General features: G+C 46.2%; 5 protein-coding genes, 1 long non-coding RNA gene, 1 other non-coding gene and 1 pseudogene across 9 annotated transcripts; 3 read left to right on the top strand and 5 right to left on the bottom strand.

Annotated features, from left to right (window-relative positions):
• Positions 1 to 1073: 1073 nt before the first annotated feature.
• On the top strand, positions 1074 to 3652 carry LOC120651713. 3 transcript variants are annotated; one of them, XR_005666286.1, is made up of 3 exons: positions 1088 to 1123; positions 1980 to 2085; positions 3525 to 3652. It is a non-coding gene; the product is annotated as an uncharacterized LOC120651713 (long non-coding RNA). The 3 variants fall into 3 exon arrangements; XR_005666287.1 differs by lacking the exon at positions 3525 to 3652 and having other exon boundaries at positions 1074 to 1123; positions 1980 to 2367; XR_005666288.1 differs by lacking the exon at positions 3525 to 3652 and having other exon boundaries at positions 1101 to 1123; positions 1960 to 2367.
• A 1743-nt stretch (positions 3653 to 5395) lies between these two features.
• On the top strand, positions 5396 to 5476 carry TRNAL-AAG. Its single transcript has one exon. It is a non-coding gene; the product is annotated as a tRNA-Leu (tRNA).
• A 7302-nt stretch (positions 5477 to 12778) lies between these two features.
• On the bottom strand, positions 12779 to 14635 carry LOC120651712 (expansin-B3-like). The gene is made up of 4 exons (XM_039929311.1): positions 14180 to 14635; positions 13955 to 14064; positions 13536 to 13726; positions 12779 to 13420 (listed from the first exon to the last, which is right to left on the bottom strand). The coding sequence occupies exons 1-4, from the start codon at positions 14526 to 14528 to the stop codon at positions 13099 to 13101; spliced, it is 972 nt and encodes a 323-aa protein (XP_039785245.1). The 5' UTR covers positions 14529 to 14635; the 3' UTR covers positions 12779 to 13098.
• Positions 14636 to 30624: 15989 nt separating this feature from the next.
• On the bottom strand, positions 30625 to 31957 carry LOC120648735 (expansin-B2-like). Its single transcript, XM_039925413.1, has 3 exons — positions 31714 to 31957; positions 31520 to 31629; positions 30625 to 31401 (listed from the first exon to the last, which is right to left on the bottom strand). Exons 1-3 carry the CDS (start codon positions 31949 to 31951, stop codon positions 30883 to 30885), a joined length of 867 nt encoding a protein of 288 aa, XP_039781347.1. The 5' UTR covers positions 31952 to 31957; the 3' UTR covers positions 30625 to 30882.
• Positions 31958 to 41009: 9052 nt separating this feature from the next.
• Positions 41010 to 45948, top strand: LOC120648042 (annotated as a pseudogene).
• A 4135-nt stretch (positions 45949 to 50083) lies between these two features.
• Positions 50084 to 51528, bottom strand: LOC120651711 (expansin-B6-like). The gene is made up of 4 exons (XM_039929309.1): positions 51228 to 51528; positions 51039 to 51148; positions 50230 to 50938; positions 50084 to 50152 (listed from the first exon to the last, which is right to left on the bottom strand). Exons 1-3 carry the CDS (start codon positions 51406 to 51408, stop codon positions 50405 to 50407), a joined length of 825 nt encoding a protein of 274 aa, XP_039785243.1. The 5' UTR covers positions 51409 to 51528; the 3' UTR covers positions 50084 to 50152; positions 50230 to 50404.
• Positions 51529 to 56181: 4653 nt separating this feature from the next.
• On the bottom strand, positions 56182 to 61268 carry LOC120651710 (ARF guanine-nucleotide exchange factor GNOM-like). The gene is made up of 2 exons (XM_039929308.1): positions 60418 to 61268; positions 56182 to 60025 (listed from the first exon to the last, which is right to left on the bottom strand). The coding sequence occupies exons 1-2, from the start codon at positions 61153 to 61155 to the stop codon at positions 56486 to 56488; spliced, it is 4278 nt and encodes a 1425-aa protein (XP_039785242.1). The 5' UTR covers positions 61156 to 61268; the 3' UTR covers positions 56182 to 56485.
• A 3529-nt stretch (positions 61269 to 64797) lies between these two features.
• Positions 64798 to 66320, bottom strand: LOC120651709 (expansin-B2-like). The gene is made up of 3 exons (XM_039929307.1): positions 66054 to 66320; positions 65812 to 65921; positions 64798 to 65630 (listed from the first exon to the last, which is right to left on the bottom strand). The coding sequence occupies exons 1-3, from the start codon at positions 66235 to 66237 to the stop codon at positions 65115 to 65117; spliced, it is 810 nt and encodes a 269-aa protein (XP_039785241.1). The 5' UTR covers positions 66238 to 66320; the 3' UTR covers positions 64798 to 65114.
• Positions 66321 to 69951: the final 3631 nt, after the last annotated feature.

Genomic DNA, 69951 nt, shown 5'->3' with positions numbered 1-69951 from the left:
CCTCGTCTCCAACTAGATGGCGCAAGCCTCCCTGTTCCTGAGGAACTGAGACTCGACGGCGAGCCAGGCATCTCTGGCGGTCGAGCCCTGAGAGGAGATGGCTTCAGCGAGGTCGTTAGCGAGGGTGCCGAGGATCCAGGACTTCACCACGCAATCCATCTGGGCCCAATCCGGAGAGAGGACTGGTGCATCGAGGTGGATGTGATCTTGGAGGGAGAACTTGCCGAGAGTCAGCAAGAACTAATTGCGCCAGCGACTGAAGTTGCCGGAGTCGACGTCGAGGACGATTGGGATGAGGTTGTGGATGTTGTGGACGGCGACCGCCTGGGCGTGCAGATTCAAGAGGGCAGCAGCCTCCTGAAGGAGCATGGCGGTGTGGAGGTCCATCGCAGCATGGGGACCCGATCCAGAGGAGCCTGGCGGAGCTAGGGCAGCCGCGGCGGCCACCCGTTCCTGGGCAGCAAGCGCCCGGGCGGCGTCGAGGGCTTTGGCGTCGGCCGCGGCGTCGGCATCAGCCTTAGCGGCCCGCGCCATGGCGGCGTCGTGGGCGTCCTGGCGTTCCTTGGCGAGGCGAGTCGCCTCGCCAGCAGCATCCTCTGCTGCCTCCTTGTCCGCAAGGGTTTGGAGGGCGTCGGTGCTAGGGCCGGTGACGACAGTGGGGGAGGATGGCGGAGTGCCAACCATGGCGCTGCATGGCAGAGGAGCCGGTGCGCAGAGAGGGGGGGCGCGACGGGAGTCGGCGCGCGGGCGCAGCACGGCGAGGGGCCGGCGCGCTAGTGCAGCGGAAGAGGAATTCGAGGGGAAACCCGGACTCTTGATACCATGAAAGCGAATATGGCACGGGAAATCTATGGATTGATTAAACATTGGTACAGAGGTGTACAATATATAGGCAAAGAGCGTCTAGGGTTTATAGAAAGCACCCTAATCAACGGAGATCCTTGCCTATTCTAAATCAATCACAAGGAAACCCTAAGGCAGCCCTAGCCGCATGGGCTGGGCGCCAGGGCCCAAAGGCCAGCCCACTAATCACCTTGGTAACACTGACATCATGTCGTATGATGTTGTTTCTCAGATCATTCCTCCAGCCAGCTAGACCATTTAGTTCGTTTCTTCCATGTAGGTTAGTTTGTGCCTCTATTACTGAAGAAATTAGTTTTCCTTCTGCATTGCTTACACTAAAGCAACATATTCTTTTCATCACTTTTCTTATGCTGGTCATTTATTTTTACTCCTTTACTATATATGTTTTTGTCGCATCACTGCGTTGCTACAGCTTTAAGCTATTCAAGTATAGCAGCTTTGTATTCCTTTTTTTATATTATTTTTGATATGCTAAAATCATATTGATCATATTCTTTTGTCCAATCTAAAGATGCTGCCAAAATAATTAGCATGGGCTCTTAGAAATTGAAACTACGCTATTTTGGCAGACGTAGCTGATTTCTTTCCATGGGCTAAAGAGGTTTCAGTGTTATATGACCCAAGCATACAAAAATAGAAAAAAAATTTGTCATTGTTCTTCTCTGTAGCTTGCATTTGGACCGGTAATGCGGTACATGTAGCAGATTCCAAAGACGATCACCAGGTTATAGACTTATTGCAGGCAGCTGACTTTTGTTTAGAGGTATATACACAGTAGCTGATTTTCTTGATCTGCTTAAGTTTCCTTGTCTACTCAGTGATAGTTGATCTTGGGACATTGCAATAAGTCACTTTGTCAGCTAACTTTGTCTTTCATGGGGCTCTAGAGATGAAATAGTGAAGCTGTTAAAATGTTGAAAGCAAATAATAAATCAGGCAATGCAACTATGGAAGAGAAATGATATCATTTATTCTGTTATTTTTTTCTTTCATAATAGCATCAGGTAAAAGCAACAAGTGAGCAAGCACAACAGGGGAGCTAAATTTCCATTCTGCATTTCACTTTTACCATATTGACTTATGCTTTATCATCAGGTGTTATTCTGATTATCGAGTAAAACTACTGGGCAACAAGATATGAATTGTTGCATCAGGTGAGACAGCTTATCCTGGTAGCAACTGTCCTACATTGAGCAGGGGGAAAGGAAGTACTGGTTGCAGGTATTAACCATTGCCAGTTGCTTACTTCTGTAATATTCGGAAATATTTTCGTTGGAGTATTCCTGACTCCTGTAAAAGTAAGGTCATCTCATATATGCTGGTTACATAGCTGAATATTCGTAACTATTTTCATTAGAACATTTGGAGCAAATGAATTTTGTAAACAAACTACAGCTGTTGTCATGTGTGAAATCTTGGGGCACAATGACACAACTTACATGCCCATCTTTTTCCTTGTTCTGTGATGGAGTTTTTTTACAATGCCTCAGTGGCCATCTTACATATATATGTACAGATTTCTGAAATTTTCCATTGGAACACATGATTTGTTGCATCAGGTATTGGTCACAAGTATTAACCACAGTCAAATCCATATTTTAAGAAAAAAAACAGACTGAACTCATGACCGTTCTTTTACTGGCCAATTTTGTTGTTGCTTAACATGCGCTTACATGGCTGTGGTCAGTCTTCATCACGGTCAAATGCGCTTGATGCGATTTAGTGTTCTAAGGAGCCTTTTAAGATTGGTATATACTATATGAGAATTTTTTTACCAGTCACAGTGACCATCTTACATATATATGTACAGTTTTCTGAATTTTTTCATCAGAACACATGATTTGTTGCATCAGGTATTGGTCACAGGTATTAACCACTGCCAAATCCATATTTTAGGAAAAAAAAAACAAACTGAACTCCATGACCGTTCTTTTACTTGCCAATTTTGTTGTTGCTTAACATGCATTTACATGGCTGTGGTCTGTCTTCATTACGGTCAAATGCGCTTGATGCGATTTAGTGTTCTAAGGAGCCTTTTAAGATTGGTATATACTACATGAGAATTTTTTTACCAGTCACAGTGACCATCTTACATATATATGTACAGTTTTCTGAATTTTTTCATCAGAACACATGATTTGTTGCATCAGGTATTGGTCACAGGTATTAACCACTGCCAAATCCATATTTTAGGGAAAAAAAACAAACTGAACTCCATGACCGTTCTTTTACTTGCCAATTTTGTTGTTGCTTAACATGCATTTGCATGGCTGTGGTCTGTCTTCATTTCGGTCAAATGCGCTTGATGCGATTTAGTTGTTCTAAGGAGCCTTTTAAGATTGGTATATACTAAATGAGATAAATTATTTATGGAATTAGTCTTGTGATTATTGTTTTTCTAATTTGGAAAGAACTGATAAGGGCATAGTGCTTATGTATAGCTCATAGCAGTGTAATTTTCCATCGTCACATTGGGGCATTTGCCATACTTAAATCTCATAATTTGAGAATGTATTTGGCGTAGATGGATTTTAGTGGAACTCAACAGTTTCTTCCCTTTTGGTGGCTGAATGCACGTATGCCTAATAGTATGTGATCGTTGTCATTTTTCATGTCCCATGCTAAAAATACTAGAAAACATTCTAATTCTCTTTTGTCAGATCACAACTTGTGCCATCAAAATCATCGCAAGCCAATAGGTTTTCTGGTGGTGATTCAACTTTCAACTAACGGAGGTGATATCAATTCACGAAGAGGTATCCAAATAAAGGTATGGGAACGGGAAGTTGGCTATATTTGCAAATGACACTATTAGAAAAAGAGTCATTCGTCCACCTCTATTTAGTACCGGTTGCTTTAAATCCCGTACTAATATCAATTTAGTACCGGTTCTACAGCACAGTGCCCCCCGGAGCCATTTAGTATCGGTTTTTAACACCACCCGGTACTAAATGTCATCATTTAGTACCGGTTGGTGTTATGACCCGGTACTAAATAGCTCCTGGGCCCCCAACTATTTAGTACAGGGCCATAACACCACCCGATACTAAATGATGACATTCAGTACCGGGTGGTGTTATCGCCCAGTACTAAATGGTCATGGCCCGGTATTAAATGGTCCATCCTAGTTACTTCAAAAGGATAACATCTTCAATGCACTCATATATGTTGTGTGGGTGAGATGGTAGAGGATACTACACGCGAGGCCACAGGTCATGAGTTCGAACCCCGGCGCACGTGCATTTATTTTTTCAAAGAGACCAGCTATTTAGTACCAGACACTGCGACGGTTCATTTAGTACCGGCTAGCCGGTACCGGTGGGGGCAACCGGTACTAAGGGCTCCATGTGCCCGGTACTAATGTAGCTATTTCTTGTAGTGTGAGCTACACATATTGTTGCATTGAATGTAATTATTACTGTGAGAGTATGGATATTGCAATGGTAAATATATTATTGTTTTGTTCCCATAAGATGCCAGGTACGAATTCTAAAGTATGCAAGTATGGTTGGTGCTTATGAGATTCTCCGTGCAGCTCAAAACATGTTAAAATTAACACATATATTTTCCATATGCTTCATGTATTGCGTTAGAAATTCTTTTCAGCCCCGTAGCAATGCACGTGCATAAAACCTAGTAGACATGAAAAACTTTTCAAGGTCCGAACCAAGTGACTCCATCATAGGCCCAAATATGGATGGAAGATCCAAGTCCGGCAAACCAGATGCAGCATGGCAACAAAGGCACACAGTGTGTGATGCACATACGCTGCTAGTATATATTAGGGTTAATGTCCGTGGAAACCAGCCAGCATCTCTGGCTTCTTTAACCCTTGCTCAGGGCATGTGGAAATTAAGTTTTGATATGGAAGAATTTATACAGCTGAGCACCGGCATGGCTCAACTCCTATTTGGAGTTTGGTTTTGGCCCGCTTACACATAGCACCTCACTTATATTTTCGTCCTTACTTCACGTAAAAGGGTCAACCCGAAAGTGTTATAGTTGAAGGACAAATGCTTATAAGTCGGCCATGATTTTTTTTAAACAAACTGGCAAGAGTGCTGCCCGTTATTATATTATTAAGAAGAAGGTGTAAACTTGATGGACAAAAACATGACTGTATACGCTAGAACTGGTGTTAGTGGAGAACCAAACAACCAACGGCCGCTCTGCGCCTCGTAGATTGATCCCTATGACTATGAGGCCGTTGTCCAGTCCGAACTAAAAATGCACCAGGCAGGCATCACACCTTTTCAACGCGTACGAAAACCTTGCAAGCTACAACAGTACAAGATCCGTTCGTCATCTTGTATTCTTGTACATAAGTTAGTGAACAGAACTACGATTGCTTTTGTTCGTAGAACCGATGGATACCAGTCATTTGTCAATTTGCGTGTCATCACGGTACATTCGGTTAATTTCGTTCAGTGGAAGAGAATCGGTTCCTTATATTTGGTGGTTTATTTACATGCTGACCTATTGTACGAAGAGATTAAATCATATAAATTTTGATCTCCACGTTAACCACAGCGACGAGATGGCCGAGTTGGTCTAAGGCGCCAGATTAAGGTTCTGGTCCGAAAGGGCGTGGGTTCAAATCCCACTCTCGTCAAAAGTTTTGCTTTTTTGTCTTTGTTTCTTTCTTTTCCCTTTTCAGATTCCGATTCCGATAGGCAGCTTTATTTCCTCTTTTGTTCTACGAAATTTGTCTTTGTTTCTTTCTTTTCCCTTTTCAGATTCAGATTTCCGATTCCAATAGGCAGCTTTATTTCCTCTTTTGTTCTACGAAATGTTAAACGAAAGTTGGATCTGAACCCAAGATGTGCTTACTCCATCCGTTGCTGTTCTTGCAGAATTCTGCAAAACTGCTGCCACTGAATCAATATTGCAACGTGAATTACACTATCATGAATGCAGAGCGCATCCAGCAGCCGTGTTTCGTTAAAAGTACTGTAGTAAGTTACTGACTGGTGACGATGTGGACACGTTGCACGCAAGCGGGGTCCTCCAGAATGGAGAAACGGCAACAACAGCTACCCACCTGCGACGGGCCCTAGTATTGGAAAACTAAGGATAAAAAAATGGGCAAAAACACAAAATCTACTCTTAACATTTATTTTATTTTATCTCTACTATTTCTAAAATAAAATATGTTTCTTTGGTCCGTCAATCAAAGTTGTAATCGAATATGTTAAGAGTCTGAAACCATTTATTGTTTGGCGAGGTACAATAGAAAAAACTGAAGCCCTAGACCGAGGCATACATTATTATTTAAAATACACATGGTGTATAATATGGGGCTATTCACAATTATTCTTGTCATTCCATTACTGAGGTAGACAATCTCTCTTCTTTTTCTTTTTATATAGCTTCGCGTAGCAACGCATGGACATATTTGCTAGTCTCGATTAAAAACTCGAGAGTACCATTAAAATATATCTTAGACCTATACCCTACTACTAACTGAAGGCCCAATACGCACTGATAAGGGGCCCAGGTCGGTCAAGCCTCGGCCGAATTTTATTCATGGGCTCCATTACTTCACGACAGATGAGATGCTTCTACAAAAGTGCACCAAATTTAGCAGCAAGTACCTTTGATCCACTTCAGGATGTCCTCCTCTGGGACATGCACCTTCTGCAAGGTCCTGCCACTGGCTTTTAATTTATATGCTAGCTAATGCATTATTCGATGATGCCATGTTATTAACCTTCAAGTTTCTGCGATCGCTCGTGGAGATTCACATTGGTTCCACATTTTATGTAAAACAAAATATGAATGCTTTCGAGAGTATTTTGGGTACAACGCAAGTTTTAACATTTGGGCCCGCCATATGCCTGTAGCTGACTAATGGGCTGGCCCGGCATGCTTTTTGGCCCGGTGAGCTTGGACAGTTGGACCAAGACCGCCCTTCCGAAACCCCTTCTGAATTTTATGAGGCATCGAATCATCATCCGTGATTCGTGATTCTGCTTGTTCTTTAAGTCTGCACCTTCATCCTATTGTCAATCACTCTTTTCTTCACGGCATTGATCGCGATTCGTGAGGTAGTAGTGCGTACATTTGCGTTGCTTGAGGTCGTTGACGTACTCCCTCCATCCGCGTCTAACCGTGCTGCAAACATTTGGAATCACTGTCAACGTTAGCCAGGAACGTTACCTCCAGAGTGATGATTACAGCTTTGCAGAAGAAAAGGCAGAGATCTACTAGGCCTGTTTTAAGGAATTGGATATTTTTTACTTTTATCGCTTTTGTAATTTTGTTTAGTAGATGCTATACGCTAACGCGTGCTTCTTCGCGACTGTTATTCAGAACGACTGACCATATGGTTTTACTTTGGAAATAGCCCCAGTTCCCAAGGATCAAAATATAATTCAAACTATGCATCATTTTTGAGAACTTTCAACTTCAGATTCACGACTTCATTTTTTCTTTTGTGAAAGAGATTCGCGAGTTCCTGCTTCTAATGGGATGATGGGCAACGGTAGCGGCACTTTTTGTTGGGCCTGTTTTCGACTTGAGACTCGGGCCGATGCACGTACGCAGGCTAAAGCAGGTGGGTGCTGCTCGGGGTCACGCGGGTGACCTCGAGTGGACCTCTCACACAAGCCCACTTTCTTTAGATTTCGTGTTTTTGTTCTAAAATCGGTTCAATAAATAATTCCACTCGTATTTTATTGTTGGAAAAAAAATTGTTGTTGTTGGAACAATTTCTTTTTATTGCAGAATAATTTTTCAATTGTTCTAGCAACAAAAAATAATTTGTTCTGCAACAAAAAAGATATTCCACTTTGTGTGATAATTTGACTGTCAGTCGTACGTGTGACTCCTAATATTTGCCAATGCAGATCCATCTTCATCTAAGTTATCAATCTTTTGTTTTTTTATTTGATACTATAAGTTGTCAATCTTGGACGCGGAACGTTTGTGCGGCCGTGTCACAGGCTAATTTGTATGGGGAAATATTTTACTTATCGTGTGGGCCTAAATTAACCTTCCACATTCAGAGCAGTAAAGACGATCTTGGCCCAAATCTAAGCCCGTCTGTTTTTATACTCCAAAGAAGTCTGATTGGGCTTAGCCATCAGTGACCTTATGAGGAAGAGGCTCTTTCCTAGCCTTTCTTTTTTTCTAGCAACACGGTTTTGTCAAATGTTTTTTTTTCTCAATCAGAAATACACGGATACTCACAATAACACGTACACTCCTACTAAAAAAAACACGTACACTCATCACTGTGCGCACATAGGACAGGGCATATCCAACCCTATGAATGCTTCCAAGCATGGCGGATGTCACAGCTGCTGTGTGCAGCTGTACCTAGAGCTTATTTGGCACTGGCAGAACTGCTGGCTCGATCAGATTTCGGGTTGGAACGACCAGCCATCTCATACTCGTACTGTACATCCGAGAGCATCTGGATCGAAGATCAGCCGTGCCCATGCGGCGTTCACGGCCGTCCACCTGTATCCGTGTGTGGCGGCGTGATGGGAATGGGGTTTCATGGGCGAGCGCTGTCCTCGGAGAACCAAGCACGGGTGTATGGGGCGCACGTCCACCCTGCCGACGGACGGTAGCTAGCGACACACCACGTACTCGCCCTGTTCATGGTTTGGGTTTACCAGTTTCTGGTTTGTTTCCAACCCAAGCCAAGATAAAAACATTGTTCGGTGCGGGCTGGGTTTGAACTGGTTCTGACGGTTTAATTAATACCTTGGTTTGGTTTAGGCCACTAGTAGAAAACATGCTAAAGGTCCACCCAAAAAGTATCAGAATGAAGATGCAGCCGCTGCAGCAGCAGTCGTCCGCCGCAGCACCGTCCGTCGCCGCTGCAGCCGCCGTTTGCCGCGGCCCTGCAGCAGCAGTCATCATCGTAGCCCCCGGGCCTCGCCGCCGTCCGCAACAGTTGACCTGCAGGAGCCGCCGCCACTGTGGTCCGCCGCAGCTGCTGTTGCCGCCCGCCGCCGCTGCAGCCGCCCGTTGATGCCCGATGTGCAACCCCCGCCGCCGCTACTTTTTTTCTTCCTTTCGATCTATTGCAGTCTCGGTAGGTTTCACAGGTCCAACCCGCAGATCAGCGCACGAGCGCGTCCGTTGTATGGTTCACACCGGTCCGGCTCCAACCCGTGCTAGAGACCGGGAGGACGGGTCCATCTGGGTTGGGTACGGGCCAGCATCCGGTTTTGCTAAACCGGTGAACAGGCGACCACGTACCGGTCGATCGATCGGCTCGCTCACATGGCGCGGGGACAAGTCATCATCATTAAAAGGGCAGGGAGCGTGCGGAGCCAGCGGGCCTGGCTGGAAGCAGGCACCGACATAAAACCAATCAAGGCCGGGGGGCCTCCCCCGACCGTTAGCCGGTCGTTGTAATCCCGGACCAACCGCGGCCGCGCCACGCATCAACAACGGCCGCCCGGTCGGGCCGGTAGTTAGTGGCCCCCACCACCCCGCCCCAGTCGGTTCGGCTCGCCGTGGACAAAAACGGCGACCGCACCAGCCGCACGGACGGCCTCGCCCGCCGTCGGGTCTCGGTCGGCCGGCCCCGTCCCCGCACCACCCGGCCGCCCGCCCACCGAGCTCGGACTGGACGCCCCACCCGCCGCGCGCGGCAACGACGAGCGCGAGGCCGCGAAAGCGACGGCGATGGCCACCGGCTGGCCGGGGCGGTACACCGGACGGATGGGCCACGGGGTGGGGACGTAGACGGGTGGGCGCCGGAGGGCGAGGGCACATGGGGGAGCCCGGAGCCGGGCCGGTCCGTGGCTGGCCGCTTTCACGCACTTGAATGCGCGCGCGCGCGGCCTCCTTGTGCTGCTGACAGTTGAGTGGTGCCGCCAAAAGCCCATTAAATGGCGCCGGGAACGGGTTCAAATCTCAGACAGCGAAAAACGTTGCGCTCGGCTGTCTGATACTCGACTACTCGTACCGGGGTCGAGCAGGGTACCGTATCGTCAGGTAGCAGCTGCTGCAGCGTACTGGCTGGTCCCCCGTGCCGTTTCGTACGTGTGCAGGCGTTCCTGTCAGGGTCGATCGGTCCGTCCGATGGAGCTTCCAGACTCCGCTAATTAGTTGCTGCAATTTGCAAGTTGCAACGACGTTGTTGGTTGAGTAGTTCGGCCGCGGGCATGCACGTCCGGCGGCGTCGTCCCCGGCCTCGATCAGCTACTTGGCGCCTAGACCTGACCAGAAAGCGTTCTGCTTCGGCACGGGGGGTCATTGAACACGCACGAGCTGCATGCCCGTCCCCCCAGCAGCTGCAACTAATTAACCCGACTTCGAGCAGCGGCTTAGGTGAGTGGCAGGCACACAGGGAGTTAATGATGGCGGCATCTCGATCCTTCTTCTTCTTCGGCGATCAGCGTGCAGCTAGCAGCTAGCTAGCAGACCCACGCATGTGAGCCGGGAACAAATTTCCCGACCAGCCACGATCAGCGCTGCGCGCACCACACCACACCCCATCGCATCACATCACCGCACCCTAATAATCGGGGGCCCTCCGTGATTACCGAGCACGCCACGGCGCTCGCCGCAGCCGCAGCCGTCCACTACGGCCCCCAGGGTTGTGTGCTTCTCTCCTGCAGGGGGCTGACCACGAGTCCGGAGGAACCCTGCCACGTGAGCTTGTGTGCCCGCTTGCATTGCTTGCTTGCTTGAGCTTGCAAGCGATGGCCATCGTCTGAACTCGGCTGCTGGGCCTAGCTCCTCCGATCCTCATCTCTCTCTCCCTGCTCCCACGCACAAGTCCAGCTACCAACGCATGTGACGCCGTGATGGGCATGCACGCGACTCGCATCGCATTGGGCGCCCCCCCCCCCCCCCCCCTTTTTTTTTTTCTATTTCTACATACTAGTAGTAGCAGCTCCGTGCGTGGACAGAAGGAATAATGCCGGTCTCCGAGTGAAACCATTCCGTTTATTTGGGCGCACGCTGCTGGTCTCGGTTGTTTTGATCGATCCTGATGATGCAGTAGTGGTGCTGCCGGCCTGCATGGATTTGTTTTATCTCCGGACAGGACGCTGTTCAAACATTCCGTCTGCCATGTAGCGCGGCAGCGAAGGAAGCTAGCTTGAATCGGCGGCACGGACGGACACCTGAAAACAGGCCCCGATTCTGGGTCTCCGAGTGCTATCATTCAGCGTACACCACCACCACTACCATCATCCGGCATCATATCATGGAGTGCCATACAAGTTTCGTCACTGCTACTCGGATATCACATATAGTCAATCACGGTCATGCATGGCCAAAGAACATTGCTCACATTCATGCATGCTTGCCGCTCGAACAGCCCTACGCGCCCAAGAATAATCCTGCGTGCAACGGCGCCGCACCCACTGGATCGGATAAGGCGCGCGTCGAGCCGCGCACGACGACGTACGTATGCACAGGACCGCACCGAGTAACTTGCGGCACACCGTACCCGGCCGGGGAAACAACTTTTGCGGCCGGGACGTGGCAGGAGGCGGGAAGGCGACGCCGGGAGATCAGACAAGAGGGCCGAGAGCTCAGTTCGCGTGCTGCGTGCGCGTCGCGGGTCCCGAAGATCCGCGGCGAGAGCGGCGGCGTCTTTGCGTGCCGCCGGCGGATAGATGGATAGCTGACGGCCTCGCGCGGTGGCCCGCACCTCACATGCGCCGTCGGCGTCCGGCCTTTTCGTCCCTCGCACATGCGACCCCGTGGCTGCGCCGGCCCCATGCCCATGGTCTTGCCCCTCGTCGTCGCGTCGCGTTCCGGGCCTTCCTCCTCCTTTCTACTACCTATCGCTCGCTGCTCCGACAAGAAGAGATAAAATGGCGGCCTCTGGCCAGTAGGGTGGTACGGTGGATATATGGCTGGTACGCGAGATGCGAGTATCTCAAGTTTATCCGCACAGGGAAATTATTGAGGATGAAAATAGGTGAATGAGCGGTGTTCGATTGGTGGATTATTGCAAAGAAAAAAAAATTGGTATGAAAGCGGCCGGCGCGGCGTGTCCCCAAATTTTCCCCTGAATCACAGATCCATCCTCGATCATCGCTACAAACCTGTCCACATTTGCGTCGCGGGGGGCTCGATCGTCGCCATTTTTCTTGATGAGCATGCATCACGTGATCGTGTTTAATTACCACCATTTTACTGACGCATGCTAGCTCGTCGTCGAAGCTTCATCTATGATTAATTGCAAGTCAGCAGCCATGTTAACCTGGGGCTTAGCGCCTGTAATCACGGCGCGAATCCAGTGGGCCCGTACTACGATCTCGTAGTTCTTTTTTAGCGACGAATTCTTGGAGGGGTCCCCCATGATTACTTCCGGGACCGGCGGTTATATATGGGAATCGGTTGCGGGAAAGCTTTGGCGGGAAAGGGGCTCTTGCTGGGAGATCTGCAGAATCATTTGCTTTCCAACACCAACGAACTTGTCACTGCGATATAGGACAAAGGAGTAGTAGTACGGAGTACTACTCCTAGTGTTGTTCCCTTTGTGATCAGGATCCGAGTGACGACTTTAATGAGCTTCTCCCAACCGCCAAATCCGCTGCAACAATATCGGAGAGACGAAAGAAAGAAAAAAAAGGGATTATCGTTAACAGTCCTCTGAATATCTGCTGGTGGGTGGCTGTACTACGAAGAAAAGAAGAGGTGCTCTCCGAGTCAGCTACAGACCATCCTGTACTCGGATACTGACCAGAATCGGAATCACCTAGTAATTGGAAAGTTTATGGGCCGTGGATGCCCTGAATATCGTAATTCGTGAGAACAGCAGAATAGGAGTACTACATTGGGGTTCTCGTACTTGAGGTTTTTACCGTAGATGGAGATGGATACACAGAGCTGGATTTATTTTGTGCTCCCAAACAGACCTTAAGCGAAGTGAAACCAGTAATTACTCCCGAGGAGTGAGCAGAGAGAGTCCAGTTTTGAGACAGCATGCTAGTTAAATAGTATAGCAGCACACGTAGTACTGTATAATTTATAACCATATATAATTTTCTGGTTACACACTGGTAATGGTAGAGTGACAGTGGGCGGGAGAGCACTCGTTGATGCTTGCCTCCTCTAATTTCCCACGCACCTTCATTCAGGACACACCACAATTAAACACACCAACAATGGAATGAACCGATGTGAAAAATCCTCAGCGCAATTGCCAACGGCGGCCGGCCACTATAATGAGCGAGAGAGAGCCCTTGAGCCGGTGCTGGATCGGAGAGCTCACTCACGCGCAGTGCTAGCTGATCGATCGACGGGGTGTCAGTACTGGACGTAGGAGCGGTAGTTGGTGTTGGGGATGTAGTTGTCCGGGATGATGTTCTTGGCCACGAGCTGCTTGCCGGACTCGTTGGTGATGCGCAGCGAGTAGGGGCCCTTGAGAGGGCGGTTGGGGTCGATCCTCCAGATGGATCCCCACGACTCGTGCATCGGCTCCCAGTAGCCGGAGTTGTGCTGCATGATGTCCACCTGCACCACGTCGCCGTCCTTGTCCTCGAACTCGACCAGCACCGCCAGGTACATGGGGTTGGACCCGTGCTGGACGACGAAGTTGATCGTCAGCCCGGGGAAGTTGCACGGCACCCTGCAGCAGCAGAGAGGTACATGGGGTTAATTTTCAGAGAACGATCGAGAGACCGAATAGTGAAATGCGTCAGAAATGGTGGTGGTGCTGCTGCTGCAAGCGGAGGATTGCGTACCTCCTGAACTGCATGTCGATGATCCCGGCGTGGCGGAGCTTGTCGTTGAGGCCGTAGGTGGCCATGGAGCCGAATGCCGTGCCGCTGAGGTCGAAGTGGTACTTGGCCACCGGGTAGTAGTTCATGTCGGTGATGACCACCGTCTGCGGCACGCCGGAGCAGGCAGGGTGGTTGCTCTTAACGCACCGAATCTGTGGAAAACCAAGGCGCGACAGGGTCAACGGGGTGCACGTTCCTCCTAGCTGCCCATCATCAAGATGAGCAATCTGCGGGGCGCTCGATCGCTAGCTACGGACGCCGCATACTGGCATCTTTAATTTGACCAGCCAAATAAAATGACCGGGCACCAGCACTAATAACTGTGCTAATCTGGCGTGGTCGGTGGGCGCCATGGTGGTCGATCAGTAGGCAGTATGTACCTGGTAGCAGGAGCCGCAGCCCTTGCCGTCCTTGAAGATGGGCTCGTTGCCGCACGACGTCATGGAGGAGAAGGGGTACTGGTTGGTGTGCTTGAACCCGCACGCGCCGCCTGGCAAGATTCAGAACCAAGAGGCCAATGGCATGGGGGTGAGCCGCATTGCAAAATTATTTGCACATGGGGGTGAGCCAGGAGCCTAGGACAAACGGGAGAGGCATCATCTTACCGTTGTCGTCGGGGCCTGCGCCGGTGGGCGCGCCGTACCAGGTGGCCTTGGCCGGGATCCAGCCGCCGCTGTAGGACAGCAAGGATCTCTCCTGGGAGTCGGCGGAGGCGTTGCTGGGCTGCAGCTGGCCGCGGGCGCCGCAGGCGGCCATCACGGCGACGAGGAGCGCGGCGAGCGCCGCGGCCCTGAAGGAGAAGAGCGCGGCGGCCATGCTCGCAGAAGCCAGGAAGGGAGGAGGAGCTTCAGCTAGGCTGTATGCAGAACAGCTAGCTAGCTTGCTTGCTAGCTGCTGCTTGGCACCACCTGCTGCTGTCTGGTTCGCGCTGGGATGGTGTGAGGCGGAGGACATTGCCGGGGGGTATTTATAGGCGGGACGGGACAGGAAAGTGGTGGCGATGGAACTACCAATCGGCTGGCCGGCCGGCCTGCCGCGGCGTTGTCGATGGTCGCTCGCTGTACCCGACGTGCGCCTGGCCCGCCACGTCGGAGCTATAGGCAGGCCTGAGGCTGGCTCATCGCGAGGCCCGTCGCGTAGCGTCGCGTCACATGGCCACCGCGCGAATCATGGAGGAAGCGAAGGTGTCGGTTCGCGGGCGCAGGCCATTATACAATTGCAGTCGCATCTTGGCAGTTATGGGCATGTTACCTGCAAATAATTCGAGCAGGTTATCTAGTTCGGGTCGAAATGCGCCATGCGTCGTCCAGCTCTTTTCAAGTTGGATGGGGAGGAGGGGGAGGCTGGAGTGGAGAGATTTGATTGCAAGAAACGATCGGATATGGCGCAACCGGACGGGATCGGAGCCAGTGCAGAGTAACAGAGCTGCAGGTGAGTTGCGTATGATGATGCATGGATAACCTTCGCATCATCGCAGCAGAGCTGTTTTGTGCATCAGAGCGTTATTTTTAAAACTGAATTTGTTGGGTCCGACGCAGTGTTTATGCAGCTGACAGGTGTGTGCATCCACCAGCTAGTTTTTAGACGAAAGGGATGATGTGATGCGGCCGATCAGCCTGCCACCGGCCAGTCTGAACTCGTTCCCATTTCTGAAGGGGAAGAACAGTGGGACTCTGCTACTTCTAGTCCACGCTTGTTTAGATGCAAAATTCAAAAATCCAAAACTAATATGTGCAGCACATATAAATATAGACGAAATAAAAACTAATTACATAGTTTGTTTGTTAATTACAAGACGAATCTAATGAGCCTAATTAGGTCATAATTAGACACTAAATTGCTACAGTAACACATGCTATAATAATAGATTAATTAGACTCATTAGATTCGTCTCATAGTTTACGGACGGAATCTATAATTTATTTTGTTTAGTCCATGTTTAATACTTCAAATGTGTGGCGGTATAGTATATGGTAGTTACATCTTACTGGGCAGTAAGCAGCCTCTAAAGTGAACACAATGAAGTCAACACTGACTTCAATCATAGATATTCTAGGACTTGGGAAACATGAGTGCACTGACTTTGGCCTTCTGACGGATGCCAAAAAAAAAAAGAAAATTGAGCTTCTTTAAGCTATGCCGTAGACCGTGTAGTCAGTTTAGCTATTTGCATACTAATGCAAGTCTCAAGGGGACGGTATCCGGGGCACTACAGCGCAAGCCATATATCTAGTGCACAGCACATCCATGTTGATTTTGTGAAATTAACTGGTGTAAATTTTCAGAGAAAATTAAACATGAGATGCACAAGAATATATTGGGGAGTTATGCGCGCGCATATGTATGATACACACTCGCGCACTTATTGAGTCCATGCTTGAAATTGTAGTTTGATTTGGCATATTGGTGTCAAGTACACGAAAAGAACATGGCTTTGCCTATAGGACACCGATTCTTAGAAACTGGGCAGAGGACATAGCGAAATCATGCTTCTCTATAGCAGGCCATACGAGGAAGGAAAGACCATCATCAATGTCCTTATGTTCATTTTAGAAAATCTCCATACAAATCATGAAAAAAAACTACACGTACGGGGAGTGGGAAGTAGAGCATTCCATCATTTTTCCTAATTTCATAATATGGATCATATTATTGTTGACAACAAAAATTGGCAAACAGTTTAGACCAACCGGTCTGACCGGTCTGACCAAGCGGTCTGACCGGTCTATGTGTTGTAGCTGGTCTGGCACGACCGACCGGTCTGACCGGTCCAAGTGGAATCCGAGTACAACTAGAGATTTTAATAGATTTAGATCTTGTAATAGGATTTCTTGCGGGATAAGTCCACCCACCCTATAAATATAAAGGGACACGGCCAATTAAGGCATCCAATCGATCAAATATACAACACTTTTATCTTTTTACCTTTTCTTTTGCCCTAGCTTTTTCCCATCTACTATTTGCTGTTCCTCCTTCGTCTCTACGTCGATTGAGGGCGTTTGCATCAGTTGTTTTTGCTGACCTTCGATTGTTCTTTCCACCACCAGGGCTGCACTAACGGCTGTTTGTGAAGCAGACGTATATAGCAGAAGAGTTTCCTAGGGATTGGGTGAGGTCATCTTGGTCAAGTTTTCTAAGTAGTCCTTTAGTTCTCTGAATGCTTTCTTATGTTCTTCTCCCCACTCAAACTTACTGGAGCTTCGGAGAGTTTTGAAGAATGAAGAGCTTCGGTCTGCTGATCGAGGGATGAATCTGTTCAGCGCTGCTATTCTGCCTGTCAATTTCTGCACATCTCTTACAGATTGTGGCTCTTCCATATTTTGAAGTGCTCTGACTTTGTCCGGGTTTATCTCTATGTCTTTTGTTGAAACAAGGCATCCGAGGACTTTGCCTTTGTCTATTCCAAAGACGCATTTTCAGGATCCAAACTTAGGTTTGCCTTCCGAAGGTTTGCGAAGGTTTCGGCTAGATCTGCCACATGTTTTTTTTTCTTTCTGCACTAGTGACCACTATGTCATCAAAATAGGTCAACACATTTTTTCTGAGTTGAGGGCCCAGAACTTTTGAGGACATTCGTGAGAATGACTGTCCAGCGTTTTTCAAACCTTCGGGAATCCTGACGAAACAGTATGTTCCGAAAGGGGTTGTGAAACTGGTTTTTTCTTCATCTTCTCTTTTCATCCAGATTTGATGTTATCCGGAGAAGCAGTCTAAGAGTGACATCAGTTGACTGTTTGATGCATCATCGACAACTTTGTCGATCCTTGGTAAGGGGAAGTCGTCTTTTGGACAGGCTTTGTGTTAGATCAGTGAAATCTATGCACATTCTCCATTTACTATTTTTCTTTTTTACTGGCATAGTGTTGGCCAGCCAAGTGGGATACTTTACTTCTCTTATGACCTTCGCATCAAGAAGCCTTTGGACTTCTGCTTTAATTGCTGCGACTTTGTCGTCAGGCATCTTGCGAAGCTTCTGCTTTTTGGGCTTTATCTTTGGGTCAATGTCCAGTTTGTGTTCTATGATGTCTCGGCTGACGCCGCGAAGGTCATTTGCTGACCAAGCGAAGACATCCTTGTTTTTGTTTAGGAACTCCAAGAGTTCGCGCTCTTCTTCGGGCTCCAGGGCCGCGCTGATTGTTACTTGCCGGTCCGACAAGAACTTGTCAAGTGGTACTTTTTTTTTACTTTGCACTCTTGTTGGAATGTTTCTTCTTTGTCCCTTTTTGGCACTTTTAGTGGCGGGGGTTTTTTGTCAGCTTCGACCAAATGGACGTTTCTTTGTCCGGGAGCGACACCCCGCTCGATATCTCTGGCCAATTGTTGGTTGCCTCGGACTGTGATTACTCTTTTGTTTGCAGGCATTTTCATGCACAGATATAGCTGATGGACGATTGCCTCAAATTTGTTGATGAGGCCACGGCCAAAGATTGCATTGTATGGGTAATTCATTTCCACAACATCGAAGGTGATGGATTCGGTCTTTGGGTTTGAGAGATCTCCGAAGGATACTGGAAGGGTTATCTTTCCAAGGGCGTTCACTCGTTTGCCCCCGAAGCCAATGAGCGGGATGTCCGCTGGCTGCAGAAGGTTGAGGTCGATGTTCATGCGGTCGAAGGTACTTGAAAAGATGATGCATGCGGAGCTTCCCGTGTCAACCAGAATTTTACCGATTGTCCAGCCTTGTATATTGGCTTCGATAACTAGTGCATCTGTGTGGGGAAAGCTGAGCAGGTTTACATCTTCTTCAGAAAATACTATGGGCATGTGAGACCATTGCATTTTCTGAATGGGTCCATCCACCATGATGGAATGAACTTGTCGAAAGTAGTTTCTTCTTTGTTTTTTGTTCTCGAATTCTAGAGATGACCCTCCGGATAATGGCATTATCCTGCCGAAGGTTGGTAGTGCTGCAGGCTGGGCATTTTGGTTAGTTTGGTTTTCTTGCTTGAGTGGGGGGCCTGGCGAAGGTGGGGGCAGCTCTTCTTGAGTTGCTTGAGCTGTGGGCGGGGGAGGCAGCCTTGGTTGGTTTTGCTGCGGGGGTTGCCAGTTGATGGGATATGAGTTATAGCCGAAAGTTGGCATTGTTTGGAAAGGAGGGTTAAAAGTTGGTTGCGGATGTTGGAATTGCAGTGTTTGCTGGGCAGGCCAACTGGTGTGCGCTACGAGCTTGGCATTCTTTTCAGCTTCCATTTTTTCGAGTGTCCTTTTCTTTTCAGGACACTGATTAGTTCTGTGGCCAGCATCTTCCCCATGAAAGTGACAGAACAATCTCTGCGGGCCCTGCGAAGGTCCGCGGCCTCGGCCTCTTCCTTTCCCTCGGCCACTGTTGGACCTGCCCCTTTGATGATGTTCTTTGGAGTTGCTGTTGTCATGTTCCTTCGGGGGTTGTGTGGGTGGTGGGATTATGTAAGGATCGAATTCTTTTGGTTGATCCATATCTTGCTAAGGTTCAACAGGGAGTATGTACTGATTCTGCTGGTTAGTGTTTGTTTGATTGTTTTGTTGCCAGCTCAACTGTTGCCTCATTAACTTTCTTTGTTCAACCCTTCACTTGTGGTCTGCTTCAGACTTTGCGTATTTCTCTACCTCCGCATACAATTCTAACAGACTTCTTGGTGGCTCTCTGTCGAGGTGGGATGCCAATTGGCTTGGGAGGAGACCTTCGATGAATTTTGCTATTGCGTCTTTCTCAGAGAAGTTTGGAGTTTGCGCTTTTTTTTGCACAAATCTCCGAAGGTATTCGGGTAGTGGCTCTCTGTCCATCTGTATGCAGCTGAATTGTTGCAAGGTGTTGATGGATAATTTTTTGAAGACTTGAAAGTTTTGCTTGAGTTTTTCCTTGAGCTGCATCCAACTTTGAATTGAGAGGGGTTGAATGTAGGAGTACCAATTTGTGATTGGACCTTCGCATGCCATGACAAAGGATTTTGCCATGATGGGATCATCTCCGCCGGCTGAGGCGATTGTAGCTCGTAAGTCATTATGAATTGTGCGGGGTCGACTGATCCATCATATTTTGGGAGTTGAACTGGCTTGTAGCCGTATGGCCAGGATGTTCGCTGCAAGGCAATTGACAGCGGTGATGTTGGGTCGAATGGAGGGCTTGGTTGGAAATGTTGATCTTGATATGTTTGAGTTGTCAGGCGAAGGTGTTGACCTTCGTGATGTCTGGAATGTTCAGCAACTTCGTGGGTGTTTGGGGGTTCTTGTGGTTGCCCAACTTCTTCTTGCATTTTCTGGACTTCTGCTTGCATTTTTGCAACTCTGCGTTTTGCTTCAGCTAGCCTCTGAGCTTGTTCGGCTGCTCTCTTTTTGGTCGCCAGTTGACTGGCCAGATGAGATTTCTTCATTTCTAGTGCGCGAAGCTGAAGGTTGAGCTCATGGTGCGCGTTTTGTTCGAGCTGGTCATCTTCGAGCTGGGAGAGGTTGTTTAGTGTTTCAGTTTCAGTTGTTGTTGCTGCTGATGCTGCTTTTTTGCCTGCTGCCGCCGCCTTTTTTGTCTGAATAGCACGTTCTGCTTGGACACACTTTTCTTTCTCAGCCAGCTGGGCGGGAGTTGGTTCGATTGGAGGAGATTGTCTGATGGGGACTTCGTGAAGGTTTGAACCTTCGGCGTTAGGAACGCCCTAGTTGGTGGTTTTTTTTTCTTTGTGGAGCCATCGTAAGGTGATTTTCGAGCTAAGAACACGGGTGGGCGCGTCTGTTTGGATCTTTGGACCGATCACCAGGCTGAGAGAATACTCTTCGAACGAAGGTTAGAACACTAGAGCACGAATTGCACAATAGAAATTGCACTATAGCCAGTACGAAATGTTCCAACCCGTACAACGTTGGGTGGTAGGGGGTATTTATACCCCCAACCTTATTACATCTTTCCAGAAATGCCCCTGCGGTCCCCACGAAGGTCAAGAGGTTACAACAGGGGTATTTGGTAATTTTCCTAGGTTGGACAGTCCGACTTGGATACTCCCACCCGGATCACGTGTTTTTTGCCCCTCGGGAACCTTCGGTAGCGGTCCTTGACAACCTTCGTGTGGAGCCGCCCGCCGCATCCGAAGGTTCTTGTCATAACCTTCGAGAGTGTGGACCTCCGGGTTCTGTGGTGTTCGACGACCTTTAGCGACGACCTTCGATAAGCTTCGAGGGACTTCACCTTCATCATTTTTGGCCTCCGCGCTTCCCAAAGCATCCCGGCGACTCAGGATTCCATCTTCTGGCGCCGAACCTCAACGAACTCTTCGATGCTTCATCATCTTCGAAGAACCTTCGGGTTGATGCTTCGTCATCTTCGCTGAAGCTTTGGCATAACCTTTAGGGACCTTCGGGAACCTTCGGTACTCCTTCGTGCCACACCACCTTCGGGAGGAGGCAATCCCCAACACTAGGTGGCCTGCCGATCATAGAACAACCCTGCGTGCGCCTGCCCCAACGGGTCCTTCCCGGGCGATGTTCGTTGGTTTCACCGCCGGTCTGCCCTGCGACAACCGGTCTGACCGGTATACCTGACCGGTCTGACCGGTTTGAGCATCAGCGTTGCATCGTGCCGTCGCTCGTTGCTCGTTCTAGCGCTTTGGTGTGTTGGCCCTAGTTCTGCGTCAACATACTTTTTGGCGACTCCGCTGGGGATCAGAAAGAATAAATCGGCTACCATGACCGGTATTCCTAAACCTGGTGATATTGATGCCGCCAACATTCAAAGGCCGACTGTTCAGGAACTTTCGGCCAAACATCAGAAGGTTCTTGATGGCATCTAAAAGAAGATCAGAGAAGAGAAGGAGAAAGAGATCCAGAGGCTGGAAGAAGAAGCCATGAACCAGTACATCTTGCACTTCTTCATCGACCGACAAGAGAAGGTCACAACGGATGCTGCCTTCGATGCTTCACAGTTTGAGGTAAACTTCGATGAGAACAAGCAGCCTATCCTTAATTCTGAAATAGCTAATGCTATAGATGATGCTGTTTCTTCTCATGTGAATAACAAGTTGGAATTTATTGGTCAAAATATGCATGATATGTTTGATAATCGTTTTAGCCGAATTGAAATACATCTTGGTATGAAGTCTGTCGGTAATGATGTGTTTACGTCTAATACTGATAAGACGACGGGTGGTTCGGCAATTCCAACTAATAATGCTATTGTGACTAATTCGGCTAATGGTTCGGCAATTCCAACTAATAATGCTATTGTGACTAATTCGGCTAATCAGCGTAGCTGAATTAATTATAATGCATCACCTAATGCCATATGGGGTCGCAAGTTCGTTGCGACATTCTACACCGCCGAACTTTGCTCAATCTAATAATACACCGATCACAAATCGGCCTAATGCCGATGATGTTTGATCAGGTAGTATTAAAGAGGAGGTGATGAAGATATTTCGGCAAACCTTTGGTATAGAATCTAAAGCCAAATGCCGAACTTATCAAAGACCATACCTTGAGAATTACGATTATGTTGCATATCCTCAAAGGTTTAAAATTCCTGAATTTGTTAAATTCATTGGTGATAATAGTAGAACTACATTGGAGCATATTGGTCAATTTATTATACAATGTGGTGAAGCTAGCACTAATGACATTTACAAATTGAGGTTATTTCCTTTATCTCTATCGGGTGCTGCATTTACTTGGTTTATTTCATTGCCACCCAATTTGGTTTTCACTTTTGCTGATTTAGAGCAGAAATTCTATGATTATTTCTTTACTGGTTAATCTGAATTGAGATTTTCACATCTTTCATCGGTTAAACAAAAAATACATGAAAATATTTCTGAGTATATTAGAAGATTTAGAGATATTAGAAATCAATGCTATAGTTTGATAATTTCTGATAGAGATTTGGCTGATCTAGTTTTTGCGGGTTTACTTGATTTTCATAAAGCAAAACTAGAGGGACAAGAATTTCTAGATATTAGTCAAGTCCTACAAAAAGCTCTGGTTAATGAAAGCCGAGCTAAAGAAGCTAGAGATTCTCAAAAGTCCAATGAAAAATCTAATCGTCCTGTTTATATGCTTGGGTGTGATTCCAATTGTTCAGATGATGAAGGTAAAGATGTTTATACTGCTGAATTTATTTGGCCCTCCAACGATAAACCTTGCGTTTGCGGTTCTCTTAAGACGATTCACAAAGATCGGCAAGAAAGATTTACTTTTGATGTAACCAAATGTGAGAGAATATTTGTTGAATTATATAAGAATGGGTACATCAAGATGTCGCATATCATACCGCCGCTTGAAGAATTAAAGAGGCGAGCTTATTGCAAATTTCATAATACTTTATCTCATGCGACTAATGATTACAATGTGCTTCGAAGACAAATTCAATCGGCTGTTAATAAAGGCTGAATAATTGTTCCACAAATGAAGGTGAATCAGAATCCTTTCCCTGCACATACACATATGCTTGAATTGAGTAATTCCAAAGTGTTAATTCGACCAAATTAAGCCGAATCGGCAAAAGGGAAAAATATAATTGTTGGTGAAGAGAGATCTGAGCTCTCAAAATATCGCCAAGAAGCTCCAGCAAAGAAGGTCCCTGAAGATTCATTGAAGAATTCAACGCTCGGGGGCAAGAAAAGAACAAAGGCGCCAGGTCTGCTCAGACCGGTCTGACCGGTCAGGAAACCGGTCTGACCGGTCAGGAAACCGGTCTGACCGGTCGCTCTGGGAGTTCTGAAAAAAATTCTAGAAACAATAAGAAAAAATAAAGGCCGAGTTTTAAAGAACTCTTGACCAAATATGAGAAGAAAGAAGTCGTCCAGAAGCAGAGGGAACGGCAAGACAAAGCCAAGGATACAAAGCCATCATCATCTCAAGAGCAATCGAGTTTAAGTCAAGGTAATTCATTTAATGGACCGATTGCTCCATGATATTGCTGGTATCCTTGCTATATGACTTTGGATTATAGTAGGATGCACATGCAGTCATATTATATTCGATATCCTTCTATATATCCAAGTTGTATCTCACAAATACCGATTAGCAATAATATGGTTAGAAAGGAACTTAATTGCAGCAACGAGTGCGAGAAGGATATAAAACAAGATTTGAAATATTTAAAACCGAGGTGGTGCCCTTCAGGCTTGTCTCATACTCAAAAAAGAAGATTACAACATTTGCGAAATAAGGAGTCAATGGAGCAACGAGTGGAGGTTGTACCAGCAAGGTCGACGACCATGAAGCAGGTATGGAGGCCTAAGCAACTTATTTCGTCATTAGCTTGAAGAAGAAGCAAGATACGACCGATAAATTGTTATCGCCCATAGCACAAAAAATGGCCGATGTATTCATCGCTCTTAGACAATTTTGGTCAAGAAGAGTGTTCTTTGGCACGCAAACTTTGCCAAAGAATAGGGAGGCATATGTTGACAACCAAAACTGGCAAACAGTTTAGACCAACCGGTCTAACCAGTCCAGGTGCTGTAGTTGGTCTGGCACGACCAACCGGTCTAACCGATTTGACTGGTCCAAGTGGAATCCGAGTACAACTAGGAATTTTAATAGATTTAGATTTTGTAATAGAATTTCTTGCGGAATAAGCTCACCCACCCCATAAATATAAATGACCACGGCCGATTGAGGCATCCAATCGATCAAATATACAACACTTTTATCTTTCTACCTTTTCTTTCGCCCTAGTTTTTTTTCATCTACTATTTGTTGTTCCTCCTTCGTCTCAACGTAAATTAAGAGCGTTCTAGGTGGCCTGCCGATCCTAGAACAACCCTGCGTGTGCCTGCCCCGATGGGTCCTTCCCGGGCGACGTTCGTTGGTTTCGCCGCCGGTCTGCCCGGCGACAACTGGTCTGACCGGTATACCCGACCGGTTTGACCGGTCTGAGCATCGGCGCTGCGTCGTGCCGTCGCTCGTTGCGTTCTAGTACTTTGGTGTGTTGGCCATAATTCTACGTCAACAATTATCATGTGCAAAACGATTCATAGCTTAGACTCACAACCTCTAAGCCTTAGAGGTTGTGATTTATGACTCCAGAGTGCAACCTCCAGCATCTAGATTTGACTTCGGGTGGAAGCGAATTTTATACCTCCCTTGCTGGCAACCAATAAATAGTGATATGGCGTCGTCCTAGGCTACGATGGCGGTAGGCTTGTGTGAGTGTTGTAGTCGTACCTGGTATAGGGCGTGTTTAGTTCTTTCCATGTAAAAATTTTGCGTTAGAATCTTACTAATTTGAAGTACTAAATGAAGTCTATTTACAAAACTTTTTGCATAGATGGGTTGTAAATCGCGAGACGAATCTAATGATGCTAATTAATCTATAATTAATTCATAATTAGCGGATGGTTACTGTAGCATCACTATTGCAGATCATAGATTAAGTAGGCTCATTAGATTCGCCTCGCGATTTACAACCTATTTATGCAAAAAGTTTTGTAAATAGACTTCATTTAATATTCCATGCATGTGTCCCAATATTCGATGTGATATTTTTTTTTGTATTTACGGGTTTACAAGTAAAAATCTAAACAAGGCCATAGTAATAGGAACCTAATCATCAGATAGCAACCTAAGTTTCAGTGCGACACTCTAGGGTCTACAAGATAAGAGTTTGAGGGGTTTGATTTCTCGGTCAGTTGAAGACTGAGGTTTCTTCTTCAAACAATACCGTGGGGATGGCTTTTTTCCACCGGTCCAGTTTTTTTTTTAAAAAAAACTATATCTTTAAATACACACATAACTATGCATAATTGTCTCTTGTCCTTCCTCTAGGGCTTGTTTTCTTGCAGCCCTGGCAAAACTGCCTGGCGCAGGCAGCAAGCCCAGATGTTCGATTCCGGTCGCCTGGGCGGGCGAGCTGCCTGCCAGGCTCAATCCAAACAACCACCTAGTGTCTAATTAATTCATAAAACTATGATCTTGCAATGTCTTAGGGCCAATTTAAAACAAAATGATGTCCCATGGACAAAACCATGCTGTTTAATGTCATGGAGAAAAATTTGGCTAACACACTATAAATGCTTTAGCACTAAGAGTCTATCTTGCACCAACCCTCTTAAATATGTGGCAGATATATAGCGTTTTTTTTTATTTTCCGCCTCTCTTTCGCCCTTGTTGTCTTCAACAAGACCACCAACATCGACGAAGACAAAGATTCGTACGGGAGAATATGCATTGCTACACGCCTACACTAGGTTATTAGGCCTCTTAGTTCATAGATTGTTGATGGTGGAACCGAAACTCAGACAAGGATTGCCGCGGTGAGTATCTATAGAGCTGGACATGGAAGTGAAACCATGCAACAATATATCGCTCGAAAGGAGGAGCACAAGATTACAAACATTAGGGAGGCGACAGTGAAAGGTGTTTTCCATGTTATTCAGTCGGAGTACCATAGGAAAAAATTAGAATGGATGCATGGAGAGCAAAATCTGTATGAAACAAAGCAATGTGTGGTGAACACAAACAAATGAAATGAAATAGGTATCAAGTTTCATACAGATTTTGAGTTTTCAGCCAAGTTGTTTAATGATAATAATGATTTACAAGAACCAGGTTTTAACTTTTTTCCTTGCCTTTCATCGAACAACAGTGTGTATCGATCAGTTAAGCTATTACAATTGCTCAAAAATTTACTCCTGTAACTGTAAGCTACAGTAGGCTGCAAACTCCAAGCATTCATCGCATTAGTGCTAGCTTCAGCAACGCGCAAGATGCAGTTTGTGCTCACCGGTGAAGTAGAGACAGCATGGTACTCCTACTTCGTCATGTGGTTAGCAGGGCACGCACTTGATCTCATATTCTCATAGCAAACAATCATGCATCTGCGGGAAGCTTCCGAAAACGGAGCACGTCCCATTTCGCCGCTGGTCTTGTGCTTAGTTATTATAGCTTTGCTTTCTGAATAATTCTGGTGCTTTTTTTTAGGAAGAAATAATTCTGGTGCTGGTGCTGGCGTGCTGCACGCCGTGGTTGGGTTGTGGCCCCCTGCTGGTGGCCGAACCGCCGAAGACGCAACTTCCAGTTCCAGTCTTGTTCCTTGGTTTGGCCCAGCACCTGCTGAAACACCACCCGCCCTAGAAGCCTTAGGATCCTGACGCGCGTAGTGCAAACGCGGCGATCGTCGATTGTTGTCGGCCTAGTGGGCCTCTCTCCTCTCGTTCGATCCCTATAACGCTAAGCTGGCCCAACTTGTTGGCTCATGCCTCTTAGTTCTCTCTTCTTCCTCCCCGGGAATTAGCCCACACGCAACGGATGCAACCAAAACTCTAACAATCTTGCCAAAATCCTTAAAGCCTACATCCAAAAACCAAAACTTTCCACCTAAAATATGACCTACATGCACCAAGACACCATATTGAGGGCCCATGTGATTCTTTTAGTGGAAATCACAATAGCTAAAATCACTTGGGGGATCATCGGGTCTTGTTTCGGGGCAAATGACATACCCAAAAATTTACATCAGTACAAAATCTGGATTGCCAAATGGCTACGTGGTGGAAAACCCATCTATACTAGTGGTTGTGCAGCTGTCTGTTGGGAGATACGGAAATGCAGGAACAAATCATGCTTTGACAAAAAAACATCTCAAGAGCCCATGTGAGATTTTAATCCTTGCTTGTTCTTTTCTAACGTATTGGGCATACAATGAGGTGACACAGGAGAAGATCCTTGTTGGCGTTCAACAGTTTGCTGGCGTGTGCTCACAAGGTGCTGGCGACCCACCCAGGGACTGCGCCAAGATTCCAACTGAAAAAAGGGGAACAAGAAATGGATCGTGAAGCCTGGAAGACAGTAGGCCGTGGCCTTTTTGTTTCTTTTACTTAAGTGTCTAAACTTTCTCTGTAATAATTAGGGGGCTTTAGCGTGGGAATCCTGGGTGAACTTTCTGTGAGGTTTAGTCTGAGACAGACTAGATACTCTCTTCTCATCTCCCCCTTCTCCACCCTGCTCCTACATTGCTGTTCTGGACCTGTTTTTGTGTATGCTTGTACTCTGTTATTTCCGTTTTTGAAATGGAAGTGGGGTGGAGCCCCGCGTCGAAAAAAATTACAAAGACTCCATTGTATAACGCAGGAACCATTCTAGGCGCAGAACGGCCCGTTCCGGTAAAAACCGAATGGAGCCAAAGGCAGAACCAATCACAATATTCAACCGTCGGGACTTGTTGCGCAGAACCACTTCTTCTCCCTTCCAATCCCTCACGTGTTCGCTGTTGCTTGTTGCTCCCGGATCTTCGCCGATCAACGTTGGTGAACTTTGGTCCAATAACTCCTTCCGCTTCGGTGACGACTGACGAGTCGATGCAAATGAGGAAGTAAGAGACCACCTACAACAGTAAGCTAGTGCACTAGTTTTAAGCTTGTCCACCTCGTATAAGAGAGAGTAAAAAGATTACCTCTCCATTGGTTTGTTTTATAGTACATTATTCAAAGCATCTTGGGTGCCACAACCTCTATCTTATTGTAAGCTACTAACTTTTTCTCTACGAGCTAGCTCTCGAAGGAGAGATCTTCATTTTATCTTCCTTCCATCTAAGCGAAATGATGATTTAGATTTCTATGAGCTAGCTGAGGTGATCTCATCGGAGGATACCTAAGGAAAAGTCGGCGGATTTGGATATATGTGTTGAGCCCGCAACCAACCAGCCAATAAGTCCACCTATGATCTGACATGGTGGTTCAACTAGCTAGGAAGCTTGGAGTAGGTCGGGTCGTTCGAACCTTTAATGATGGATTGACCTAAATAATTTATGGGCTCAATCTGCATTTTACAAGTTTGTGAATCTAAACAAATACATGTGAACTACTAGTTTAAAAACAGGTCATACATACATTTGATATTTGATTACTCTTTACTGTTACATTTTAGTTTCGACCAATATGTACTGTATTATAATTCAACTTTAATTTACAGTTTTGACATTGAATGTATATATTGATTTAAAAAACAGAGAACTTATTGGCATATAGTATAGCAAACCTTTGTGCTTTTCCACGTTGAGCAACATGAGGGAGCTACATATTTGCATCTGCAATACTAAAATAATCTGAAACACCCGCTTCAGAAGTCAAATTAACATGAGTAAAATTCACGGGCCGTACATGAACTTGGCAAGGAGTATCCCGGTCCCCAAACTCTGAAAATGCACATATAGACCCCCTAAACTTGCTAGTCGGTTCACGTGACGTCCAAATCTCCATAACTCATCTTAAAATGCATCCGTGGCATGCTGACTGTACGATGATGTGGACCAGCTATATGGGCCCCACATGTCAGATCAACCTTTCTGCTTTCTTCCTCTCCCCATCGCCTCGATCTCCTGCCGGTGGGTGGCTCTCGATCTCCCGTCGGCTTGTTCCACGCGGTGGCGGCGCCTCGGCGCTGGAGGAGCCGACGGCAGTGGCGGTCGGGCTTGGGACCGGAGGACCGGAGGACTCCCCTGCTTCCTCCACTTGGGCGTCGCCCCTCCCCTGCTCCCTCTGCCGGAGACTAGCGCGGGCGCACGCTGGCACGCCGAGGCAGGGGCAGCGACCCATGCGGCGAGCAGCAGAGGGCGGAGCAGAGCGCTGGCAGGGCGGCCACCCACACCGGATCCACGAATGCGCGGGCCTCGCAGCGGAGCAACACAGCCATGGGCGGCGCGGCCCTCCCCTGCTCCCTTGGCACGGTGGGCGAGCGCGGCGCCGAGTCCCGGTGGCCATGGGCGGCGCAGCCCTCCCCTGCTCCCTCGGCCAGTGGCCTGCACGGCGGCCATGGCACGGGCGCGGCGGCGCGGCCGTGGGCGCGTGGCGTGCGCGGGGCGGAGTAGGGGCATGCACGGGGCGGAGCAGCGCGGCGTCGCGGCTGAGCAGGGGCCCCGCGGCCGGCGGCGGAGCAACACGGCGTCGCGGTAGGCTCCGTCCGGACGGCGAGATCTACTCTGGACGGCGGCGGATCAGGCGCGGTCAGCCGCGATTCAGAGACGGGATTCGGCGTCAGCGTTGCGCTTCCCCAACCTCGTTCCTCTGCTCCCTCCATCGCCGCGAGCCATGGGCGAGCGCGCGGACGGTGGCCATGGGCGAGCGCTGCTCCCGCTTGGCCCCATGCACTAGCTCTCCGTTCTGCTCTCGCAGCTCCCCGCGCTGCCCCTGCGACCTGCTACTTGAGGGTCTGCACGCCGCTCCCAAGGTTTTTTTTCCCGACCGGTTTACCCAAACCGGCGCCCACCGGTTCCGGTTTACCGGACCGGTTTGATCGGTTACCGGTAGAAACCGGTCAAATTCAAATTTGAATTCTAAAAACTCAGTTCAACCGGTTCGTACCGGTATACCGACCGGTTTACCGGCCGGTTTGACCGGTTTGTATTCAAATCCAAATTTAAAATCGCATGTGTAACCGGTTTGGACCGGTATACCGACCGGTTAGACCGGTTTATCGGCCGCGTTTACCGATTTACCAAGTTGGCCTTAATGGGCTGTCTCATTTTTTTCTTTTCTTTTTTATTTTAACTTTAAATGCCCGAAAAGTATGTTAAACGAACGATTTTTTGAGAAAATTTGACACCATTAGATTCGTCGCACCTTGAAGTATTTTTAGGAATTTTTTTGGGAATTTTTTATTTTTTTGAATTCAAATTTGAATTTTGAATTTGGGCCGGTTTGCTACCGGCCCAAACCGGACCGGACCGGTTTGACCGGTAACCGGCCAAACCGGACCGGTTCCCACCGGTAAGGTGAACCCTGCCTCCCGGTGCCCCTCGCGCCGCCGTGGCCTCCGCGCTCCGCCGCCCCCGCTGCCACTCGCGCCCGCGTGCGCCCATCGGCGGGAGATCAAGGCGACGGGGAGAGAAAAAGAAAGAGGAAGGAAGAAGAGAGGTTGGCCTAACATGTGGGGCCCATATAGCAGGCCCATGTCCTCATACATTCAGCATGCCACGGGTGCAGTTTAAGATGTGTTATGGAGATTTGGACCTCACGCGAACCGATTAGCAACTTTAGTGATCTAGATGTGCATTTTCAGAGTTTGGGGACCGGGATGACACTCCTTGCCAAGTTCATGTACCGCCCGTGAATTTTACTCAATTAACATTGATGAAAAAAATCGCAAGACACACTTTGCCTAAACACTTGTGAATTATATTCCACGTATATATGCATCTCAGGACACACAACGGCAGCAAGGCGTATCTAGAATTCTCCAAATCGCAAGTAGGAGCAACAATAATCTCAGAAGAAACCTTTCAGAGAACCGTAAACAAAAAGCCACTACTGCAAATTAATTCTCAATCACATGATTGATCGACGACGATACAAAATTAAAAACAATGAGACCGGCCGGCCGGCCAAGCAGATGATGATTGTGATCGATCCATTCAGCGGAACTGGGCGATGGTGCGGTAGTCGGCGTTGCCCCTCCAGTTGACCGGGATGACGTTGTTGGCGACGAGGACCTTGCCGGAGTCGGTGCGGACGCGCAGCGAGAGGGGCGGCTTGAGCGGGTGGCCGGGGTCGATCCTCCAGACGGCGCCCCAGGACTCGTAGAGCGGCCGCCACGTGTTGGAGTTGGCCTCCTTGAGGTCCACCTGCACCACGGCGCCGTCGCTGCCGGCGTAGTACACGATGACCGCGAAGTAGAAGGGGTTGCAGCCGCCCATCACGTGGAACCTCACGGGCAGGCCGCTGTAGCTGCAGGGCACCCGCCGGAACTGGATGTCGAGGATGCCGGCGCGGCGGAGCTTGTCGTTGTACCCGGGCCTGGCCATGGCGCCGAACGCCGTGCCGCTGAGGTCGAAGTGGTAGGGCGCGACCTTGGTGTCGTAGTTCACGTCGGTGATGATCACCGTCTTGGGCTCGCCGGAGCAGGCAGGGTTGTTCTTGCTGGTGCACTTTATCTGTAGCATATATAGGTGGAGCGAACAGAAAACGTACGTGAAGACAGATCGAGCTGCATTGTGCCACTAGCTCACTGCTATCCGGCCGTCCATTGCTAGCTACTAGCTCGTACAGTACCTGGTAGCATGCGCCGCAGCCCTTGCCGTCCAGGAACAGGGGCTGGTTGCCGCACGAGGTCATGGAGTTGAACGGGTACAGGTTGGTGTTGCTGTACCCGCAGCCGCCACCTGAGATCGTGCCGATCGATCAGCATCGCGACCGGCGAGGAGAGTAGTCTCAGACGACGCATAAGACGGAGCTCCGGCACATACCGTTGTTGTCAGGGCCGGCGCCGTTGGGGCGGCCGTACCAGGTGGCCCGGGCAGGCCGCCAGGTGCTGCTGGGGGTGGAGCCGGCGGAGTAGTACAGCTCCCTGCGGGCGGAGGTGTCGTTACTGTAGCTCGGCTCGGCGTGGGCACCCAGCACGGAGAGGAGGAGTGCTGCAATTGCAACCAGTGCAATAGCCTTGAAGGAGACCATCACGGCGGCCATGGATCCCAGCTTGATCATCTCGACTGCTTCTGGCTCGATTTAGGAACGAGCAGACGACATGGCCGTGGAATTTATAGGCAAGTCAAGTAGCTTGGCAAAAAGGATGGCAAATTCAGCGTACCCGTAATCTTGCACTCATCCTCGCACCCGACGTGGTGCCGTGTTACTCGATCATTATGTCCATCCGATCGACATGCGTGCGTGCAACGAACTAATGACCGAGACGATGTGCCACCCACGTCCACGTACGAAGTTTACCGACCTAAACATAAACATAGATCCCGTTCGAATACTCTATGGGTACATATGCCCCTTCGCGTATGGTTGTCTACTTAAGAAATGTGATATGGTAGTTACAACATACAGCTGCTGCAAATGTGATGGAAAAGCCAATATAAGCTACCTTTAGATCATGCGAGGCACAACTCTGAGCTGACTTTTTATTATGCTGCTTTGGACCTGTTTTGATGAGCTAAAGTTGACTGCTAAACTTTAGCATCTATTAACACTAATAATACTTTTGCTAAGGTTCTTTAAGTCTTGACTAAAGTTTAGCCCACCCCATTAGCATCTCCAAAAGTTCGTCATATTCTACTTGACAAATCTTGTGATTTGCCAACTCCCAAAACTATTTGCCAAGTAAAGAAACAACTCCTCTTTAATAGTTTGCTATTTCGGACTTGGCAAAAAAAAAAAGACAATAGGCAGCATGCAAGCATGGAGAAGACTTTATTTTCGTGGCTAGTGATTTGCCAAGTCATTTGCCAAGTTGCCAAATATGCGCCGTGAGGGAGAGTTTTTGCCAAGTCGTTTGCCAAACTGTTGGAGGGGTGTTTTAAGCGTTTTTGCCAAAAATCAAGGATGCCAACTCCATTTACCAAACTTTTGGAGATGCTCCAGCACTTCTGTTTGGATAGTCTAGTGTTAAACTTTAGCACTTTTAGGCATTAGCACTTGAATGGTTGCTATTAACCTATTAGAGACTCCTTGGAGGATTGGAGTGGCAAAAACATAGCAATAGAAAAAACACAGGATTTTAGTTGGTATGCAGGTGCAATAAATGAAATTATGGATCACCAAAAAAAGCAGAGGAATCCGATTGGATGGAAAACATATAAAACATGGGGATTACAGATAGACTGAATGCAAGCAATTTCTTTTTTAACAAACCAGTGGGAGAGTTGCCTGTTATATTAAAATGATGGTGCCTGTTATGTTAAAAAGATGGTGAAAGACCGATGTGCCAAAAAATATTTCTATACAAACTAAAAGAAAAAATTCACGTAGCCACGCAAGTTTCAACAGAACTCAGCGACTCGTTATCACTGTCCACCACCAACTAACTTAGCTAGAGGCTTTCATTCCGACCACAATCCATACCGATGCTTCGTCCTTGATCTTATTAGTGACGACATGAGAAGACGCCTCCATGTGCTCGAATACACAAGTGCATTTCGTTCTTTTCAAATCTCCTTTTCAAATCTCCACATTAACATGATTAGGGGCCTAGGCCCCGACGTGACACCCCTGTTGTCATAACTCATAGTCATGGCTGACCATCAGGTGTGAAACGAATGGGCAAGCTCCCAGTTTGTCGGGTGCAAATCTGGGATCGCTAACCAAGCTACCAACTTTGTCCAGATGTGCCTTATTAACCTGCATTCGATGAAGAGATGGTTTCCACTCTCCGGGTCAAGCAATTATTATGTGATGAGAGAGAGACCTCATATTAGAAATCCTCTAAAATTCTTATGAACAAGGTCCGATGCTTTATTACTCCAAATGACTCAACTCAATATAGATATTTTTTGACAGTTTTCAAATCGTTCAAGTCCATAAGGTTGGAGATTAGACATTGTAATAGAGATCGGAATAGAGTTGCGCATTATGTGACATGCATAGTGCCAGTGGCTGAACTGGAAAGATTTTTAAAGGGGTCGAACAAACTCTGATAATATTTGTAAGAATTTGGTAGTTTGCACTACTTTTTTATTGACTGTGCTAATATGCACTAGCTAGTCATTGTATTTTTTATTTAATCATACAAGGACAATTCATAAAGAAAAATAGGAGCGGGAGTCAATATATCTTGTTCGCTTAGTTTTTCCTTGGTTTCCTACAAAGATTAGGCCTAATTAAAAAAATCTATTTTATTATGTGACACAAAATCAACAATGTTTACAGAGCATACCGTATCAACAATAGTCTATTTATATAGGTTTAAATTGGAGAAGTATAAAAAAAGCTATCGCTGAGATGGTTAATGCGACCCCATTAGTGCAGCAGGTGGGTTTGCTGTTGCCGTCCATCTCGGTTGTGGATGCATGCCTGCTTGCCATCGGCGGCCTGTCGTGCATTCACGCGATGCCGTTCGTGAGATATGAGTCCACCTGGTGCCCGTACGGAGAACAGAGAACTTCTGCACGAATGCATTATTAGTGTGTATAAATATTGTATTTATGGTTTTCGGTAAAGATAGTTACTGTTAGAAGCATATGGATTGAGTTGGGACTATATTGGGCTATAATTAAATGGGGCCTTTTTTTATCTGTTTAAGATGCATGCTGACCATATCTATTGAGTAGGTTAATAAGCTGCGCGGTATATATGTGGGCATAAGATTTTTTTTGTTTTTGCAAAAAGGTTGGCTATCAAAGTCCATTTGTTGTTTTATGTTTTTTTAAGTGTATGGGAAGCATTAAATTGGTTTTCTAAGCCTGTGGTTTCTTTTGTTTGTAGTTTAATTATAATCCCAAGTGAACAAAAGCCAGCATCCAAAGAATACTTTGGCGACATGAAGAACAAATTAAACATTAAGTGGAACAAAGTGAATGCAGATTATAATTAGTAGCAACATAATATAGGGACAACGACTGTTCTGGCATAGATGGGTACATTAAATGGTACCTTGGTTATATACGAACTTATAACAGAGACGATGTGCCACCACGTACAAAGTTTACCGACCTAAACATAAATGTTTTTCATTTTTAATCATTTTTAATATTATTTTAAAAATAACCCGTCCTAACTTTTATTTGTGTGGCGTGACCCTTTTGGTCACCACCACGAGTGGCGCGACAGAAATTGGAACCACTGCGACCTCGTAGTCATTCCCCACTGAGCATTCGTGGCCGTACACGCCGTACATTCGGCGTGCAGGGCTACTACCTTTAGCTCGGGTCGTGAATGAGGGGCTCCTGGTGATGGATGGACCCCTATTGACAGCTTTCGTGGATGTGGCAATGATCCTAGGGCTGCCGTTGGAAGGACATGCAGTGACACGCATCGTGCAGTCAGATGGATGGAGAGACATGGTTGATCATTGGGACCAGACCTTTAGCACCGCCAGAAAGAGTTAGAGATCGGAAGACTTCAGGAGTCAGCTTGGCGTGGCTGCGCTCCCAGTTTAGCCACTGCCCGCCTATAGCAGCTCAGAGGTGGTGGAGAGATATGCTCATGTGTGGATGTGGCACTTGTTTGGCGGCTTCCTTTTCCCAGATGGTTAGGGTAACACAATATCATGAATGGTTCTCCCCATACTCTGCCAAGTATGGGACAACCTTGGTCAGTACAGCTGGGGCTCCGCAACACTTGCGTGGTTATACAGGCAGCTTTGCGATGCGTAGGTCTAATTGCTGAGGCCCCCGTAATTCAATGATTGAAGAAGGTAGGTCTAATTGCTGAAAATGCAGTGTGGCCATGGTCAAATTCTATGAATGCAGAAGGTATGTCTAATTGATCAGTATCAGCATATTTGTGCAGTCCCTATCGTGCCACCCGTTTTGACGCGACAAACGCCCCACCCTCAACAAATCTAGAGCGCGGCAACAGCTGGCGCGACATGGCGTGTTTGCCGCGCCATTGTAGCTGGCACGACAGTAAGGCCCTATCGCGTCACCATGCCAAGCTCCACCTTGGACGAAATTGAACTGCGGCGGCTGCCGGCGCGATAGGGCGTCTTTGTCGCGACAGGAGGCCCCTGTCATGCCACTCAAAAGTGACAGGCGTTGCCACCCTAACCCACGAACAAAACTGGACTGACCCATCTAACGGCGCGTCAAGGGCTGTTTGTCGCGCCATTTCAGGTGGCACGACAGCCGCTTATTTAAAAAAGAACTATCACATGTTACATGTAGCTCATGGTAACATTTTAGGTTTTCCAAATTTATATATTTGGTTCTTTTGTTAGGTTAGGTTAGGTCAATTCGATTTAGTTTTTTAAGTTACATTTGCTCCCATTTCGAACACTAGGTAATGATAAATGCTATTTAGGGTAGAGTTGACTTCGATTAAATATAACTGTATGCATAATATTTAACAATTTAACTAATACGCTCCATAATTGTACTATATTTTGTCGTGGAATCGTGTAGCCTTTTCAAAGACGAATCGAATATTTCCAACAGGCTTTTCAATGCTGAGTGCAATCGCGTAGCCTTTTCAGTGCTGATCAAATAGTAGCAATAGGCTTTTCAGACATGAGTCCAATCATGTAGGCTTTTCAGTGATGAATCAAATCTTGCCAATAGACTTATCAGTGCAGAGTTGAATCATGTAGATTTTCAGTGACGATCAAATCGTACGAATAGGCTTTTTAGTGCTGAGTGCAATCTGAGTAGCCTTTTCAAGTGACGATCAAAGCGTACCAATAGGCTTTTCAGTGCTCAGTCGAATCGTGTAGCCTTTTCAGTGACAATCGTACAACCATTCGCTATCATTTTTCGACCCAGTAACCAACAGACTCCACGGTAGGATCACTAATGTCACTCCAGTATAATCTTTTGTTGAGACCACACTTCGCTGCGACACTATAAATGGACCGTGGCCCTATCCTTTGCAACACCACACAAAGCCACTTGATACACTACATACAAGCATGTCGTGGATGTAAGGCCCTATCGATCCTCCTCGTCCACACCCTAACACGGAGGTGAGAACTAGAGCCTTTTACGGTCCGCACAATGCCCTACCCTCCGGTTTTTGGGCACAATGCCATCATGGGGATGATGCCATTGTTCAGGTCTACGAGCTTTATGGTGATGCTGGACTACGCTTCTTCCGGTGTCCGCACTATATGGTTGTATACTTATATCCTCCTATTGTTTTCATTCTTCGGTTCCTCTCTTCTAAGCCTATGCTCATTTAATTTCATCGTGCATATAGAATAACGATTGTGGGTTCACTTATTGGATTATGGGCCCATGGAAGTTCATCTGCAAGAATATATACGGCACCTGCAAGTACTCAATCAACAACTGGAGCGAGAAAACTATGTGAAATATCAACAAATCAATCAACTTTTACATGAGAATCAAGAGCATGTCCGTTGTCAGAGCGAGGGAGAGGAGAAGAAGATGAAGATGGCCGAGCGCATCACCGAATTAGAAGAAGAACTGCGCCAAGAGCGTGCATGGAACTTGACGCGGCGCTTCATGCCACCCAGATCGTGGACGCTGGAACTACTATGGCTAGTGCGGCTGCATTTGTTTCACCGATGCAGAATCTCATGTAATATAGTTCTTAGTGTATCTCCAATAAATGTCTAAGTACAACGAACATTTTTCTACATTTTCAAATCAGACACATGATTACTTACCCTTAGTATGTTTCTGATTATGATACCTAAACTATATATGTCTGACTTGAAAGATATTTCCACATTCTCTATATACTCTGATGCAAGATATCCACTATATCACAATATGAACATTTTAAGCATATTGGCATAAAGAAATTTAATTAATTTAATGTTATAAATCAAAAGCGGAGTTTTCAAGAGGCTTTTCTTACCGTGTTCCATTGAAAGCTATAGTGATTGTCCTGGATTGTTCTGGTCCGAAGTGTCTTGATAAGCCAAAGTCCATTATTTTTGGAACCATATTAGCATCAAGTAAAATGTTTGCTGGTTTGAGGTCCAAATGATTGGTGTGTTCTTCGTTGTGAAGATAACGCAAACCATGGCAAACCCCTCAATAATTTGCTAACATGTATCCCATTCATGTAAGTGAGATTCATCTACCAAGGGCCTGATTGGTTGGTCGCATGACCCCTCATCCAGGCTCTCGGGGTGCAACCTTGGGCTGTTTGGTTGCCTGGACTAGGTACTGGGCCTGGCCTGGTTTCCTCAGAGCCTGGCTCCCTGGATACGGCAAAAATCCTCGTTTCCCCAGAGCCACGCTCGCTCGGTGCGGTGGCGCGCGCGTGCAGGCGGGAAGGATTGAGGTTACCGCCCCGATTTCACGCCATTCTTCGGGTATATATCTTCACCGCTCCTCCTTCCCAGCTCCCACTCGCTCACTCGCCTCCTCACCGCCGTCGAGCAGGTACTTGTTCTTCCTCTCCCCTCAAATTCATCCCATATCCTCTCCCTGATTTGCATAAGCAGATCTAATCCCTCCTCTCTTCTCTGTTCTTCATTTTGTAGGTGAGATTTAACGAGGAATCCGAGCTGCAAGGCAAGTGATTTCGAAACCCTAACCCCTCTTTTCTTTTCCATATCGATCTGCTCAGATTCAGTCTTTTTTTTTGCAGGTCCTCAGATCTGGTGGTCCTTCTTCTCTCTCTCTCTCTCAGATCTGCTCGTTGATTGGCTTTTTGCTACTCTTGCTGTGGTAACGAAAGCACAAACCCCTCCTCCTAACCTCCCTTCTAAGTGTTTTGTTATGTGGCCTGCGGTTGTATGTTTGTGTTGTGCTTTTGCTGTGCTATGGATGCTATTTTTGTGACAAGAATCTCAGTATTCATGGTTCATGGGGTTCAAGTGTGAATCTGTGTTAATCTGAGCATTTGTTCATGTCAGTGATGTATGTTTTATTAATCTGAGCAAACTTGTCTATGCCAATGATGCATGTTTTATTAATCTGAGCAAACTTGTCTATGCCTATGATGCATGATTTATTAATTTGAGCAAACTTGTCCATGCTACTGATCCATTGTTTACTAATCTGAGCAAACTTGTCCATGGTAATGATGCCTTTGTTTTTTAATATGAGCATACCTGTGAATTGTGAGTGATGCTTCCTGTTTTGTGCAATCACTTAAGCCTAGTCTTTATTGTAATTTGTTTTTAGATGGCCCTGGAAGATGAGAGGCGGACGCTTATTGTTCATGCAGCTGCTCTAGTCACTGCTATGTATGCATTTTTCATGAGTAGGATTAGGATGGGTCAACTCTCCCGATTTTGTATTACGTATGCCCCAATGAGTGCTATGGACGAGGAACGACAAAAGAACCTGAACAAAATCTATAACTACAATGATGTAGAGTGTGTAGACATGCTTCGTATGAGGAGAGCTCCTTTCTTTCATCTTTGCAGGCTTAGGCAAAGAAGCTTTCTTAGAGACAGCATACATAGCAGTGTAGAAGAGCAAGTAACAATGTTTTTACATGTTGTTGGCCACAACCAACGTTTTAGAGTGATACACCAAAGTTGGAGGAGGTATGTGGAGATAGTGCATAAATATTTTAAGGAGGTGCTTTATGCTATTGGGGAACTTAGGCATGACTTGATTAGACCTCCATCTAGTGAGACACCACTTAAGATCAGGAACAGCCACAGATGGTATCCATATTTAAAGGTAATGAACAATTCATAGAGTTAATAATAACCTCTTGCATAATTTGGTGCATAGCATGTAACAAGAATTGTTGGGTGTCATGTAGGATTGTGTTGGGGCAATAGATGGAACTCATGTACATGCTAGAGTGCTAGCCAAGATGCAAGCAACCTTTAGGGGTAGGAAGAACTACCCCACACAGAATGTGCTAGCTGCAGTTCACTTTGATTTGAAATTCACATATGTGTTGGCTGGTTGGGAGGGATCTTACTTGAATCAGAAAATGAATAACAATAGGACCGATGCATGTTTATACATACTTGTTCTAGGTAAATTCTATCTAGTAGATGCTGGATATGCATGTTGCCTTGAATTCCTTCCTCCTTACAGGGGCACTAGATACCATCTTAATGAGTATGCTGGTAGACACTATCCAACCAATGGAAGAGAGTTATTTAATTTGAGGCATTCAAGTTTGCATGTCACTATTGAGAGGGCATTTGGGCATTGAAAAATCGATTCCGTATTATTGACAACAAACCCTTTCATCCATTCAAGACACAAGTCAAATTGGTACTGGCATGCTGCATTTTACACAACTGGTACTTGGTTATGGGGCAGATGAGGTTATACCTCTTGAGTCCACTTGGCAGCCCAACCATCGTCATCATGGTCATGGTGTTGATATGGATGACAACGCAACTTGGGCTCAGAAGAGGGATGAATGGGCTAATCATATGTGGGCTAATAGGGGTCACTCTCGCATCTAGATTCCTGTAGTAGGCTATTTCACTTTGTGGTTTGCTTTTATCATGTTTGAGTCCTGGACAAGTTGCTGTGATGATTAAGTAATTCATGTACTCCTTTCTAGTTTCATTATTACTTGAGGCATTGGACAAGTTGCTATGATGATTAAGTAATTTCTTATTTACCTGAGGCATTGGACAAGTTGCTTTGATGATTAAGTAATTCATGTACTCCCTTCTGATTTCTTATTTACCTGAGGCATTGGACAAGTTGTTGTGATGATTAAATAATTCATGTACTCCCTTCTAATTTCTTATTTACCTGAGGCATTGGACATTATACAATGATGATTAATTTTGTTTTATAACCTGAGGCAATAGGCATTATGCAATGATGATCCATCTTTTTTCTATAACTTGAGGCAATGGGCGATATGCAATGATGACACTGGTGGAGCTTAGTGCATTTTAAAGGGGGCCATGGCCCCCCTGACTTCTGAAAATCTACACTAAATGAACAGTAAACCAGCTAATGTTCATTGATTTTCAAGACAGTATCATAGCTGCCCCCCCCCCCCCGATTACTCGCACAAGCTCCACCACTGAATGATGATCCATCTTTTTTTTCTAACATGAGGCAATGGGCATTATGCAATGATGATTAATATCATTTGATAACATGCGGCAATGGGCATTATGCATCACTATTCCATTTTATTTTCATATCAGTTTTTGATTGAAATATTGTGTATCAGTTGGGTTGTATCAGAGATGGCTCAAGAGTTTGCTCAGTTCGATTTGGTGGAGGAGCTTGAGGCAGCCGATTCCGCTGCCCAGTTTGCTCTTGGGGTTGCTGGTGCCCAGGTGATGAGGACATCATAGGCTCAGATATGACCTTGTTAACCACTTCAAAACTAAAGGTGAAAGCATTCCATGTGAGCTTTATATTTGGTAGATTTTATGGATTGATGCTGCACCTTAAAGTTTGTACATTTTCCTTTTCAGAATTGCTTACATGGATCAATGGAAAGTTTGATTGCATAGTGAAAACATGGAAGGTCAATGAAGTAGATTGGGGATCAAGTGCAAGTGTTTCTAACATCCTCCACCAGGCTACCAGTCACTTTTGGTGCAAGGAATTAATGAGTCCAAGTCCAACACGTTCTGAAGTTGGATTCGGACTGCAGAAAAACAACAACTTGTGATGGACGCCACAGTCGCATACGGACACGGATTGGGCCGTTCAAGTACTTTGTGGAAAGCTTATCAAGTCTATTTTCCAACGCATCTCACCTCATGTCCATATCTGTTCGGAGTCGGCCACAATCGTCTATTTTATACCGAGATGTTTTCTGCCCACGATGCTGCGTCATCTTATTTTGGCCCAATGGGTCGTGTATCAAGTTGAGTCCATTATGTATGCATCCTAGGGTTGGAGAACGACCCCAGCACCCCTGTGGTCGTCCTCCCATGTTCTTATACCCTTTAGCCACCGCCAAGAACACTTGGGTTTTATTTTCATCGAGTTAGCCATTGCTATCGCCATTCAGCGCACGTGTTGGACCAACCACCCATCTGATTGTTTACGGAACCCCACCATATTGTGATTCAGATTGAGTTCATCAATTCTATTTAGGAATCCAGTGCTTGTTCTACTTGTTCTTGTTGGTTCTCAATTGCTTGCAGGACAGGTGCTCTAGTGGCAGGTCGATTGTGCTCCACAAGATCGCAGCGACCTTTGGAGGTGGTGTATCGGTTGCTAAGGCACAGTGTCTTGATTGCTGTAGTCGGGCCGTGAACATCGTCTCCTACCCCCAATCGACTTATCCAGTTCCTCTCGTCGAAAGATTGGGATCAAACCCTAGCGGGTTCTCATCACCGGGCTACTGTGGCTGCTAGTACCCATGGTGCTGGTGCTGGTGGCCAGGCTGCTGGTGCTGCTGCTTGGGCTGCAATGAGGTGGACCAATGCCATGTCCAGCTTTTGTAACACCCAAATTGAAATTTGGTTTGAATTCAAAATAAAGTTTGTTCAAATGAAGTTTTGTGTTAAAAAAAACAAAACTTTCCCCTTTCCCTTTTCCAGCCCAGCCCAACTCTCTCTCCCTCCCTTTCTTTTTTTTCCTACAGCCCAACTGGCCCACTCCTTCCCCAGGCCCAACCCACCACCATTCTTCCTCTTCTCCCTCTCTCTCACTGACATCCCAGGCCCGCATATCGACGCCATCCCCTACCTCCTGCCGGCGCCTTCCAAATAAGCGCCGCGCGCTCCTCGCGCCGCGGACGCCCGCACCCCTGAGCTCCGCGCCCCCTTTTGACTCGCCACATTGATGACCATTATGGCCCCCATGATGCGCTTTCCCCTTCCTCGCGTGGAGACGCCGCGACAATTGTGGCAATGACTGCCGGCCACCAAGCTTGCCGCCCCTCCCTCGCACGCAGCCGCACCAACCCCTCTCCTCCTCTATAAAACCCTCGCACGAGCACGCTGCACCTCCCTTTGCACTCCACGATGCTCCCTCGCTCTCGTACAGCAGCCAGCGTCGCCGCCACCGAGCTCCGCCGCCGCCGTCGATCTCCCGTCCCGTCACGCCCCTTCGCTGCCCGACCTTCGCCGGAGCTAGGTGAGGTGGTGAGCAAGCCCTAACTCCCTTTTCCCCCTTCCCTCTCGCTCTACCCCGGCATCGATTGCTCACCGGAGTTGCAGCTCTACCCCTCGCTATCGTAGGCCCCTTTCCGTCCAGCACCGCACCCCTTGGACCCCTAGAACGAGTTCGCCTCTGCCTCCTCTCTCTCCCCGGCCAAACCCCTCCCCGAACTGAGCCCCGGAGCACCGTTTTCGGTGAACTCCGGCGGTCCGCCGCCGCCCCTGCTTGCCGCCAGCGCGAGGCGCCGCCTGCTGAGCCGCCTTGCTGCGCAGCCGAGCTACCGACTCCGTCCGAGCCGTGCGCCCGCCTGCAGCCAAGCCGCCGCCTGCCAAGCCGTAAGCCGCGACCCTGGCCCGATCTGTACCGTCGGATCTAGATCCAACGGATCGGATCTATTAGGCCTGAGCCGGATCTGAGCCGCCCCTGTAGTTTTTGCAAAAGAGCCCCTAGGTTTTACCAAAATCAACCCGCACACCACTGCAGTTCAAAAATAATTGCAAAAAGGTCCTTTATTTTCTGTTTTAGCCCCTGTCTTTCACAGAAATAGAACCCACCATCCCTGGACCTTGTTTTTGCTTGTTAGCCCCTGCATATAGGGTTTAATTAGGTTTTTAGCCTCAGGTTCCTTTGAAGCTAGCCCCTGGAAGTTCAAAATTCTCGCAAACAAGTCTGTGGTGCACTGTTTTAGCCATATCTTTCATGTTTCAACTCTATTTTTAGCGCTCTACACCTTTTTCACCTTTTCTAGTACTATTTTTTACTGTTTTTGTGCTGTTTCTTATTTTGTATTGTTTGCTTTGCTTGTGTGATCGTGTAGATGACGTGCCGTTCGAGGGTGATCAAGAGCAAGCTTTTGAGGAAGATTTTCAGCAGTTAGCCAAGGAAGGCAAGTGGCTTTCCCTCTCTGCATATTCTGATTTTTTCCATTAATAGCATGTTAATTCACCTTTACTTTATTGTTCTATGCATAAACTTGACGGGGACACCTATTAAGGACTTTACCTAGTCTTTTTACCTCAACCTTGGAACACCGGGTTTAATATCTTGTTGGGTAGCTTTGCTTAGTTGCTTTACCTTGGGTTGGTTGGTATAATCTTGGAAAATGTTAAATACGACTTTATCATGATTAAGGGAACAAGATCACTTTGTTTAATCGGAACATGGAGAGCCACCCAGGAAAATAGTGCAACCACAAGAACTATATGGCTTTGGTCTTGGCTAATTAATTAGAGACTCTAGTTTGAAGCAGTGTTACCAAAAAGGCAAAAGTGGCAGCGGTTGATGGGGTATAACCCGGTCCTCTTGGGAAGTGGGCTTTGCTAAGACACTATGCCCATTAGGGAGGCTTATGCTCTGCTACTGCTCCGGAAACCTTAGCAGACTACTTCTTATTAGAGAATCTTTGTAAAGACCTCGTAGCGTCCCTATGCAATTACACCTAAGGAAGTGTGGTATTGTGCCTGGCCTGCACAGCATGGTTGGGTTCAAAGTTCTTCGGAACTTTTACGCGACTTGTGGTGAAAGTGTACAACCTCTGCAGAGTGAAAACTGATATATCAGCCGTGCTCACGGTTAAGAGCAGCCTGGACCCTCACATGATAATTGAACTTGAAGAATAATTAAATTGTGGTTCTTTGGTTTATGTTGTTGAATCCTTTATGCTTATGCTTAAGTGGGTTGGTATAAACTTATACCTAGTTAATAGGTGCTTGCTAATAAAATATGATCCACTAAAATTGCTTACCGCTAAAAGCCTTTAGCCCTTCTTGTTTAACCTTGCATGTTCCCCCACATGCTGAGTATCCACCATAAGTGTACTCACCCTTGCTTAAACTGCTGCTCAGAAGAGAACTTTGAAGTGGAGAACTTCGACAACTTCGAGGAGTTCTAGGCGTTCGTCCACCAGTCAACTGCCTGTGGGAGAAGTCGTGCTGTAGACTTCAGTTAGGATGTCGGTGAAACGTTTAAGACCTTTGAATCTATTTCATTCGGAGTGTAATAATATCATTTTACTCTATAATCCCTTTACTTTTCAAGCATTGTCTTTTGATACATTCACTCGACGTCGATCATATGTGTGTAAACTTAATCCTGGCGCATATATGAGATGCATTCGGTTTTATTTTGAAAACCGGGTGTGACAGCTTTGTGCTTCGCCGTATGTGCCAACTGATCTCAGGTGGGGTGAGAACTGATAAAGGGTTCGAAAAAGTACACCTCAACCAAGTAGCCAAGGCTCTGTAGGAGTATTCAGGAAATGAGGTTACTGGCACTCAGGTGTACAACCACCTGAGGAAGTGGAGGCAGAGGTGGGTAAGAGTGACCAAACTTAGAGAACTTAGTGGCGCTTTGTGGAATGAGAACACCTGCATGATCAGTTTGGAGGAGCACTACAAAGGGCATGTGAAGGTGTGTTGACCTGTCAATGTAGGTTGCTGCATTCATCTTTTCTTTACCTTCTTCATATTCTAACTTGTACAAAATTCCTTGTAGGCACACCCTAAGGGTGCTGATTTACTGAACAAGCCCATTGAGAACTACCACCAGATGCAGATCATATTTGCCAATGGGCAGGCAACAGGCAAGTTTGACATGGGGTCTAGTGAGCCTTTGGGATCCCCATCTGACTTCGCTGAGAGCACACTTAATATGGATTCTGATGTTGGTGTTGCTGTTGGTGGAACTGCTGAGCAAACCAAAACACAAATTGCTGGTGCTGGTGTTGGTGCTGCTGTTGCTGGTGGTGGTAGTGGGTCACCATCCGAGGCAAGCAATAAGTGGAAGAGGTGCATGCTTAGTGAGGGGGATATTATTGTCCTAACTGGCATGATAGATGCAGTGAACAATGTTCCATCTGGTATTCGTGAAACCAAGGTTGAGGATTCCCACCCTGAACTGTATGGTGCTATCGTGTTCATGCCTGGCTTCATTGATGAAGCACTTATGGCTGCCTACAACCATCTGCTTGACAACAAGGCTCAGGGTTCTGCATTTGTCAAGATGAATGACGCTCACCGTGTGCTGTGGCTGAGGACCTACTTGGCCAAGCACTACTACATGTAGAGGGTGGTCCTCTATTGGTGGTTTATCTATCTTTTGTGCAGTGAGCCTGCTGATCAGATGGTGGCTTCTTTTGTGCAGTTAGCCTGCTGATCTGCAAGTGCCTTCTTTTGTGCAGTGAGCCTTGAGGTCTAGTGGTGGCTAATCTTGAGCATTGAGGACTCATGGTGGCTGGTTCTATGCATATCTCCTCTTGCTTTCACTCGTGCAGTTGATCTGATGCTGCACTCTTTTGTGCAGCTAACCTTCTCTCTTTACTAACTATACCATTTAGTTAGCAATTGATTAGATGACAGTGTCATAGCTGCTACTTGTAGTCAGGGGCGGAGACAGCACTGAGCCCCCCTAGACCCCAAAAAACCATGGAGCCCCTCCTTGAGCCCCCTCAATTTTTGAGAAGAAAGGAGGGGGAGAAGGAGAGGAAGAAGAAATCAACCCCCCTCCCTTTTAATTATTTCTGGATCCACCACTGCTTGTAGTCCTAAGAGATGAGTATTTCAACTATGAGTTAGTTGATGATATGGATTGGACACTTTGCTGGATCAACCAGTATCATTGGATGTGATGCTTATTTCATTGCTATATGTGTTAATGTGTTGAACTGAGCATATGCCTATTGCAATGATGTTGTTATGTTGAATTCATCATATGTGCATTTCTATTGATTTCCTTCATTGAAACTGAGCATATGCTCATTGCTAATGATGATGTGCTGAACTGGTCATATGTGCATTGCAATTGTTTTGTTCACTGAAACTGAGCATATATGCCCATTGCCAATGATATGTTTATCTAAAGCTAACTGTGAGCTTTCTATCAATGTTTCTTTTTTTCAACTATATAGCTTGCAGCTATGGCATGGTATGTAGTTCAAGTTGGTCGACAAACTGGTGTGTTCTCAAGCTGGCAGGTTTGCCATGCTCAAGTGGATGGTTTCAGTGGTGCTTGCTACAAAAAATATAGAACAAGAGAAGAAGCCTTCTCAGCTTTCTGTGGCCAACAAGATGGAACAAAGGTTGCAGCTACTGCATCCAACATGAACATGACGTCATTTACGCGTAAAGATGCCATATTAGTAGTTCTATGTGCAATGGTACTAATTCAAGTTGTAGCCATTATATTTTTAATTACAAAAATGATGTAATATTGCCTTAGAACTAGCTATGAGAACTCATGTAGTGCTTGCTGGTAACCTCACCACTCCATGCAAGAGGTAACTCGACCAACTTGTATCCAGCCAACCAAACAACATGACCTTGCATCTGAATTTAAATCTGTCTATGCATTCAAGCAACCAAACATCATCTCTTGCTGGCCTGGCTGGAATGAAGCATGCAACCAAAAAAGACCTCCTGCATGCACACAATCTGGCTACTAGGGTCCTGGCTCTCCAATGCGAGCTAGGCTCGCTAGAGAAGACAACCAATCAGGCCCCAAAGTAAAGCATAAGCAGGGACGGATCTAGGGGGGCTACCCCCCCCCCCTCCCTCGGCCTAATGCCCATGGATCCCCCTATGACCCCAGAAATTTTTTTACATGAATCAAGGAGAGGAAGAAGAGAAGAGAGAGGAGGAAGAAGAAAAGAGGAGGGAGAAGAGAAAGGTGCATAAGCCCCTCCCCCTCCCCGCTCTATTTTATAGGCTGCATCCAGCATTGTTATGAAATAAGAAAAAAAATAGTTTTGAATGCTCTCAGTTTCCTCACCGGCTTGATACCACGAGAAGTTTATTTATACCATATACACAGCTCCAAAACCCCCATGACTGATCACTTTAGAGAAACTTTTTGTAACCCTTCTTAATGATTCATATGGTAATTGTATCGGCTCTACATTTACGTCAATCAATATGCGCTCCAAGTTTCCCAGTTCTTGCTCTGGATCAATAATATCAATTTCTGCAAAACGTAATGTAGCGAGCATAATTTTCCTTCCGTACATATAGATGATATAAAATTTAAAACAATGCACCTAGAAAGTCAAAACGGCTAATAATTTAAAAGGGTGGAGTAGATGATAAAATAAACTCAGGCGCTTCTTCCCCTATATAAAGCACCTATAAGGACACCAACAACCGTCATAGAGAACAGCTCTCTATAACAGATAGCGCAGGGGGAACCGCACATGAGAATGGCACCAAGGAATGCTATACTATTTAACAAGCTTGTGGTCTGCATCATCTCTCTAATTTGTCGTGTAGCCATGTGTAGGCACAAAATGTTATCCAGATTTCCTTGTAGCCAGCTAGCTCTGACGTGTCATTGTTGGAGACGTCGCTATACGCGGCCCTCTCACAATCTTATGATCACGGCCTCAATTGCTCTGCTTGTGAATTGTGATGCATGCAACCTTCTGGTAAACATCGCGAGCAGAGGGTACCGCCGCGCGTAGCTAGGGATGAAAACGGATCGGATACGGATGTATATCACTGATATCGTATTTGTTTTCATATTTGTATTCGAATACGTAGTCGAATACGGATAGTGTTAGTTTTGTCAGATAAGATTGTAATGGATATCGACATCATAAAAATGTAAGTTTTGAGCATTCGGATACGAATCGGTTACGGATATTGGATACTCGAAATCGGATATGGACGGATAAAAATTCTTACAGACCGAATCGAATTCGAATACGATTGAGAAATATTCGTATCATTTACATCTCTACCGGTAGCCCCCGGTAGCCGCGGACCCGCGGCGTTGCTCGCGTGTAGCGTTCGCAAGCAGCCCGCGCCGGCGTTGGTGCGCAAGCAACCCATGCCGCCCGCCCGTGCCCGCGCGTCGTCGCCGCGGCCCACGGAGCAAACGAGACGCGAGGCCAGGCCGGGGAGGCGGCGGAAAGCGCAGCTCGGTACGGGCCGCCGGCGCATGTGTACCAGTAAGAAGTCGGTAGCAGGTACGACCGTACGAATGCTCAGTGCACGTGCGAAGGAGAGATCAATGCAGGGGTAGCTAATTCGTGCGCGCCCCAGCAGAGCAACTAACAAACGATCGGACAACCTAATATATTTTACTTTGGGCATCCAGTTAATTCTCTTTCCCTTTTTGGATCGGCCGCAGTAAATGAAGCCCATGTTGATATTTCTTCCCTTTTCACTGCGCGGGTCCTTTCCCTGTTGGGCCGTGCGCACAATTTTCTTTCAGGGAGCATAATTTTTTCTGGAATATGGGAAAGAGAGAGTAGTGTTTCGGGTGGGGGAAGTGAAATAGAAGTTAGATTCAAACCAAAAAATATTTTTTAGAAAAATGAGAAAAACAATAATTTTACTAAAAACGTTATTTTCCATTTTTCCAGGATGCACTAGAAAAGTTACATATATAAGTTATAGGAAAAGTTGTGTAGACAAATTTTTATATTAATCGTTCATTGTTCTGCGTATGTAGCATAAGTTCTATATCTAAATATGTTCGAATAAAAAGTTATATACATAAGTTTCTATTTTTTCTTGGATGCACTAGAAAAGTTGTGTAGACAAATTTTTATATTAATCGTTCATTGTTCTGCGTATGTAGCATAAGTTATATATCTAAATATGTTCGAATAAAAGTTATATACATAATTTTCTATTTTTTCTTGGATGCACTAGAAAAGTTACATATATGGGTTATAAGAAAAAGTTGTGTATACAAATTTTTATATCAATTGTTCACTGTTCTGCGTATGTAGCATAAAGCTATATATCTAAATATGTTCGAGTAAAAGTTATATACATAATTTTCTTAGTGCATAAGTTATTACATCCTTTTTGCATAAGTTTAGTATATAAAATGATAACACTAATGATATCAAAACAATGTGGTGGTTGACGTAAATAGTATCATATATAAGTACGTAGAGAAAAACCAAAACAGGTGATAATTTTTCACACATAGTATCATTCTCATTAATGTAAATTGGGCTGAAAAAAATGAACTGATGACACGCATAACGGGCCACGCCGGCAGCAACAAATTGGGCCAAAAAATAAAATAAACCGGAGGGCGAACTGGGCCTGACAAAAGCGGAACAGCGGAAAGGGAAGGAGCGCGCTCCCGCGCCGGATCCCGGCCCGCGGCTGTGGGGTCGCCGCGGCTGTCGGATCGATTGTTGGAAAGATAAGTAGCGCGCGATGACCAGATTGGAATGTGTGCCCGCACATTTGCCAACTTGACTATATTTTTCTTCAACGTACTCCCAACTTGACACGTACATCATATATATATATATATATATATATATATATATATATATATATATATATATATATATATATATATATATATATATATATATAATGGATATATGGTAATGTAACTTGCGGTCGTGGGCGGGGAGATCACGTTGCCTCCTCTAAATCTCCCAAGACACAATACTATACGAATACGATGATGACAACACTAAACAATGGATCGGGGTATCTGACGAACAATGCTTCCTTCAATCAGGGACGATTAATTTGCTTGCAGCACGCCTGCGGTTTCAAGGGAACTGGACGGAGGACGGGTAGTCGGTCATGGGCTTCCAGTCGGCCGGGATGACGTTGTCGGCAACCAGCGTCTTGCCGGAGTCGCTGCGGATGCGCAGCGAGAAGGGCGCCCGCAGGGGCCGCTTGGTGTCCACCCGCCACACGGCGCCCCACGACACGCGCATCGGCGTCCACGCACCCGTCGGCCGCCCCGTGGTGCCGTCCGTCTCCATGAGGTCGACCTGCACCACGGCGCCGTCCCTGCCGGCGTACTGCACCAGCACGGCGAAGTAGTTGGGGTTGGACCCGACCTGGACGTGGAAGTTGACGGTCAGGCCCTTGTAGTTGCAGGGCACCCGCCGGAACTGGATGTCGATGATGCCGGCGTGCCGGAGCTTGTCGTTGAGCCCCGCCCTGGCCATGGCGCCGAACGCCGTGCCGCTGAGGTCGAAGTGGTACTTGGCCACCGGGTAGTAGTTCATGTCGGTGATGATCACGCGCTTCGCCCGGCCGGAGCACGCGTCGTGGGTGCTGTTCAGGCACCGTATCTGCCCGGGGTTCAAATTAACTGAATGATTAGTTGCTGTGGTTATTAGATTATTGTTGAATGATTCTCGCCGGAGTACAGCCGACGGTTGGCAGTACTACCTGGTAGCAGGCGCCGCAGCCCTTGCCGTCCTTGAAGAGGGGCTCGTTCCCGCACGACGTCATGGACATGTAGGGGTACTGGTTGGTGTGCTTGAACCCGCACGCGCCACCTGCAGGGACACGACACGTCAGGCACTCGCACATTGGGACGGCGAAAAAATTAAACAACAAGCAAGTGGGCATGCATACCGTTGTCGTCGGGGCCGGCGCCGTTGGGCGCGCCGTACCAGGTGGCCTTGGCCGGGAGCCAGCCGCCGCCGGGCTTGGCGGCCTCGGCGCCGTACGCGGCAAGCACGGCGAACAGCGCGACGGCGAGTGCCACCGCAGCCGCCTTGGAGGAGGAGACGATCGTCACGGTGGCGGCCATCATCTATCCCAGCTCGATCGTCGTCGTACCAGCTAGCTACAGCACAGCAGGGTGCTGATCTTCGGGATTAGTAGTGCTCGATCGTATGTTGTGTGTGTGTTTGGTTGATGGATCGGAGAGGGACGACATCGCCGGGGCATTTATAGGCGGAGAAGGGGCCGAAAGCCGGCGGGGGGCTGGGCGAATCAGCATCGAGCAGATCGACCAGTCGCCGGCGGCGTCGTCGAGCACGACGGGGGCGTGCCGTGTGGGAGGTGCAAGGTCACATGGCCACCGGGCGAAATGGAGTGCGCGGCTCGCGACCCCGCCGTTAGAAAAAATAACAAAATGCGATCACGTCGTGGTGGCGGTTATGTGGCTTGCTACGGACGTGTAGTACGCTCGGACCGTACACCCGCCTTGGGCGGCCTGCCGATGATTGGCAGAGCAGGAATCTGCTTGCATTGGGGGGTTTTAATTTCATCTTTTGTTTTGACTACTATCTATCTCAGGGCATACGTACCCCATTCTTGCCAAGCCTAGGAAAAGGGAAAAATCGGACAGAAGCAAGTGAAAACCGGACGGGGCGGCAGGTCGATGCCACGACCTGGACGTTATATCCGACCTTTGGGTCATGGGAAGCAATCATCATAGCCGTATTATTGTTCCTTTACGGTTGTGCTAGCCACACAATGCAAACTATGACGACGACGGTAGTCACGTACTCACGTTACGTGCAGCGAACTTACAGAGGCGTAAGTACGTAGTGTGAACTGATCGAGAGGACGCCGTGAAACTGCATGTCATGCGGACGCTGAAAACAAGACTGCGCGGCAGGCTTCTCGTCGACGTCTTGTACGTACATCCGACCCTGACCATCTTAATAAGCTAGTGGCCATTAAGAATGCGCAGTGGTGGTTTTTTTTTTTGTCTTGAATGAAAAAAAAAAGAGAGAGAGAGAGAGAGAATGTGCGTTGGTTACTTGGTTTAGGTTTACCCGCCAAAATAAAAGAATGCGCGATGCAATGGTGGCTGCAGTATGTATATATACAGCAAAATAATTGCCTGTATGTAGCATAATTTCTTCGGGCTCTTCAAATTGCACGAAATATTGTTGCAGGTGCCTTGCAAACAGGGTCCGACTATAGAGCGATCCCGGCCCATACGATCCTACACCGTGGCAACAAGCTGCTCCGCTTATGATGTCGCGTGCATATCCTGGTAGCCAGCGTGTCCCGGCGCGGCGGAGGAGGATCACCGTTGTCCGCAGGCGAGGCGCGGCCGGCGTCGCTCACGTGTGGCGTACGCGGCGCGGCTAGCGTAACGCAGCAAGCGGGCGGCCCGTGCCGCCGTGCGCGTGCAAGCCAAACGAAAGGAACGCCATCCACCCCCCCCCCCCCCCCCCCCCCCCCCCCAAAGTCACCCGGCCGCACGCGACCGCGAGCGAGGCCGGGGCACGCAAACGCAGCCAGAGTATGTGGCCGGCCGCGGGCGCGGCGCGCCAGTCAACGCGAAGGTGGGAGGGTGGCTGGGCGTCACCGTGGAAGACGTACCCCAAAGTCAATCCAATGATGAGGCAATAGCCTCGTGATTACGCAAACCTCACATGGCTCCTAACCTTCCCCTTTCTCATCTCAGCTTATTTGTATTTTAGTAGTATATGAGTATACGACCTCCGTATCTGATACTGCAAATGGCTTCAGGGGACTCTCCTGGAAGGAATTCGAGGAAGTAGCCAAGAGCGTCTGCCTTCAAGACAAGTCGGAATGGAAGCTAGTGTAAGCGCAGCACTAATTCTGAGTTAGCAGCTCGAGCGCATGCGCTAAACTTTACTGCACCGGCATAGGTTGTTCATGAGTTCACCACTATGTACAAACATACAAGTATGTGGAATCTGAATTGAACTGCCACTAAGTTGAATTTCCCAAGCAGTACAGGGCATGCCGTGCTCCACTCCAAGACACACCAGAACCAAACTGCATATAGATGGAAGATGGTATGCTGATTTTGGCCACACCTCTCCACTTCCGTTGCATCATCGTCTGCTCTGCTGGGAGCAGGGGGTGCAAGTTTCACTTGTTTTGGGTCCTTCGGTCGACCCAGAACTTGATAAAATGAACTAAAACGGCATGTCACATGATTAAGGGGGAGAAATGAACTAAAGTCGCTGACCCAGAATGCATCCCTAGCTGCTGGTCTGGGTTTTCAAACTGCCAGCGCCCAGCGGGGTAGGGAGGGAGCGCGACAAATTTGATACATATTTCCTTGTACTTGTAGGGCTCTGCAGTGTTACCTTCTGAGATATAATCGCTGCTGCCAACTCTCGAGATGTAGAGATGCTTTCCTACTTCATCATGTTCTGAGAAGTGGGAACACGCATCACAAATGGGACTACGGGGGACATCACAGCCTCACAGGCTTCTTCTATATACTGCCCGGCATGCAGCTCCGCCAGGGAAGAAAAAAAGAAGAAGAAAAAACTCTGCTGCGCTGGTACCAATAAGACAGACCTTGTACCTGCAAACATAACAGGGCCAACATGGAGTAGAATCAGAACACGCAAACAAAATCCAGGTGCATGCCTACCTGTAGGGACTAGGGAGTGGGAGCTCAGCGTGTGACCCAACCAAAGGGTAAACGCATGCACCAGTCGCTTGGACCTGAAGAGCACAAACGCTAGCCATCTGCTTCTGGCCCTTCCAGCGCAAAATTTTTTTATGTTGGAATCTTACTAATTTGAAATACTAAGTGAAGTCTATTTATAAAACTTTTTGCACAGATAGATTGTAAATCGCGAGACGAATCTAATGATGCTAATTAATCCATGATTAATCAATAATTAATCGTCTCGCGATTTACAGCCCATCTATGCAAAAAGTTTTGTAAATAGACTTTATTTAGTACTCTATGCATATGTCGAAACATTCGATGTGATGGTTTTTTTGCGTTTATGGGGTGGGAACTAAACAGGGCCTCAAACCATAAAGAGTATGCAGTTAGGAACACGGTTGCAGTCTCTGTTGAGGGAGCAACTAATATACTGATTCGTGCATGGGCACAGTATAATATAGATGCAACTATAAACTGACTGGTGACTGTCTTTACCTAAGGGAATATTAGTAACAAGCCATCAATCCATGAAACTAGATTTGCAGAAATATTAGTAACAAGCCAGCTTACAAAGAACTAAAATGGCAATCAAGAAAGCAAGGCAATTTTGTAGAATTGCATGGATGCATTACAGTCAGGCTGAACTTGATGCGCTTGTCTCTATATGATAGCAGTTTCATAATTGCAATGTACCTTTATACATTAGCACGTGAAATGAAATATCAATATAATGGTGCAAGGATCTGGTTGAGAAGATGAATTTTAACCACAGGTTCTGATATTTCATTGTCAGAATCTCTGGGCGCATGACATGCTAGCCCAACAGAAAATTAGCATCGCTGTCAGCTAATTCATCACTGAATAACTTTTGTGAATAAAGAGGTATGTGCATCTCTCAGTTTCCTGACAGGAAAGCAGGCATGATCGAATGTCAAATTCAATTGCATGTTTGTGTAACATACATACCTTGATGCATCCTTGGCCAACAAAAGTTTCTTACTTCGCCAGCTTATATGGCTTAACAAAGCTACTTCCAGATAAGAAGCTTTATGTTTCATAAGGATTGACATGAATCAGATTGCAACAAATAGGTATCTAGCCATTCAATTCATAGACATGGAAAATTGCACCCACAACTGAACCAGGGAACCAAAGAACAACTTTCACCCTTGAAATACTGAACTAATAAAAACTTTACCAGCAGCTGGATTTCTAGGATCAATAGTAAAAACTGTAGGCATAGGGTTATCAAAACGAACATGCCATTCAAGTTCTTGTCACTTCAGAGTGCTAAGAATGCATTCATAACACATATCAGCAGATTGCAACAAATAAGTAATCCAGAAAGATTTAGAACAGTAGTATCTTTTTTTAGAAGAACTCCTTTGGTTCCTCTTCGTTTTTCAAGGAAAGGAGTTAGCTGTGTCATGCATATATCTGCAGGCTTTAATGAAACTGTGCCAGATGTTACCTTTGGGTCAGCATGTAAAGAAAGCTTTGTTCCGGGTCAAGGCAGGATTCTAATATTCCGAAGAATGCAAACAAGCTTGAATCTGCTGAACCATGAGGAAACAAAACAAAATACTTCTAATTCACTTGACAAAGGATGAATTTTCGCATCCAAAAAAAATTAAACCACATTTCCAATCTGCAAAAGTTGCTATAAATTCAACACACGCTATTTTAGTTTCTGGTAATTGAATCCAAAAAGGTCTGATATATCCTTCAGTTTGCAAACTGGATCTGTTTGTTCTGACTAACCACTCTGAAATTTCAATCTGCAAATAAGTAGAATTTCAGTAAGGACAAAAAATAATAGCATGCTGTCCTATTTCAACAACAGTGCAGTATGCCTATATTGAGCATATTAAACATGAGTACGATTAGAAATGAAACAATGAATGCAGGAGGTACACACACACAAAAAAAAAAAGAACAAAGTAGGGGTAACGAAGCCTTGCATGCTCTCAGCTGCTTGTTCTTCCTACCTGGCCTCTAAAAGGAAAACAAGGACATCTCTATCGAGCCTTTCACATTCACAGGTGAATAGATATAGACCAGCATAATTACTTGTATGGAATAGCTAAAAGCACATCAATATTGAAAGTTTTAAAAGATCAGATGGTAGCAAGGGAAAACCCTCGGATCTACTGCTATAAGCAATCTCACACAGGTGCAGAGTGATCATAACAATGAACAGCCAAAATCAACAATTCCCCAAGGCTAACATATCATCAGTGCAACAATATACATATCATACAACTTCGGAGTTGCAACAATAAAGCCCAAAAGTAACAACCTTGTCAGTAACAAAATAATATATATAACTGAGAATATTACAATATACCAGCTTACTCTCCCTAATGTCCCCTGACAGCACTGCCACACATTTGTGTATAATTTTGGAACAAAAAAATTGAAAGGTAATCCTCCCTTGAAAGATCCATCTGCAACTCAACTATCTTGATTGTATGGGAGAATGTGTAATACCCTATTGATCAGAGCTTTGGTCAGATTGCGCTGGAGTATCCAATTTGTTTTCTTCACCAGTTGTGCTGTCACCCTCATTATCAGGAAATATTTCTGATTGTAGTGAGGGCGCAATCTTGTTAACTTGCAGCCATGTTGCTTCCCACAAACTGTTTTCACTGGTGCTTGTCTTTGACAGGACCCCACTCGCTTTCATCACCATCAGTATGTTCTTGAGTAGCTCTGGGATGGCCTCTTGTAATTTCTCGGTCCTCCTCCCTCTCACTTTGACTTTCATGAACTTCTCTATCATGTCAAGGACTTCCAACCACAGCTTACCAAAACTGCCCTGTGCTGAGAGGTCTTTAAGTGACTGCAAAAACACCTTGCATAACAGTTTTACAGCATGCAAGAGAGACACCTCCATGTTTCTGAAATCCTTTGGTGAGTAAGTCTGAGCAATCTCCAACAATTCATCAAGCAACTGGAAAATAATATCAAATGCCATCAACCATGTTGAAGATGACACTACTATTCCATCAACTACTAAGCATCTGTGCAACGATAACAACGCATGGTTCCTCACTTCTTCCCTTTGATCCGTGCACACCTTTCGTAGAGCCTGCACTAGCCGCAGCCACATCTCTGCAATTCCTTCCAATATCCTGTCTGCGTCTCCACCGGCTTCTCTGACCTCTCGTGACCACCGCGTAAGGCAGTTCACAGAATCTGCCATTAGGTTTAAAGCATGGATAGATCTTTCAGCAGACCCGAGCCGAGATTCTGCAAACTGCCTCGAGGCCTCCACTGAGAGGATGAAGTTGGCAGGTGACAGATGTGCTCCCTCTGACATGATAAAAACCAGAGCTTCAAACCCTGCATCAGAAGCGTCAGGATGGCGCGCAGTGATGCAGAGCAAGGAAATAATAGTTCTCCAGCCCATCTGGGATTTAATATGGGTCGCATTCGCCTTGACAAGACGTGTTACTTCCAAGGTAATGTTCTCACAGTAGGCATCAGCTACACGGGCATCAAGTTTCAAAATCAGCTGCAATGACCTTAATAAATCATCTACCAGGTTCGCCTTATAAGGAAGCAACCTCTGACAGATGTGCAAGAGACCAAAAACAGCCTTCTCTACTAGATTGCAGGGCATCACTATGGACTGGACGATATGGGTTATGTGCTCATAAACATCCTGCCACAAAAGAACAATCCTGTCTCTGTTGTTTAATGTGACAGTAATAAGAAGCTCCAAGCAGAAGACAGCTACACCTTCATCATCAAGTGCGCTGGTGATCTTCTGAGGTCGGCCTGCTGCCTGAATGAGGGCTCTTGCCAGATTTGAGAGCGAATCAGCTTGCAAGAATTTGCTCTCAATGAAGATAGTACCTATTTGGCACTTCTTCACAGTCTCTGAAGCATTCCTCTGTGCAGCTAGTTGCTCCTCAGTTGGCTGGGACCTTGGTTCTTCAGCATCTAAGTACAGTAGTTGGCTGAACCTCCCCATCAGTCCATAACTTTTCCGAGTGCTAATTGGCAAAACTTGAGGAGGAGCAGATGAAGAAGCAAGCTTGTTGGGCAACGAATCTGAAGTGGATTCCTGATCATCAGATGTATCGCCAGTGAGGCGACCAGGAAGAAGGCCTATCTTATGCAATCTTAAAATGCAATCTACTATGTTCCTCCACCCACTGCGTACGTGATCACCATAAGTAGTTGCTATAGTGAAAACAGCCTCTGTTGCCATTCTAGCCTTGGTATCCTCCCCAAAAGCTGTTACAGGATCGTCAATGTAGGAACTGCTCAACAAAGTGGTGAACTTGCACAGTGCCACAACAAGATCATTCAGCACATCATCATGATAGAATGCAGCCAGTTTCGCCACCGACAGAAAACCATCAATGCATCCTGTAAGAACTTCCTCATGCTCAACATTGTCAAAGACCACAGAAATAGCAGCAACTGCCGGTCCAGCCATGACAGAGAACATTTCATGATCAAGAAAGGGGTAGGAATCACAGGCAATATACGTTGATGTTCTCTTAGACCTCCACATCAGATCAACCCAACGACTGAAAGACATCTCAGAACAACCAGCTCCTTGCTCAGGAATGGTTCTGATTTCATTACAGCAAATAGAATAATAAAGGTCCGACAAGAACTCCCTTGGAAGATCATTCCCTCCATTTATGCGGCGATTGTTTCTAATAAAGTCTTCCTCCGTCATCTTCTTCTTAACCCTCACATTATGTTGATCGGTATTGAGCATGATTACAGAATATGATAACACAAGAGCTGCATCTCTATTGACAAACATTTGGGGTGACTGTTCATAGTATCGCTCAGAAAAGGCCTCAAGAATTCTCTGTATTTTCTGCGACTCACCAGGCAGCCGGAAAGATTCCAAGAATAGCCGTAGGGCAGCATCCAAATTCATCTCCTTGAAGTCAAAGGTTCTAGCAAATTCATGAAGAACCCTAATAGAGAACTCATCATGATTACCCAAGTAGTCCCCAAGAAGATTCTTGTCCAACCCAGGCGTGTACCGGAAGAATAGAGCAACATTGTGCGGATCAAGTTTTTCGGGCAAAAGATGAACACCTTGCAGGTACTCAAAACCCTTCTTTTTATCCCTATTGAAATGTTCAACACCAACCATTAACTTCCTCTTGATGCTTTTTTGCTGGTGAACAAATTTAACCCACTGATCAGGATCATTGCCGCTCTCACACTTTAACTGCCAGAAAGGAAAATATTCACTTATTTCTGGCACTGTTTGCCCATGATGTTGAGGTGCACTATCACTCCGCTCAGCCATTGCCCGAATGACAGCAACCAATCCATCCAAAGCAAGCACATTTAAGGCTGACAAAGGACTGTTCACAGGAAATGCACTCTTAGACAGAAGATTAGCAAGCTCTTCAAAAATATTTGAGCACTGTAAATCACAGTCCATGTTCGCATACATCTCAGCCATAAACTCTTTCTGCTGGCAAAAATCCACTAGAGACTCGAGGGCAACTTCTTGCTGCTGATAACTTGCACCATATCTACTCTGTGCTAATCTTAGGATCACACATGAGAAGAAAGCCTCTATTTGCAGCTTAAGTTCATGGCGCAAATGGTAAAAGAGGGTGAAAACAATGCTGCACACTGTTGAAAGGATCAGGGGGCTCATTGACAAGCCAAAATGCATTAGATTGCGGAACAATTCATCCTGTACAAAAGCCATCAGCTTTTTGTGTCTGTGTATAGATGAAGCCGACAACTCAATAGCTGAATTTATCAATCCCAGAGCAAAGAGTGGTACATCCTCATCGAAGTCAATCGGGTTCATCTTTGGGTTCACATCAATGTCTTCTGCTATGTTGAAGAGGGAGCACAAGAATTGCAATATCTCCACCATACAAGGAACTCCAAACGGCTCCATCATGGTTTTGTCTTGCACAACTCCAGATCCATCCCCCACCTCATCACCGGAGCTGTTCAAACACACAAAATCACTCTTCCCATTCTCCATCTCCTCAGCACCCAAACCTTGGTTATTGCAACCACTTGCCTGCAGAGGAAATGCTAACAGTACATTAATACACTTCATGTGGTATAGGAACATATGAGCCTTGCAAGTTTATACGAACAAAGCTTGTCTCCAAACTAACATGACGCATACCTTACAGTTACAGGTGTTTGGCAGAGGCAAGAGTGGATCTTAGTGTCAGACTGTCAGTGTGTGCAAAGGTGGTCACATTGCTAGGATGGAAACAATTAGTTAAACTATGAAAATAAAATAATCCTAGAATCATTTCACTTGTTTATACATCCAAGTTAGGACCAGGGCCATAAGCATAGTAAGTAAAGTTGTCAAGCTGAGTGAGGAATGGTATTGAAACATTTTCCATGCTCATGAGCATAGCAAACATAGTAATGACTATAAAAATGTTCGAATCATACCTGCTCGTCAGAAAACATGGTGACATCAATGTCCTGCAGACGGGCAAAAACAGAACGGATAACCTCCTGCATTGTCTGGCGGGAGAGACGTTGCAGCAGCTCCCCCTTAGTTCCAGCCTGCTGCACAACGCGGAAGCAGGTACTGACGATCGCGCAGACGTGGCGGTTGGCCAGCGCCGGCGCCGCGCGGCCGCGCACGCAGGCGAGCAGCACCTGCAGGACTCGCGCCAGGACGGCCTCCTCGGACGCCGGGTCGGTGACCTCGAAGCGGCAGGCCGTGACGGCGTCGACGACGGCGCCCATGGCGTCGGCGACGCCGGGCGCGCCGGGCTCGACGAGGTCGAGGGTAAGGATCTTGTGCAGGGAGGAGAGCGCGGCCCCCGTGATGGGCGCCCCGGTCTCGTCGGAGCGGACGACGTCGAGGAAGGGGCGGAGGTAGAGGAGCGGCTCGACGCCCGCCCAGCGGCCGCGGCCCCAGGCGGCGGCGCGGCGGCGGAGGGCCTTGAGCCCCGCCACAAGCGGGTGGTCGAGGTGCTCGTCGTCGCCCGCGCCGCCGTCGCCGCCGCCGTAGCGGACGCCCGCCCAGCGGACGTTGCGGCGCATGACGGCGAGCACCGTGGCGACCTCGGACGCCAGCACGCAAGCCATCGCCAGGCGTGGCGCCCCGGGGCCCGATCCCGCCCCCGCGTCGGCTCCGGCACCCGCGCCCGACGGCGACGCTGCTCTGAGCCCGCCCATGGATCCGAGCGAGCGCGCGAGGTCGGCCGGTCGGGGTGTAGCTACGACTGCGTGGGCATTTGGGAATTGGGATCTGAGAGGGAGCACGTTGAGATCTGGTCTGGGTTTGGTGTAGCGAGCCAAGGGCTGGATCTGGAAGAACTCCTAGTCAGTCGTGTGGGCTGTTTTGATTTTTTCCCCTATTTTCTTTTCGATTAAAAATGGGGTTCTGGGTGGGTTTTGTTTGGTTGAACAGCTTTTTCATCTTTCATTTTACCTATCTTTATGTAAATCGGACTAAAACAATCACGGAATGTTTATAACATAAGCTGATTTCAACTTTTTTTTCAATTCAGAAGATGGTCGCATCATGCACACAAATTCACCTCCTACGGGCGTCTCTGCGAACACTCTAGCGCTATGAGCACGTTTGAGATATAGGAAGCATCTTATTGTTGACGAGCACTTCTTCTATCACTAAATAAATAGTTAGATAAAATAAGAGTAGTCATATTGAACTAACCAGCTGAGCGACGAGTTTGGATTTAGATGAAAATGTGGCAAAATAAAATGATTGATCATTTTCAATTAAATTTCATCAAGAACTCTAGCATTCACTTAAAGAAAAAGAGAACTAAAATATGTATGTTAGCGCTAGATGACATTTTTCTAGGTGGTTTTTGTTTGATCTCTCTTCATTCTGACAACCTCGGGTAGCTAGGTTTTATCTATTTCCTAGCTTGATTTTGAGGGTTGCAGGTTTATTGATCTGCATTAGTGTTGTGTGAATTAATATTGTACTGATTTACACACCTCATGTGCTCCAAGAATTTAAAAAATGATGAATCTCAATATCGGCTATATGAACGCCAGCAGAGTAGAAGGGCTTTGAAACTACAGTAGAGGGGCTTTAAAACTAGTGTGCTTCGGTAAGGTAGAGTAGCAAAATGAAATGAAAAGAGAAAGAGGGACAATATGAGCTTATGGCAGGGAACAGGATTGAGTTAGTAGGAGGATAGGAGTGAATCGGGTGTAGAAGACCATAAATTGAATCAAAATAATTGAGCGAGTAGCAATAGATAGGCTTCATTTTAGAAAGAGTAAAATGCACCAGAAGTCCACCAACTTGTAAGGGTGTGTCATTTAGGTCCATGAACTCCAAAAGTGCATTTTTTAGTCTATCAACTTGTAATTTGTGTCAGTTAGATCCATAAACTCTGAAAGTGCATTTTTTGCGCATAAACTTGTAGTTTGTGTCACTTAACTCTATAAACTCCAAAAGTGCATTTTTTAAATCCATAAACTTCATCCATGAGCAGTCGTGTTGCCGCAAAGGTCGCTCCGATATCGCTGTCCATAAATATCTTTCAATCACTCACCAAGAACCACTCCGTATTGACCCAAGTCTAACGTCGTCACGAGATTTTTCACCACAACACCTAGCGCCACCATATCTGGCTACCTGTGCCACGAAGGACATAATATCCCCCACTACAGTATACATGTTGTTGAGTCTATATGTGACATCCTCCACCTTTTTCAACCATCCTCCCTCCTCTCCACCTATATTATAGGGTCAATAATAGCAGTTTGTAAGCTCCCCTCTAGATTCTAATACATGTCAATAACCTCCAAAATAAGTCTTTCATCCCTCCTATCTACTCTCCAGATGCTCTCGATTCAAAACCGGGCTCAAATTTCACCTTTCTAGCGAAACTCCAGCAACATGTGAACATCGTGTAGATTTATATTGGTATGATATCAGTGTATTAAGGCTAGGTGGAGGATTATGGACCTAGGCGACACAAATTATAAGTATATGACCTAAAAATAGACTTTCAGAGTTTGTGGACCTAAATGACACAAGTTATAAGTTTATGGACCAAAAAAATACAATTTCGAAGTTGATGGACCTAAGTGACAAGTGACGCCCTCTTACAAGTTGGTGGCCCTACTGTGCATTTTACTCTTGTAGAAATGTTTGTACTAGTTTCATATTTTTCTAATTTAAAATGAATCATTTATATTTCTAAGATTAAACTCAATTTTTTTATTTTTCACAAAGTGGAAAACCAACTTTGAAATAACCCAAGGGGCCAAATTTATCCGGTCAACTGTTGGATGGCATCCATTATCCAGTTTTGTAGTTGAAAGTTGAAAATAATATGTTAGTTGGAGGGTGTAAATTAGACCTTTTTCTAATATGTTTGATGTGGATTAGAAATAAGTTTTAGCCTCATATGTATTATTGTATTGAACATAGTGTGAAATAGCAGGAAAACTGTTGGATTGCAACATTTTAAATTGTAATTTATGAGCTCTGCTAAATGTAGAATCTCATAGTCTCTGTTTATGACACATTACTCTATCTAGCTAAATACAAGTTTCTTATTTGAATTGAAAGCTTTTCACCTGTTTTTTTTCACGTTGATTTGCTTGAAATGGAAGAAATGATTTTCTAGGAACCGAAGAGAGAGAACTCCTTATTGAATAAATGCTTCTATGAATATAGAGGAAACGGATCGGGATTTTTTATTTTCAAAATCCATGATTAACCACCCAAATGGTGTTGATAGTAAACTAAGCTAGAATGATAGATCCTGCAAATTCATAAATCAGGCCACGGCCCTGATAATGGTACAACACAGTAAAAAAAGCTGAGCCCATACCAAAGTACAGCCCTTTTGGTGGGCTACCGATTTCGGCCCACACTAGCTGCCCTCTTGTTTTATAGGACTCCACAGCGTATTCTTTTTCTATTTGAGAAAGGAATTTCGATCAAATATTCATATTTAAAGAATCTTAAGATGTTTTGATCTTCTTGAAAATAACAACATATTGGAAATTAAACTAAATATCAAAGCTCACTTTTTAAAAAATATGGCTTATACTGATGGACATGAAGGGAGTACCATATGGTACCCACATTAGTTATCCCTTACTTTTTAAAAAATGTTAGGTAGTGTATTTTGCCACGTTATTAGAGGTGGTAATGGACCATGATCCTAGTGGTGTCTTCGCAATCTAAATTGGATTTATATATTTTTAGCTTATAAAATTGTATAAGATTAAAGTTGGACCATTTTGAGGCCTGGCCTTTAAATTCTCTCGGTCAAATTACACTTTACCACCCCTACACCTCATGCGGCCTAGTATGACCAAAAGTGTTAAGTTTTTAATATTGCCTTAGAGCAGATTAAAAATAAAGCATTAGGTACGATTGGGTTAAGAAAAAGACACAAGAAGACGACGTTAGTCCCCAAATCAAATACTTGAGTATGTCCCACGCCACTAACCAGCATGTGTCACAGTAGTACAGTACATCTACTACAATTATAAACAATGCAATGCAGTTTCTACGGTGATCTGAAAAGCTCGTAAACTGCAACTGTGTAGTGGCTCCGCCGCATATGGTAGAATAATAATCAGAAACATGTGATCGACAAAGTTGTTATTAGTAGGGAACATATCAGGTGTAAACCACTTCTTTCGTGCAAACTTCAATCTAAGTCATCGGATCAAAATCCAAAGGGGTGCGTAGGGGGAGTGGGAGATATTTGCAAAAGTGTGATTAGAGATGGGCGGTTAATTGCAAAATTATCCAATCCTCTATGCCCCTTGGATGTTGATCCAGTGGTACAGATTGGAGTTTGCACGAAATGATTGGTTTGCACCTTATATGCTCTCTTATTAGTAAATCCATTGACGAGGCATAACCTCAAGATTTGGTTACACACTGTATCACACACTCTATTCATCCAACACACACTACTTGTACACACTTTGGCCGTTGGACGGGGAGAGCACATATGTATAAAACACTTTGCCTCCTCCATTTCCCACGCCTCCCAAGTGCAGACACAAATTAAAGACAACACGTAACTGAAAACCACTAGGCCCATTGCAAAACAATCTGCAATTAATCGCGCACGGTACCAAATAAATGAACAACCGATCGAACCACCACACCAGCAGAACGATCAGTTGAACTGGACGTAGGAGCGGTAGTCAGTGTTGGGCCTCCAGTTGGCCGGGATGACGTTGTAGGCCACCAGCGGCTTGCGGGGCTCGCCGCGGACGCGCAGCGAGAAGGGCGCCCTGAGCGGGTGGTTGGAGTCGAGGCGCCAGACGGAGCCCCAGGAGCGGCGCATCGGCGTCCAGGAGCGCGAGCCGGCCTCGCGGAGGTCCATCTGCAGCACGGTGCCCGCCTTGTTGGCGTACTCCACCAGCACCGCGAGGTAGACGGGGTTGGAGCCCTGCTCCACGTGGAAGTTGATGGTGAGCCCCCGGTTGTCGCAGGGCACCCGCCGGAACTGGATGTCGATGATGCCGGCGTGGCGGAGCTTGTCGTTGAGGCCCGGCCTCGCCAGGGCGCCGAACGCCGTGCCGCTGAGGTCGAAGTGGTACTTGGCCACCGGGTAGTAGTTCATGTCCGTGATCATCACACGCCTGGGCTGTCCGGAGCAGGCGGGGTTGTTCTTCCCGGTGCACTTTATCTGAAGAAGATCGAGCAGAACGTGAAAAGATGCGTTTGACCTCACGAATTCAACTACTCCTAGTGGGGAGTATACTGAACAACGTCGTTAACTACTCCTAGTAGGTTTGTGCTATGCATTTGACCGATCGATCAGGATTAAATGATCAGGACAAGTGGACGGGTAATTTAACCGTAATTACCTCGTAGCACGAGCCGCAGCCCTGGCCGTCCCTGAACAGGGGCTGGTTGCCGCACGACGTCATGGACATGAACGGGTACTGGTTGGTGCCCTTGAAGCCACAGGCGCCACCTGCAGAAGCAGAACCGGACGCAGGACACAATGTCAGCCACGGCATTGCTGCTCGGATGGCAATTGGCATGCATGCGAAACCACCAGCTTGTTGTTAACACGACAGCAACACAGAGCAACACGTGCACTTACCGTTGTCGTCGGGGCCGGCGCCGTTGGGCGCGCCGTACCAGGTGGCCTTGGCCGGGAGCCAGCCGCCGCCGGAGCCGCGGAGTTGCCGGACGGCGGAGGAGGTGTGGTTCGCCGGCTGCGCGCGGGCGCCATGCGCGGCAAGCACGGCGAGGAGGAGCCCAACAACAACGAGGGCAGCTGCCATCGATCTTAGCTTTGTAATTAAGCTACTACTACTACTCTGTACTTATGTACTTGCTGTATGTGTTGTTGTGCTCCGGTGATGGGAAGGAGCGAGGCTGCCGGTGTTCTTATAGGCTGGCAATACAATTAAGCAGCTGGGCGGCGCAAAGCAAGGAGCTTTGGGCAGCTAGCTGGGCAGCGCCGGTAGTCGTCGCCACATCGGACGTGCCGTGTTTGGCGGTGCAGGGTCACATGGCCACCGTACCGATCGAGCTAATCATGGTGGAAATGGAGTGCTCGGTCCGCGAGCCAGTCTGCCATTATACAAAATAGAATTGGCTCCTGTCAGTTACCCACATGCGTGATGCATGTTAGGGGATCGTACGCTCGGCGCTCCTACCGTACGCCGGTGCGGCGGTGCCTGCCATTCTGTTCTGCCAATGTGAGTCCCAACTGATCTCCCGCAGCAATCAGCGGACCACCAACTTTTCCTCTCAAGAACCGTCCAAGAATCTGAACCGTTGGGCCGGGATCTGACGATGGAGGGGACCACCAGCCGGTGAGGGTGGGGGCCTACACGGCTACTCGTAGCTATGCCGTGCTGCCTGGGATCAACGGTTGACCCTGACTAGAGCGCGCATCGGGATGCAAATTAAGTATGGCAAACTAACTGAAATCTTTCCGATCCACCTGTAGATCAGATTAGATTGACATCTCAAGTGCCGGGCGAGGCACAAGCAACTGAAAACCGAGCGCGCGCGTGGCGGGTGGATCAAGCTACCTCTAACCACTAATCCCCGTATCAATGGAAGCAATCATGCATCATATCAATCGATCCATTGTTCTACTGGTTCGGTGATTACAACTCTATGTAATTGTAACGGTATAAATTCGTTTTAATACTTGATAGGAAAAGATTTGCATAATTTTTTTTATTATTGTTGGTTTCATACATGTCTATACTAGCATAATGCACGTACTACGAATAATATAATAGATCTATAAAAGACCATCAACTTTATGCTCTTTCACTTTGTGTACAAGTTGTGCTGTGATTGTAGGAGACAATTATTGTTTGGGTTCTTATTAGGATTCTAATTGATTTGTTCGAGTTCCGATTAGAACTCCAATTAACGGATCAAGAAATCATTGCTTGCTTTATAATATGTTTATATGTCTTAAAGTGGTTTGATAGTTACAACTTACACGTCCAAATGTGAAGAGAAATCTTTGTATGTAATTTGTAGAGCATATGAGTCGTTTTTGAGTTTTTGTTGAGCATGTGAGTCTACCTTATGAAAATGCCCTAAGAGGGCACTCATGTGTGTAGTTGTTGTACCTTAACTTCTTAAAAGATTTTAGCTTTATTTCAAGTCAAATTTCTCTTACTTGCACTAAATTTATACAAAACTTATATTGGTATAATACCAAATAATAAATGCACAAGGAATACATGTTTATGGTAGATTTTAATAGATTAACTTTATATAATATATGTTGATGCATTTTTCTAAATTTTGGCTGAAGTTAAAGATGTTTGATTTAAGACAAAACTTAAACTCTCTTATAGCACCTCAGGTCCTGAGTTTGACTCCTCGTGGGAGCGAATATTCTATGATTTAACGGCGTCGTACTTTAGTGGTAGGCGGTGTTCCTATCGATAGTGAGGCACCTATGGTGACTTCGTCAATCTCGAATCTCGACAATTTGCCGGCTTAGTCTTCGAAGATGCTCATAGGGGTATTGCGTGTGTACGTTCGTAGGGATGAGGTTCACACGTTATGAGTATTTGAGTTGTACTGTGAAATCTTAATAAAAAATAGTATTTATTTTCTCTCTCCACTTTTCTAGTGTAATATGTACAGAGCATTCATGCTATGGCTTACTGTTTTGTATTCGGAGATCACCAAATAGCGGATCAGGTATAAGTGCAAGTATCTAGGATCTATGTAGGCAACCTCTTCTTTATGAATTATTACTTATATACTCCCTCTGTCCTAAAATAGGTATTGTTTTAGAAACTTTCAGACCCATTATTCATCCAAAAAATGACTTTGTTACCCCTAATTAATTCTAGCAATTGTAATTGAAAACTATGTTATTTATTTCGTTTTTGGATCATCAATGAATGCATATGCATTAGAACTAGAAAAGTAATAGTATCTACTAAATATTTGATTGGCTCCATACGTTTTCCATACAACGCTCTTTTGGTATTTGGTATTCCTTTAATAATTAGATAGATGGATCTCATTACAATATAAAACTTCATTCTTTGTGGGATAAAATTTGAATGCTAAAACAACACTTATTTTGAGATGAAGGGGTATACTATTAAATTTGTGCCTCTTATGGATGATCCATTTTAGAGATAGAGATGGCATGGAAATTGATTCAAGGATTCAAAGCTAGGCAGGTGCAAACCACAACAACTGTTGATGCACAGAACTAATAGATATTGTTCATGTTCCAATGCAACATTATTTGGTTGAACAAAGGATATGCAAGACATACAGTAATAACCTGGGTCAAGGTTGAATAAGAACTTGCTTTGAGATTTAGCTTTTCATTCCATAAATCATTCACTAATGATCAGTTTTTGAGTTATATATCATCATTTATTAGAACCTTATGTTGTTAAAAGCACAAAGTTTCTTTACATATGTTTCTGTACTTGAATAATGAGATATATGTTTTGCTTTCATACAACTCTTTATTTTTGTTTAAAACATGTGTAATAAACTTGCCACTTACTCCGCATAAATGCAAGAAGATCTTCATTATTACTTCGCACATCCTTTCCGGCTTTCCCCCATAGTATATCTGCCATAGCAGTCATATATTGCGGGTTTTCTTTTCATCAGCAACTGCACGCATAGTTATTATTGTAATTCACTGAATTCTCTCTCATTTTCCTATGACATGCATTCGTCTAAAATTGTCCTCCCAATTCTCTAACGAGTGGGGAATTCACCTAGTTTTCGTGATAAATTCACAGCTAGAAAAAAGGCTACTAGTACTGGTCAGGAACCCCTATTTGGTACCGGGCGCCCGACCGGTACTAAACGAGATGTCATTTAGTACCGGCCAAAATGCCCGGTCACACAGATCGGTACTAAATGGTTTTGAGCTCAAAAAATAAAGAAAAAATTGACGAACCCTCGTGAGGTTTTATGTCACAAGTCACGCGAATTTTTCACGCGTAAATGCATGTGCGCGGTCGCGAGGATTCAAACCCATGACCTCCGGCCTCGCGTGTTGCTTCCTTACCATTTCACCTATGCATCACATGTGATTGGGTGGGAGATGCTTTCCTTTTGAACAAATCCGTGGAGGACCATTTAGTACCGGGCCAAGACACCGACTGGTACTAAAATGCGACATTTAGTACTGGTAGATGTTACCAACCGGTACTAAATGGCTTCTGAGGAACAAAAATTTCTACCCGGTACTAATTTCACATGTTAGTACCGGACGAAAATGCGTCCGGTACTAACGTGTTGGGCAAATGCCCATTTTTCTGGTAGTGATTGGTGGGAACAGTAGGATAGGTGTGTTAATTTGGATTGTTACAATATAACTAGTGGAGATGTACGTGCCAAAGACACGTATTTAATTTTCCTTCCAAAAATTATACACGTCTTTCTTGGTGAGAAAGAGTTTCAACTGTTTCAAATTTTATAGTATATACTCCCTCCGCCTCAAAAAACAAGTCACTCCAGAATTCAAAATTTGT

This window comes from Panicum virgatum, chromosome 9K (assembly GCF_016808335.1).
Source record: "Panicum virgatum strain AP13 chromosome 9K, P.virgatum_v5, whole genome shotgun sequence".
Lineage (NCBI taxonomy): Eukaryota > Viridiplantae > Streptophyta > Magnoliopsida > Poales > Poaceae > Panicum > Panicum virgatum.
The sequence above is the reverse complement of the archived record's forward strand: the minus strand, read 5'-3'. Positions and strand labels throughout refer to the sequence as shown.

Excerpts from the sequence above, each read along its gene's own strand:
- LOC120651712 (XM_039929311.1), bottom strand. The coding sequence starts at position 14,528 with ATGTCCTCCGCCTCACACCATCCCAGCGCGAACCAGACAGCAGCAGGT. Across the intron at positions 14,065-14,179 it reads CGCAGGCCCCGACGACAACG|GCGGCGCGTGCGGGTTCAAG; the intron begins GTAAGATGATGC and ends GAATCTTGCCAG. Across the intron at positions 13,727-13,954 it reads GCTGCGGCTCCTGCTACCAG|ATTCGGTGCGTTAAGAGCAA; the intron begins GTACATACTGCC and ends GGTTTTCCACAG.
- LOC120648735 (XM_039925413.1), bottom strand. The coding sequence starts at position 31,951 with ATGATCAAGCTGGGATCCATGGCCGCCGTGATGGTCTCCTTCAAGGCT. Across the intron at positions 31,630-31,713 it reads CGCCGGCCCTGACAACAACG|GTGGCGGCTGCGGGTACAGC; the intron begins GTATGTGCCGGA and ends GCACGATCTCAG. Across the intron at positions 31,402-31,519 it reads GCTGCGGCGCATGCTACCAG|ATAAAGTGCACCAGCAAGAA; the intron begins GTACTGTACGAG and ends TATATGCTACAG.
- LOC120651709 (XM_039929307.1), bottom strand. The coding sequence starts at position 66,237 with ATGGCAGCTGCCCTCGTTGTTGTTGGGCTCCTCCTCGCCGTGCTTGCC. Across the intron at positions 65,922-66,053 it reads CGCCGGCCCCGACGACAACG|GTGGCGCCTGTGGCTTCAAG; the intron begins GTAAGTGCACGT and ends CTGCTTCTGCAG. Across the intron at positions 65,631-65,811 it reads GCTGCGGCTCGTGCTACGAG|ATAAAGTGCACCGGGAAGAA; the intron begins GTAATTACGGTT and ends GATCTTCTTCAG.
- LOC120651711 (XM_039929309.1), bottom strand. The coding sequence starts at position 51,408 with ATGATGGCCGCCACCGTGACGATCGTCTCCTCCTCCAAGGCGGCTGCG. Across the intron at positions 51,149-51,227 it reads CGCCGGCCCCGACGACAACG|GTGGCGCGTGCGGGTTCAAG; the intron begins GTATGCATGCCC and ends GTGTCCCTGCAG. Across the intron at positions 50,939-51,038 it reads GCTGCGGCGCCTGCTACCAG|ATACGGTGCCTGAACAGCAC; the intron begins GTAGTACTGCCA and ends AACCCCGGGCAG.
- LOC120651710 (XM_039929308.1), bottom strand. The coding sequence starts at position 61,155 with ATGGGCGGGCTCAGAGCAGCGTCGCCGTCGGGCGCGGGTGCCGGAGCC. Across the intron at positions 60,026-60,417 it reads CCATGTTTTCTGACGAGCAG|GCAAGTGGTTGCAATAACCA; the intron begins GTATGATTCGAA and ends TTTCCTCTGCAG.